Genomic DNA, 72089 nt, shown 5'->3' with positions numbered 1-72089 from the left:
GGTGATAAAAAGTCATCGTCTGTGCAATCATGCGTAAAAGCCTAGTCCATCGACTCGGCACGCCAATAGTATTAAGGAATTTAGACTTCTGTGATCCTATTGTAACTAATTTACCTATTGTAACTAATTTCTAATAACAATAGCAAATTAATACCATTTATTTGTTTTTAGATAATTTTAAATATAGGTTGATTAATAAATATGAAGATATAATGACCATTATATTTAAAAAACAATAAATTTATTCAATTAACTTATATTAATAATAAATCAGGGGTTTGACTTTGATCCTCTGGTTAAAATTAGCCGTTGCAATATAGCCGTTGAAGTCTCTGCACACTCTATTTAATCAAGCTAAGCCAGATCAGTTCTTCGACTTGTCCTGACGATGAACCACACTTGTTGGTTTGAAACGCGTCGACAAAAGATTAATTATGTGATTTCGCCGAAGATTATCTAGACACGCCAGTAGTATGTCACTGCAACCTCAGAGGCAGCTCGTCAGTCCTCACGTCCGGAATAACAAGAGTGAGGCCTTCGACCTGGTCCTGCAATGCTGAAAGAGTCTCGACCACATCAAGGTCGTGAAGGATAGCCCTTTCCACAACCTCTCCTGCTGGAGCGGCTGCTGGCACTCCCAGGTGTACTACTGGCCAAACTGGTCCAACATCTGCATGAGCACATGAGTTTTGATTAGTCCTAATAGAAGAAAGAACAAGAACATTATAAAAGAAGCGATAAACAGAGATATGGTCAGAGGATTTACCGATGACACCCCACTGCTCGCTAGCCTGCAGTACCAAATCTGGATCACCTTGGAAATCCATACCGGAATATGGATACTCGGAAAAAACCATCTCCTGACGGTTGAACCACTCGAAAAAGGTATCAAAAAAGGAAACCTGGGACTGACTAGCATGTCTGGCCATAAGGTCGACCCATCTCTGCATCTGTGGCTCAGTCAGTGGAGGTAAACCAAGTGAAACATATTGCGACTGCATCAGTAGGATCTTTTCCAAGGTGAAAGTGGTCAAGATAGAACCATATCCAAAGTTCTTCAATCTTCCATTTTTCACCTTGGTCAGTTGTTCCTTCATCACAAAGAGTACTGCATCACACCAGTTGAACACCTTTGGTTCAAGGCATTCCAAGGCGTACTGCATATAAGACCTGTTGGCCACATGAAGAGCTGCACTACCAGCCAGTCTAGCAAAAGTGAATAGAATGGTCTTCAAGGACCTGCCAGTGACATCTCGGATATTGATCTTGTCATCCTTACTCGGCTAAGATCCCTCTCTGCAATACCTGCGAATGTAATCTCTCACAGATTCACCCCCACGGGCCGAACCTGATAATGAGATAGGGGCACCCCCCCTCGATAAGCCGGTCAAAAAATACATGTCCACGACAGTCAAGGGAATGGACTTGCCCCTAATATGGAACAACTGGGTGGTAGGATCCCATGCATCGAGAAAATATTGCAACAAGTTGATTTGTTGCCTCTTGCTAGAGATGCGGAAAAAACTTGAACAGGCCACTGTTCCGCAGTGCATTTACCATAACCGGATCATGTAAAGCAAGCATGTCCTCTTCTTCATGCTCATGTTCTCACCATGTAACAGGCATTTTTCTCCAATCAATCTCTGAAACAAACAAGAGAAGAGTCAGGATCATGATTTGGTGAAAAATAGGCAAAAATTTCTATGAGAAACTGTGCATAAATTTCCCTCCTTGCGCCCATCGCACCCCCAGCAGTGTTCTAGGTGGGATGCATGCTGACTGGCCAATGGCCAAGCCAGCATGCATCACACCTTTCGATATATAAGAGGTGCGATGGAGCAAAGGCGAGTTTTTCAAACCCTAGAGGCTCAGAAAAACCAGAAAACATGCTCAAAATTCAAAAAGGAAAAGATGAAACTAAAGAGCTCAGGTTTAGCTCCTACCTGGTCCAGACGGCGCCGAGAATCGTCCACAGAATCTCCTAGAATTAGCTGGTTAAAATCAATGGGGAGAGCACCTCCAAAGCTCCAACAAACCAAAGTTCAAATGAAATGGTAAAATGGGAGGTAAAAAACCACTTTTAAATTACTTTTCACGTAATTCAAGTAAAATATTAGTGTTTTGACTCATTTTTCAAACATAAATTGTTCATTTCTAACTAGTTTGATGAAGGAACTGAGTAGGCAGTACAACCTTTGAAGGAACAAAGTTGTCAATGGTAAAATCAAAGTAACCAATATTAGATTGAGCAGTTTTAATGTGGAATTCAAGCTCGTTAAAAAATAAACATAAGCAATGAGCAAATGTTCGCCCAGAGTTTAAGCTCACTAAAAAATGAACCAATTTCCAGTAAATAACCATCGTGAATGTATTATCATTAGCCTTTGAAGTGTTGGTAGTGTTCTCATCATTACCTCCACTCTGTATTGACCAATCATTCACCTCCATTTGATTGTTTACCCTTCTTGAAGAACAGTTGCGAAGAGTGATCCTGTTAGCCATCCTTGTGACACTGCCGTGATTGGAAAATTCCGAACCTTACTTGGAATTAGCTGCTACCTGAATTTATTACTCGTTCCTCAAAAAACAAGTCTCCTTTAAGCTCTTTTCAACTGAATCGTAAAATATGAAAAGATTGCCGAGTAATTGGCCTCTCCATCTTGTTAAAGTGACCAGAAGTGCTATCCCTCCTTTAGATTTTAATCTTTTTGGATTTGAGGGATTATTACACAAAAAGATCGAGCGCTTGTTTTGTTCAGCTCATTAAAAGTACCAAAAATTCATCCCTTTTGTATTGTTTTATACTTTTTTAGACTCAAGGAATTATATGACGAAAAAGGATTATTGGAGTTTTCTTTACATCCCTTTTCAGACTCTCTAAAATTGAAAAGGACCGAGTTATCTTTGTCGTTAAACTCGTTAAAACTGAATAGAGACAAACTTGTCCATACAGACAAGAATGAGTTTCACTATCGCTAGGCTCGTTAAAACATAGCGATGGGTTTTCCCGAAGGGAAAATTATAGAACAAGCATATGTTATCCTCCTCAAGCTTGACAAAAATAAAGAGGTACTGGTCAGCAATGACTGGGGAAAATTGGGAAGAAAACTTGAAGAAACTTTATTGGTAGCAAGTCGCTCTTGAACATGACACTTTCACTTCGCATCCGAGTCGGGTTGGGTTGTTCCGTTCAATGGTCATATCACCATGGTTCCGTCACACCATCCATATTTGGGGTTAATGCTACCAATCCATCATGTCAGTGTCACCGGTATGTTCAAGAGAAGTCGCTCAGAGAATTCACCTGTGTCTCATCCACTGCAATACATTTCCGCTCCATTCTTTCATGACCACCACCTTGAACCTTATGTCATCAGATCGTTTTCACCTCCATTAAAATCATTTGCTCTATTCCATGTCATTGATGTGGGATTCACTAAGGCCCTCCTATGACGGATCGCTTCTTATCGACGTCAACTAATTATCCAAGGAGTCGATCTAGGAACACCCTTTCAGTACTTTGAAGCTTCCATGCCTCAATGGCAAGTTTCTCCCTTCTGGCGATAGGTTTACATCAATGGCCTTCGACCGAAAGATTTTTCGTGGTGTTCGATGCCAAGTCCCTTATTCGCGCCACGTGAATTGTACTATAGTACCTTGAGGGTCATCATCATTATCAGTGATTCCTCTCGCGCCTATTAACAGCTTACATCATTGGCTGGTAATCAGGCGATGTCCTTCCATGTTCGACTCCAGAACATCTCTCACATGGATCAACTTTTACTTTGAGTGAAGATCGAATGAGATTGAAGACCCCGGATCTAATTTCATCCATCTAGGCTGTGATATATATTCAAGAAAATAAAGACATCAAATGTACATCATTACTGCACAGATAATCATCCAATCTAAAGGATGATGGCTCTACCAGAATCATCAGTCTGCACCCAGACGATTGTCTATCTTATGTACATGAAAATGAATTTATAAAGTTGAGAATGGGAATTCCCGCCTCAGCTAGATCATGAAAATATTATGAAGATAATGTATTGTATTGTATCTTATTACAGGTCACCTTCCATCTTGAAAAAAACTTCGGATCCTCATGATAAAGCATTTCACCCGACATCAAAAGATTAACGACCTCATGCTTTAGGGGGCAACTGTTATAGACATTTTTGGGCACTGCAACCCCAATCATAAATGTACATAAACCAAGGGCTATTAATTCCCTAAAATTGTTGTTCCAACCCCTAAAATAACAAGGTCAGCTGATTACATCATCTCCCAGAAGTTCTCCATGAAAAACTACTCAGAGCTGGTCAAAATTGGACCATCTCACCTGCTCCATGGTCAAAGTGCGCTGCATCCCACCTAAATGCACATAGGAGGTGCGATGCATACCGAAAATCCCTTCTATGGGGTGCGATGGGTGAGAGTGGACAAATGGCAAGGTCAATCTGCAAGGTGGAGGATCATGGAATCTTCCAGAAACTTCTCTTGTGACACTTGCCTCTCTGCATTCTCCCATGGATGAGTAAAAGATCATCAATCTCAAAGTGGAATCAAGAACTATCATAGCGAGGACACTAATCAAATCTCAAAAGCTGACTCACCCCCCAAGCAAGCATCTATAGATGGATCCCTCATCCCAGAGATCCAGAGGTTGGAATTTTGTATCTTGTAAGGAAGTACTGCTGGTTTCTTGGTGTAACATCATAGTGTTGGATTATCTAAGCTTTTCATGAGGTGAAGAAGGGCTTTCTTGCTGAGAGGACGACGCTGGGTCAGAATAATTGGTTGTAATCCTCTTTGCTATTCTTGATTATTAATAAAGCTATTCAAGTTTTCCTCCACATTCTCGTATGATTGATGATATATGCATTTGTGTGGTCAATATATATTTGGTCCTATATTGTTTATGATAGTAGATCTCTGTTCTTGGATAGTGTTATGCTGCTTTGATTCTACAGGTACTCTTTGAAGCTGGGTAAATGAGGAAGCAAGTGGAAAAGGTCTATCAGAAGGGAGAGGAATCAAGCAAGGAACCAAGCGCAAGATAGAGGTTGGACTCCTTCTTTCCCCTCTTATTTACTTCTCATAAAGGAAAATGAAAGTGGTTTTAGTTTGTTTGTTTCTAAGGTAGCTACCAGCCTTAGTGGGACTAGCAGCTCTGCATAGACACTAGATTTCCCGATAACAGTGCAGGAGAAAGGAAAGGTGGTAGACCTAGAATCCGATGAGGGCATGGAAGAAACTAGTATGGGTGTAGAGGACATCGATATTGACAAGGTATACCCTATTTTCAAGTTACTAGAATACATCCCTCCACGGCAAGGCAAGGTGAAGGTACTGAAGGACCCATATGAGGAAAAATTCTTACTTAACGCACCATTTCTGCCAAACTATATCACATTCGAAGGTCCGCGCTTGGCGCGTGCCACATCTGAAGTTAGAGGCTTGGGACTTGGTGGATATTGAGTGGTTCTCCCACTTGGCGACTAATATATTTATGACCCACGTCTTCTATAAAGATTCTGGTGCCACCACACTGGAGCTGAGGAAGTGGAATAAAGGGGTGGACAAGGTAGGACTGTTGAACCTGTTATGGGTGCCGCATTACAACCGCGCTCCCATAACTTTGATAGTGATCGACAATTGTTATGCTTGGTGAATGACATGTTCCTGTGGTTAGGAGAACCGATCCCAATAACCAATATGCTAATCCATAGGATCACATTGCTACCACACTTAGGGATGAATCCAACCAAGGAATTTGGTGGAAAGGTGGGCGAATGCGACCTCATCGAGAAAATGAAGGACAAGTTTAAGCTTGTCAAGAAACCACATGGCTACTCAATTTCCAACATAACCAACCCCGCTATTAAGGTAGCCACCCAAATCTTGGCTAGAAAAATAGTGAGGAAGTGTCATGTAGATGAAGTGCCAACACCAGTTGTGTCATCAGCGGCCTAGTGCAAGGAGGGCGTACAATTCAATTTGGCACGCTACCTCTACAGTAAGTTCCTCGTGAACTATAAAGAAGCACAAGAACAGAGTAATACCTTCCATTACGCATGGATTTTGCTATCAATCATATTGGTTGCGTGGGAACTACCGAAGAACACTCAGTTTCCTCCAATCCCATCAGATCTACTAGAAGCAGTGAATTTTTCTTCACTCTGGACCACAAACAATGCCAAGAGTGTTAAGGATAGATCTTTTGGGTGTTGATGGAGGTAAGCATCTACATCATGATAAACTACAAGCTACGGCTATCACCAACTATCTTTGAGTAGTTGTCGGGCTATGTAGAGTTCAAAGCAGGCTTCCACTGTGTCTCCATATGGGCATGAAAGGACCCTGAGAAAAAGTGGTTTGATCTCCCATATATTGCAACAGATGATGCAATCATAGCAGTTCTTGAGCATTGGCTAGTAGAATGGTCCACGACCTCAGATTTGTCAGCTGGGTCCAGTAAGTCCACATGAAAGAAGAAGAAGGAAGAGGCCTAGTTGAAGATGCAATAGTTGGTTGAATGGAGGAAAAAGGAGGCTGAGGAAAAAGCTAGAGTAGAGTGCACTGCAAAGAAGCGAGCCAAAGAGAAGGAAGGGGAGGAAGAGCGCAACTCTAACAAAATTCAGAGGTGCCCTTCGCTACAGATAGAGGACAAAGAGCAGTAATTGGCACAAGGTGGTGGAGACTAGGAGAGTACTCCATTCTAGAGAAGGCACACTCAGGAGCAAGAGAAAGAAGGGTTGTGGAAGAATTCCAAGGCTAGTAAATCATTGCTCAACTTGATCACCTTGACAGAAGGTGACTTGGACAACATCAGAGATAAAGTAAGGGATGCGACAGTGAAGCTGCTACAGTAGTTTGAACAGTAGCAGAAGCAAACCTTGGTTGCCACTTAGATGGTTTTGTGTGAGCTCTAGATCCAAACTACTCAACTGTGGACTGGTGTCTAGTAGGTCAGAGCGGCTTCGACTAGTTGGTGCCAGGGACCTCCAAAGCAACGGAGAAGGTCTGCTCTTTTGATCCCCAAGCCGTCGCAATACCAGATGGAGATTTTATTGTAGAATAAAAAGCTAACAGGGCTACTATCAACACTCTCATGAAGGTTGGGTTGAACTTGGCCGCGCTTCCAAGTGAATCCCTGCACACCTTGCAGGCAGGTGTGATCGCAAAACTTCAAGCTCGAGACCAGTGCATGTTGAGTGTGTTTGGTGAAAAAAGGTGAAAAATGCACAGATGTTCATTGAGAAGACTTCAACAATTAACACATGGAAGAATGTGTAGCAGAAAAATGAGCACACTGCAGCAGTAGTCATTGAAGCATGCAGAACTGTTCTGGAGTTTCATATCCTAGAAGAAGCACCGATGGAGGCCAACATTCTGAAGCTTGTTGCAGGCATTGTGATGCAAAGATAGAGCTAGAAAAGGTTCAGTTTGAGATGAACCTTAAGATCACAGATCTTAAGTTGAAGGCCCAACCTTCAACTCCACCAGAGGTCAGACAGAAATGTGAAGCAGCTGTCAAGGATGCAGTTGCTGCAGTAGATGTCGCAATAATAGATTGCACCACACTCTTTGAGCAGTCACTGGAGGTACTTACCAGTCTGCAGGAAGACCCAAACCTACAGAGGTTAGCAACATATGTGAGGGAATTACAGAAGCAGTACGACGAGGTTAGTCCGACAACACGTACCATCGCCACCACAAAGAGGTTGGCCAAGTTGTTGGAATAAAAGGGACTGAAGCAACATGTGGACGTAGCATAGTGAAGAGAGTCAATATTGAAGGCTAGAATGGGGCCTTGGCTAGATGAGACTATGTTCTCATTGCCACCATTGAGGAAAAATTGGCTAGCTTAGAGGCAACACAACAGCAAATCAAGGCAGATAGCGCATGACCAACAACGGATCAGCTAATGGAGCAGGTTAAGTAGGCAACGACATAGTGTACCATCGAAGTTGTAGTAGTTCAAGTGTAGCTGAGAGGTCTTCGCGATAAGATCTCTGCACACATAGTGAATCAGGGGTGATTCACTATATTTGTTTTGGGTGCCTGTTGGGAACAGGTCCCTTAGGGTCACTTTTGGGGTTAAAAGCCCAAGTTTTGGGGCAGAAAGCCCAACTTTTTGTATAAGAAGTGTAAAGTCTCTGCATTTTGTGGTCACGAAGCGCGAAGATGTGAAGTGTCATAAAGGGTTTCCACCATTAGTTTATGTAAGTCATGTTGGCTTTAGGATATCCACCCATGGTCTGCAGGCCATGGTATTGTATAGAAAGGGAAGTCTTAGAAGAGACTAAGGTAGTTCAGTTCTTAATATGTTTTATGTCATTGATGAATGTAATGGTTCTGTGAAAGCTAAGAGAAAAGAGTCTTAGCATAGGAAATAATCTCTACAGCTGTGTGCGCAGAGACCTAGGGTAGATGTTCGCAGCTGAGTGCGCAGATCCCTACAGCTATGTGCACAGGGCAGTTAGAGTATGTAAAGAAGATCTGAAGCATCAATAAAGAGAATTATTCTGGAATTATCTGTGTATGATCTATTTTACTTCTGTTATAAATGCATATGATTATGTTATGATGAATACTAGGTTTATGTTTTAACACTGTATTGAAGCGCGAATCCATATGTTTTTCTTTGTTATATGAACACAAGTAAGAATATCTGTTTACATGAAGATCATATTAATGCATGTTGAAGTTATTAGATACTTAAGCTAAGCTGGTAAATACAGAAGTAAGAGTAATTACGAAGGCACATAAGTGTCTGATCTACCTATCTAGGGTATGCGAAGGACACTTGTAGACCTTCGTAGAGGTCTAGAGGATTACTAAGAGGAGTATATCAATAGGGCCTAGAAGACTTAGCGACCTTCACGAAGGAAGTTTTAGGGTATAGAACAAAATCACTACCATCTTTGGGTGTGGAAGCTTGGTTCCTCCATCCCTCCATACTACTTCGGGTGAGACTTCAATCCACGCTTCACGGATTGATGCCAAAAGGGCCAATAGTGTAGGGATTTTCTTGGCTAATTAATGTTGAACCTAAGTTAGGGCCCATCAAGCTAGATGTATAAGTTTTGTTTGAGTGTTTTAAAATTTAGGGTTTTTAGGTTGCTGAATCAGGGATGAGAGCAAGCAATTAGGTGAAGGTATCAAAGTTTGCAGTAGAAGGCCTAAACAAAAGCAAGATAACAATGCCTTGTGATGGATTTAATATTTTGGTAAATGTAGTGTAGGGTCTAAAAGCTAAAGAAATCATAATGAACATGTATTAGAATGAATTCATTAATCTAGAAGAAGAGATACATAAACATGATTTTCCATATAAATAGAGCTTTGAATCTAAAGAATTATGCCTATATGATTGTAAGGAAAATCACATGAAGAAATCAAAGCATGTTAATACAGATGAATTCATTCATAAAAAAATGATATGGAAGAGAAACACACCACAAACACACTGCATAAGTATTCTCGAAAGATAGTGGCAACTTCTCCTTGATTAACTGTATGAAAGCATAAGATACAAATCCTCTCCTCTAAAGTCCAACCCCTCTCCCTCAATGAGAAATGATACATCTAGACAATAATAAACCACTTCCCCACCTACAGGGGTCAAATCCCTGAGTGGTGGAATAGTTCCTATTGAGTCTTGAAAATGTCATTCATTTCCATTACATTTTCACTATTATGTCCATTATATCACCTCCATTTCACCTCCATTTCACTACTATGTCACCACATTCATCCCACTTTCATTATCATTGGGCCACATTTATGTTTTTCCAATCTTTATTAATTCTAAGCCTTTTAAGTGAATTTGTGGTTAAAAATTAGAAAATAATGTGCATATGCTTATACCTAACAAATGGGTTGATATTGTTGACATGTGTAGGTTGAAAGAAGGCTTCTAGAAGACCCTTATGTGGCACTCTAAGGCCAAATTCGAATTTGAGTGGAAAGAATCATGGGATCATGAAGATATGTGTCACATCTCCTAATTGTATTGTAACTCTAAGAAGACATGTGTCTTATCAGTTCCTATTTTGATTAGGACTCTAGAGGTAGAGGGAGAGATTCATGGACTCTCATTAATGAGATGGCTTCTCATATTTTTGTATAAATAGCAGATCTCTCTCCTTCATTTGTTAGCTTAGAGTTTGGAGTTCTTAAGTATTTTAGCTTGTGAGTTCTTTAGCTTGGAGTTTGTAGTTCTTACTTGATGGCTTTTGAAAGCTTTGGAGAACTTTGTTGTACTTTGTAATTTTGAAGAATTTGAATAAAGCTTTGATGTTCTTAACATGGAAGGAGATGTGAAGTAGATGTCATGGAGCATATAAGAATGTAAGGTAGAGTAGATTTCATTTTGTAAATTTTGCTTTGATTTCATTATGTCATTTGATTGTTTTCAAGTTTGATAGATTAGATTTTTCATTCATGCAGTTTTAATTCATGCAAGTGTGTTCAACCGGTTGATTGTAAGTTAGTAATGCACATAGCTTTTTAATGACTAATGACATGACGGAATCATCTTGTCCTTCTGCTGATTTATTTTTTTTGAGTTGTAATTCCAGCATTGTTGTTTCTTTCATTTTTATTTTTCTCATTTACTTTCCTGCAATTTAGATATCATATTGCTTAGATTGTTTATGATTACTCCCCATAGGCAGATTGAGTTGAAGGGTAAAGGATCAGAACAGGGGTTGGAGTAGTGTGATTAGTTTCCTTTTATGCAATTTAATTTCCTGCAATTTAGATATCATATTACTCAGCTTGTTTATGATTACTCCTCATAGGCAGATTGAGTTGAACGGTAAAGGATCAGAACAGTGGTTGAAGTAGTGTGATTTAGTTGCTTTGCTTTCAGTCTTTGAGTTGCTTTAAGTTCAGTTTTTACTTTCTTCAGTTTTCTTTTTATACAGCAACAAGGATACTGGGTTTCATAGTCACTAGCTCATTGATTGGTTATTGCATTCTATTTTGATTGAAGTAGCTACATATTTACACTTTTTTTTAAGTACTAATTCCATCAATAACATGTTTTAAGATTTTTTGAAGTGCTAAGTTTTGGATGTTACCATTAGGGACATAGGCCTTGTCTTGAAATCTCTATCCATACTTGTTCTTTAAAAGTATTCTTAAGAGCTTAGAATAGGATTTTCATTTGCATTAGACACTTTAGGAAACCAACAAGAACAAAACCCCCAAAACAACATAAACTATAAAACAAAGAAGTAAGAAAAAGGTTAACTAAGCACATATGGTGCGCCACACTTCATTAGTTTACGATACCTGGATTGATAATTTATGTAGAGCAATTTAAGACATTAAATTGACTAGACATTTTGGCGCCTTTGCTGGGGAAGTGCAATTAGGAGACCTTATTTCTTACATCTAAAAAAAATTAATAATTCTTGAGTATGCTCTCCTTCTGCACTTCGTGTGATCTGGAGGATCAGAAAAAGGATTGTTAAGTAAAAAAAAATTAATAATTCTTCAGTATGCTCTCCTCCTACACTTTTTGTGTGATCTGGAGGATCAGAAAAAGAATTGTTATGTAAAAAAGAAAAAAAGAAAAAAAAGAAAAAAAAAGGGAGACAAAATAAACTTCATCATTTCAATTGATTCAATAAAAAAATAAATGAGAAAATGAAACTCAACTGCTTTGATAGGTTCAAATTGTCCAAAATTGTCTGGTTATGGTTTGTAGTGGTCTTCAAAACACTGTACCTTTTTTAATAAGGTTTTGCATCTTAGCTGTGGAAAGTGCCCTGATTCCGCAGCTAGTTGAGAATTCCGCAGTTTTTTCAAGGTTTAGCAGGTTACAAGCGTCCAATGAAAAAACCGACCACATGGGCATCTTCAGAATTGTCCCGACATGGATCCTATCCTAGTCACCCAACTCAGATCGATGAAAAACCAGCATAAGACCTCAGTCAAAGTCCTATTTTTAACATGTTTTTCTTGAAGTATTTGATGCCTGAAATTGAAAATCATTAATCATTTTTATAAAATTTTACAATTTCAGAGAAGAAAAAAAAAAAAGAGAAAACAATCTATGGCTATTTTGAATCCTAGCTTTCAATGTGGCTTCAACAAGAAAATCTGCCTCCCTGTTTAAGCTTTGGCCTAAAACAAACCTGCACAATCATTAAAAAAAAAATGCATTTAGAAGTGAGTTTATATCATAACGATGGTGGAATATGCATTGGAAGCTTACATAGTCTAATCGAAAAATCCGATTCCAAACAAAATCCATGACTTTGAAGTCGAGACAAAGTGCTAGTAGCCACAATCTTCATATGTTGAAGAGATCTTGCCAACAACCAAATCCCAAATTGCAAATGGCGAAGTTTAAATTCTAGAGAACATGGGCTATTTAAATAAGGGCAAACAAAGTTGTTTTAGGCAAGAATAATGAAGATGCGAAGATGATAGAATTTGTGAGATGTCTTTGCAGTTTGTCGTTAAGCTCTAAAGGTCGCAGGGAACTACACGCTGATGGCAGGTCTTCAGGTTGCACTAAAGGAAGAGCAAGAAGGCGTATTTTTGCTGAAGAAATCAAAGAAGATACTAAATAATGGTTAAATATGTTTGTGCTGTGATCGCATATAAAAAAAAAAATTCAAAATCAATTTCACAGCCGAATGTAGCAACTCAGAAAAACGTAAAACACAGAAAAAAAACGTCAAATTTCAAACGCTCATTTTGCCCAAACAAAGACGAATTTGAAGAAAAGAAAACATGGGTTTTTTGCCAGCTGGGTCAATTAGATAACCCATAAACTTTTTGAAGAAATTTGTGGCGGTCTGGGAGAAATCCTCGGTTCTTTGGAGCCCATTTTTGCCTGCCGCATGTAAAAAATGGATTTTTGAACAGATTATGATTGAATTCGGCGTGCCTGAGAAACGGGAATTCCAATTTGGTTCTGTGTTGGTACCTACTCTACCTTTACCATGTCTTCCACCCTTTTCCACCATGTCTTCTACCCTTATGCCACCCGTTTGCAATTCATTAACACCCGTTAAACAATAGTTCCAATCCAAGACGGCTCTCCATTACGTGATCTGGTTGGGTACGACTCTTCACAACATCACTCTATTTTTAATTAATGATTATGGTATTCAAAACCTTGTCTAGGATTACTGCTAGTTTTCTAATAACTAAGGACAAAATCAACAGTTTTTTTATAAATGTGCTTGCGTCCATTCTATAGCCACCCAGTTTTAAAATTTGTCGGATGCACTTTCTTCCCCTACTGTTCTATTGATCTCATGGCTTCATTTCCACCATGCTCAAATAAAACTTCACCCCATTTTGTTCTCTATTCTTCCTCATTACATGTACCTATTCTCTGATATCCACTTACAGTTGCTGGTTTCCTTCATAAACCCTGACCATTTCTTCTAATTCAAATGAGTTTTAAGGAACAAAAGGAAGGATGGGAGGACTGTTGAGGGCAGAAACTTGAGTTAAATTGAGTTACATCCTCCATATTTTTTTTCTCCTTTTCCACGCACACAGCCACTCCATTTCACAGTATTTTCTACACTCTTTTTTCATTAGCTGCAGAATCCAGCCACTTTCCGCAGCTGATTCAAATTTCCGCAGCTAGCTTAACTTTCCGCAGCTGGTTCAACTTTCCGCGGCTGGCTTAACTTTCCGCAGCTATTTTGTTAAACTCTAGGTTTCAGGTGCCATCAACCAAAACAAGCCACATGGGTAGCTGGGGGAATGTCAGTACATGGATGATGTCCTATTCATTTGGGAAAATTTGATGAAAAAGACCCCGGTCAAAGGGAAGTCAAGTTGAGTGTTATCACTAAGTCGCCACACTGAGTCGCTGCATGTCATGAAAAAATAATAATTTTTAATCAATGAAATGAACAAGTTATTTGCTCACTTTTCTGAAGGTATTGATTAATTTTGGATTGATGATGAAAAATGAATGGCTAAATTTGTATCCAAGATTTTTAGCTACAGAACCGTGCACATTCCGCAGCTAAAGTCTAATTTCGCAGCCAAAAAAACCTCATTGTTCAAATCAGCCTATCTTTCTCATACAAAATCAGATTTTGATGATTTAAGTATTGTTGGAAAGATCTCAACAAGATCTACACAATGAAAAATATATCATTAGATCTTGAAATGGAAAATAATGAAATAAATTGCTGAAAAGAAGCAACATTCAACTTGGGCACCAATTTCAAAGCAGGTATAAATTCTTTTGATTTTCCTTTGAGAACTTGTTTCATTAATACGAATTCCTAGTTTTGTGTGTAAATATCATAACTAGAGAGATTGATCACCTCTCTCCTTTGATAATCTTACATTCCATTGCAGAAGAAGTATTAGTTTTTCTTGCAGGCTTCAGGAGGAAGGACAAATGACTACAAGAGAATGGTGTCTCTCTAAGAGACCAATTTGTTTCATAAGAGGATGATAAACAACAAAGAGGAAATATGCTGATGCAAAATTAGATCCAAACACTTGAAAAACTTTCAGATACTATTGTCTCCATCACATCCATCCATCATATCCATACTTCATAATAAACCATTCATCTCATTTTCCTCCATATTTTCCATTTACATTCACATACACTTTCCATCTCTTTTTGTCCATTCATAACCCAAAAATAAAAGCAAGAGGCTCATTCATATGCTTATTTCCCATTACCATTTCTACTCTCCATTGTCATCTTCCATTTTAATCTTCCATTCCTTGTCATTTTCATTCCGCAAATAAGCCCTGCTTCAATGCAAATTATTGAGTCCATAGTCCTTTGAGTCTAAGTTCTTTGCAAAAACACCTTGAGGCTTGCATGCCTTAATGGCAAGTCCTCATGCTGACAAACAATGGGAATACATTAATGTCCCTTATTCGTTAGATCTTCTAGGTGACTCGACATCGACAAATTCATTCGTGCCTAGCAAGATGTGTTTGGGCATCTTGACTCTCATTGTCATCGATGGTGAGAGTTCTCGTGTTGACTAGTGGCATCCATTAATGGCCACTAAGGCAACAATTTCCTACTATGTTCAACATCAGAACATCTTTTCACATAGTAGGAATTGTGCCAGTGAGTTTTGAAGACATGAAGACTATTATTTTCAGCATTTTGGAGCAGATTCAACAAGTTTTAGTAGAAGCAATAAAAAGTCATCATATCTCTCTATCCATGACTCCTCTTGTTCAGCCACTTGAAGAAGAATATGATCAGAAATTTTCAGCCACTACACATATAACTCATCCATTCCAAGGGTAAGTGAAGGTACGTCATTTTCTAACTTTTGACCATAGAATTCCATAAAAAGCTAGAATGATAATTGTTGGAAAAACATTTCTCTTCCTCATTTCATAAAATTGCCAATACCATCAGTTGGGGGGGGATACATTCATATTCATATCTTTCCATGTCCATATCATATTTAGGAGCTCACATACTTCCAACATATATTAATTATTACATTGCTATTATGAGCATACAATGGCTTTTGAAAAAAGTGCTTAAAGGATAAATTGGATACAAACAAAATCATGGTTGTCACACAAGAACCAACCATCATGCAGTCCAATAAAGATATACTTTGCAAAAATAATCAAAATAACATTATGCAAAGTTCAAAGATCAAAATAGAAGGCAACAAAAAAAAAAAAATGGTTGTAGCACAAGAACCAACCATGTTGCAATTCAAGTAAAACACTTTGCAGAAATATGAAGTTATCAAATGATATCATGCAAAGTTAAGCCAAAGCTCAAGGATCAAAAGAGTTAATGTAATATATATTGCATGAGGACATGCAATAGCTTCAGTTGGGGGGTATGTTGAGTCTTGAAAATGTCATTCATTTCCATTACACTTTCACTATTATGTCCATTATATCACCTCCATTTCACTACTATGCCACCACATTCATCCCACTTTCATTATCATTGGGCCATATGTATGTTTTTAAAATCTTTATTAATTCTAAGCCTTTTAAGTAAATTTGTGGTTAGAAATTACAAAATAATGTGCATATGCTTATACCTAACAAATGGGTTGAGATTGTTGACATGTGTAGGTTGAAAGGAGGCTTCTAGAAGACCCTTATGTGGCACTCTAAGGCCAAATTCGAATTTGAGTGGAAAGAATCATGGGATCATGAGGATATGTGTCACATCTCCTAATTGTATTGTAACTCTAAGAATACATGTGTCTTATCAGTTCCTATTTTGATTAGGACTCTAGAGGTAGAGGGAGAGATTCATGGACTCTCATTAATGAGATGGCTTCTCATATTTTTGTATAAATAGGAGATCTCTCTCCTTCATTTGTTAGCTTAGAGTTTGGAGTTCTTAAGTCTTTTAGCTTGTGAGTTCTTTAGCTTGGAGTTTGTAGTTCTTCCTTGATGGCTTTTGAAAGCTTTGGAGAACTTCGTTGTACTTTGTAATTTTGAAGAATTTGAATAAAGCTTTGATGTTCTCAACATGGAAGGAGATGTGAAGTAGATGTCATGGAGGATATAAGAATGTAAGGTAAAGTAGATTTCATTTTGTACATTTTTCTTTGATTTCATTATGTCATTTGATTGTTTTCAAGTTTGATAGATTAGATTTTGCATTCATGCAGTTTTAATTCATGCAAGTGTGTTGAACCGGTTGATTATAGGTTAGTTATGCACATAGCTTTTTAATGACTAATGACATGACATAATCATCTTGTCCTTCTGTTGATTTATTTTTTTTGAGTTCTAATTCCAGCATTGTTATTTCTTTCAGTTTCGTTTTGCTCATTTGCTTTCCTACAATTTAGATATCATATTAATTAGCTTGTTTATGATTACTCCCCATAGGCAGATTGAGTTGAAGGGTAAAGGATCAAAACAAGGGTTGGAGTAGTGTGATTAGTTTCCTTTTATGCAATTTAATTTCCTGCAATTTAGATATCATATTACTCAGCTTGTTTACGATTACTCCCCATAGGCAGATTGAATTGAAGGGTAAAGGATCAGAACAGAGGTTGAAATAGTGTGATTTAGTTGCTTTTCTTTTAGTCTTTGAGTTGCTTTAAGTTCAGTTTTTACTCTCTTCAGTTTTCTTTTTATACAGCAACAAGGATACTGGGTTTCATACTCACTAGCTCATTGATTGGTTATTGCATTCTATTTTGATTGATGTAGCTGCATATTTACACTTTTGTTTAAGTACTAATTCCATCAATAACATGTTTTAAGATCTTTTGAAGTGCTAAGTTTTGGAAGTTACCATTAGGGACATAGGCCTTGTCTTGAAATCTCTATCCATACTTGTCCTTTAAAAGTATTCTTAAGACCTTAGAATAGGATTTTCATTTGCATTAGGCACTTTAGGAAACCAACAAGAACAAAACCCCCAAAACAACATAAACTATAAAACAACGAAGTAAGAAAAAGGTTAACTAAGGACATATGGTGCACCACACTTCATCAGTTTACAATACCCGGATTGATAATTTATGTAGAGCAATTTAAGACATTAAATTGACTAGACAGTTCCCAAGAATCTCCCAACTAACAAGAGAGAGTGAGAAGGTCAAAAACAAACTCTTCTCTTAGAATTTTATTTGAGTTTTGCTTCATTTATGAGGCCTAATAAGCACAAAAACAACCTATCATGCTAATGTATTCCATAACTACATCATCAATACTTTAAAATATCAAAATTGCATCACAAAATCGAGATCTAGCAAAAATAAGTTGAGAAAGACTACTACAGTTATAAGCACAACGCATTTAGCCATAAGCCCAGTGCACTCAGTCATAAGTGCAACGTCATCTTGCAGGAGGATTTTGGAAGCCTTTCAGAAGTCAAATTTGAAATCTAAGAGAACATTCAAGTAGAATTTCCTGTCTATTTTCCATAACAACTTGAATTTTTTAAAAGGACCCATGGGAAGGCCTTCAAAAATTGATTCTCCCAACATGTCTCTATAAGTGCAATGCCTACTTCATAATAGTAGCAGAAACTGACCTTTTGACCTGTTTTTTTGGCTTTTTCTGCCAATTTATATTTCAAAAAGCTTGCAAAAGTAGTTATCTGATAAGTGTATGTGATTATATATCCAATAATACAACTTTTTTGTCTTTCGGAGGTCTGTAGTGAAAGCATAGCACCAAGGAATTGCACTTATAACTGCCACTATGTTCTTAAAACAGACAAAAAAAATCAAAAATCAAAATGAGAAAAAATTCTCCAAATATTCTCAAAATTGTTGAGTGAAGCTATAATATGATATGTTATGCCATGAGGGAGGCCTCAACAAGTAAATCAAGCTTTTCCTTGTCCTTTTGGCCTTTTAGGGTTTCCTTGAGCCTCTTCTTCAAATGCTTTATTTTGACTTGGGATACTTTATTTATTGTGCAATAATGCATAACCATATGACTTTGCAAGTTATTGTCCCTATTTGCCTTCTTGACGAGCTTCTCCAGGTGTCCATTTACCTTATCAAGCCAATATACCCTATCTTCATTCATTTCTCTAGTGATTAGGTCATCTATAGTAATTTATTCTTTTGGTGGAGAAACCTCCCTTTATAGCTCAAGGGCTCTCTTGGATGCTCTTGTTAATGGTCTTCCTCATGTACTTTGCTTTCCTTTACCTTTTGACACTTTCAATTTAGCCACTGCTTTTCCCTTTACATCTTCCTTCTTTGAAAAATCTACTTGTTTATCTTGGATAATTTGTTTCACTTTCGATTGCATGTTCTCTTGTTGCAAGCATGCTATTAAATAATTTGCCTCTATCAACTTGTCTTCCAACCTCTTGATCTCAACCTCTTTATTCCTTATTATCTAATCTTGAATTCTACCTTCATATCCTTTCTCCATATCTATCACATTTGTACCTAGATGAGAGAATTCCTCATGCTGTGAGGAAGCTCCCTGTTCACCTGTTGTAGGCTTGGTCCTTTCAACAATCCTTTGAGAAAACACAAACCTATCACCATTGGAGTATGTATAAGACACTTCTGCCCTGCTTTTCCTCTTGGTTGGTCTACTTGGAGAAGCAACCTCTTGCTACACTAGTGAGCTTGAAGGTGTTGCTTCATTACTAGACATAACTAAAGAAGATGGAGGAAAAACTAATCTTGAAAATTGATCCCAAGATAGATTTTCCTATGCTTACTAATGACAAACTAGCACTTTCACTAAGCCATGATGAAACGAACTAGTATGGTGATTTTGTCCCATCTTTTGTACCTTTTCTATCATTTTAATCAGACTTTTGTACATGTAATGAGACAAATTCATTTTCTAAACACCAGTGAAATGCATCAAAAGCTTCATGTGGTACTTATAAAGCCTTGAAAACCTGCCCTCACATGTGAACTACTTCATGATAATTTTCATGAGAGGGGTATATCTTTCTAACAAATGTCTAAAAGGAAAAAATATATGTTGGAGTTGCCTTGTATGGTGAATTTAGGTACATCTTGTAATTTTGAAGGTCAAGGTCTTCTCTCTTGAACCAAATTTCTCCAGTGTTTGGAATCCCTGTAGCTACAGAGACAAGTTTCCTTCAAACAGTGAATTGAACTCCTACTATGGTCACTTTATCCTTTCTTATTTTGGTGGCAAAAGCACTAGTCAATTTATCATGAAACTTCAATTCCTCAATTCTCTGGCAAAATATAAGACAACCTGCATCTTCAAATGATTTTCGAATGTAGGGATATGATAAGGCCTCTGTTGGTATTATGATACAGGTATAGTCCTTGATGGCAACTCACTCAAATGAAAGATCACAATATAGTAGGTAAACAACAAAGAATTACAGATCAGTCCTCACAGAATGAAGAAAGAGAAGTATACGCAGGTTCACTATTGACCAAGTCGCGTATACACACAGTTTCACTGACCACAAGTAGCGTATATGTAAACACACACTTTCACAAAAGCAAAAGTGCATATACCTTGGAAAACTAAGTTTGTGGTCTGAAGTATTTGGTCCATGGTATTTTGATCCATGGTATTGGTCCAAGGTATCTGGTCTGAGGTATTGACACTATGTATTTGGTCCAAGGTATTGGTCCTAAGTGGTTTTGGTCCATGGTATTGAGAAAGGCCTAAAACTATAAAAGGAGGAGAAGATCATTAGGCCAATGTGTGCAAGTATCGAATATCTAATGAAGTGTGAGATCTAGTATGCAAGTTATTGGGTTATGGTGCATTGATGGATCTGAACCAAGGGTGAACCTTAGTCGATGTTGAGGGACTAGATCTAATGATGGAGTTGGACCTTAAGGCGTAAAATGAACTATCATTATGTGTTTTTTCTCATGAATATTCTATATCTAAATACTGGCACATGTATTATTCTGTAAATGATATGATATGGGTATAACTGAAGTCTGGAATAGTTGCAGAATTATGAATTAGTAATTGCAGATGTATATGCTGGTTGGCTTTGAGGAAAGCGCGTACACACACAGGTTCGACACATGAAAGTAGTGTATACCTAATAAAATATCTTTTAGTTGCTGTTGTTTGTTGTTGTGGAGTTCTAGGTTTTGTTTTAGGTTTTGATTATTGTATTCTAGTGATAGTATTCTGAATGATCATATTAATGGGTTATCAAAGTGATTGATTGATTTGGTTATGGTTGGTTCAAAAGGTGATTGGTTGATGCAGATATGTTTAATGATTGAATCACACTTGTGATGTTGTTGATCGATCCAGTCTGAAAATTTATGAAACGTGGTCCCTGGAGGAAGAGAGAAGGACATAGCCTTCTGTAGGCCGGCGCCTACGTACTAGCAAACATATCGGCTAGTACAAGAGCTAGGTGGTTGTAGCTCCCTTCTAGTAGTAGCTGAAAAATGAGAGAAGGTTGCAGCGTTCTGCGAGTAGAAGCCTATGCACTAGTATAAGTATGCACTAGTACAAAATTGTAAATAGAATTTTCTTATTATTAAAAGAAGAGAGAGATGACAATAGCAGGTGGTTTTTACCCACATTGGGTTTCCACCTTATATCTTGGTGTTCATGTGTGGTGCTTATGCTTTATTATGCTTTTACTGCATTGTCTAATTAATATCTGACATAGTGGTTAAAGTTCAATACATGATAAATTGGGTAAATCAAAAGTTCTCTGCATATACGCTGGTTACTTTAATAACAGTCACGTGTACATGCTGGTTCACTTAGCTAAAGTATGGTATACAAATCTGGCTATGGAAATGAAAAATTATTGAGTTACTAATACTGATTCACCCCCCCATCAGTTTTATTTCTAACAATTGGTGTCAGAGCAGGTCCTTTTGAAGAAGCTTGATCACTTGAAGGGAGATCCATCATCATGAGTAATCAAGAAAGCAGAGGATCCATCAGACCACCAATATTTGATGGGAGAAACTTTGTTTATTGGAAGATAAGAACCACAACCTACCTTCAATCACTTGGAATAGATATCTGGGAAATCATGGAAGGAGGATAGACATTTCCATCAGCAATTCCTACATATACAACAAGTAAAAAGCAATATGAAACCAGTGCCAAGGTTGTCAATACATTATTGGGAAGTCTATCATAATAAGAGTTTGTCAAAGTTATGTAGCTCAAATCAGCCAAAGAAATATGGGACAAAATCATTCTAAGCTACAAAGGATACTCTCAGGTAAAACGTGCTAAACTACAAACTCTCAGAATTCAATATGAAACTCTTAAGATGCAAAATGATGAAAGTATTTCTAATTACTTCCTACGTATAGATGAGGTTGTTAATTGCATGAAAAATCTAGGTGAAGAGATAAAGGAAGTTACCTTAGTTGAGAAATTTTTAAGATCCTTATCTGCTAAATTTGAATCAAAAGTATCCGCCATAGAAGAAAAACAGGATCTACAGACTATTACTATGACACAGCTTCACGGAATATTAACTTCTTTTGAGATGAGAAAAGGAGGCCCATCAAATATGAGAGAAGCCACATTTAAAGCTTCAGCAAAAGAAAAATAAGAACTCAATGAATCAAGACATATTTCAGAAGAAGAAGATGAAGTAAACTTGGTGAAGAAGCTTCAACGGGGTTTCGGAATATTTAGAGGTAAACTACCTTTCAAATGTTTTGCCTGTGGTAGAGTCGGTCATTATGCTTCCAAATGTCCTCATAAAGATAAATATGATAAAGGGAAGGAATCTGAAAAATGGAATAGAAAACAAAGTGTAAGTAAAAGGAGTTACTATACTCATGAAGATAGCGATTGATTATCAAATAATGATGAAGATGAAAGTAGTAATGACTATAAACTTCTAATGGCATATGAAGATGAAATTTTTTTGGATGCTTTAGAAGAAGATGATCTTCATGAAGAAATCTCTAAACTCAAAATCTGTTTAGAATAAAAGAATATGATTATATATACCTTGACATATCAACTTGCTGAAATATAAAAACACAATGAAAAACTAGAATGTGAAGTTGTGGGTCTAAGAAAGGATCTTGAGAAAACAAAATCTCTCAATCTTAGATTTGCTAAAGGATCAGAAACCTTAAATGAAATTATCAAATTGCAACATGTTCTTCTGATAAAGACATTTCTTGGATATAATGAAGAAGCAGCTCAATCACAGAAGCCATCAACCTCCACTAAAAGCTATCTTGATGCAGCAAAGAATAGTGAACAATATGACAACCGTCAATAAAGGCATAAAGTAGATCACCAGGTAAATTAGGCTCAACTTGCTTCAAGGATGAACAGAAATCACAACAAACATCAACTAAATCATACTCATTTTTCTTCAAAGATGAATAGAAACTACAGATTCGATTATCGCATGAACTTCTTCAATGGTCAATGTTTCTCATGTCATAATTTTGGACACAAAGCTACCCAGTGTGTTTCCTACAAAACCATCATGACTAGAGAAGTACGAAATCAAAGGAATGTGACAGGGATCAAGAAAAGTTCCTATAGGTCTAGGAGGGTCTTTCAATGCCTCATTTTCTCATCAAAAGTGATTTTCATTTGCTCGTCGTTGGCTCAGTGAGGAGAGAAAAAGAAAAGGGGAACAAGCACAATTATCATTTTATAATTGAATTATAAGTGAGGAAAAGAAACGATCAATAAATGAACTATTATTTTTCATATTCCATGTGAAGGGCGGGTAGCGAGGATCGAATCCCAACTTTTGAGAATTTGGAACAATTATAGGATACCAAGAATGAGACAATTTACTCTAAACAACAAAGAGCATTTGACCAAATCCAACAACAAGTTTCTCACCAAGCTTTATGAAGAGCTTTAGGAACTTTGAAGAATCTGAATGCAAGAGTAAATTTCGGCAAATATCTCGAAAAGGAGAAAACTCCATTAAATCCCAAAATATGGAGAAAGAAGAACCGCAAGCAGAAATATGTGGTATAGCCTTGTATGCAGAAGGACAAGAAAGCCAGTGGTACATCGACAGTGGATGCTCAAAACATGTGAAAGGGGACAAAGAAAAACTTCATTCATATAATGCCTTAGAAAAGGAAAAGATTGTCTTGTTTGCAAATGACACTCCTGCTGTCATAAAAGCTAAAGGCTCTGTTTTCTTGAAAGAAAAAGTTAAAGCTGGGAATGTTATGTAAGTTTATGGTATAAGGCATAACCTGTTGAGTGTGAGTCAAATGTGTGATCAAGGAAATGAAGTGGTGTTTCGATCAAACAGATGTGTTGTTCGTGAGCTTGATATAGGAGAAACTGTGATCAAAGGTATAAGAACTCCAAACAACTTATACATACTCAAGGGAGGACAACAATAGTGCTATCTAAGCAAAAATGATGAAAACTGGCTATGGCATAGAAGATTGGGACATTTAAGCTTTTCTCAAATAAGAAAAGCATGAAAATTCCAGGGTGTTCATGATCTTCCAGATATCAACATTTCGGAAAATACTATATGCAAATCATGTCAATTCGGTAAGAAAACTAGATCTCACTTCGTCAAAAAGGAAGGATCAACTAGTAAACCTCTTGAACTTGTTCATACTGATTTATGTGGACCGTCAAGGAAAAAGTCACCTCGTGGAGAAGAATACATTATATTATTCATTGATAATTTTTCCAGAATGTGTTGGATAGGTCTTCTAAAGCATAAAGATGAAGCATTTGAAAAGTTCAAAGACTTCAAAGCTTTGGCTGAAAATGAATCAGATCATAAAATCAAATGCATTAGATCTAATCGAGAAGGGGAATTTACCTCGGCTTAATTATTTGACTTTTGTGAACAACATGGAATAAAAAGTAAGCTCTCCACCGCAAGGACTCCTCAGCAAAATGGAGTGGTAGAAAGGATGAACATAACTATTCAACAAATGGCTCGAGCTATGCTAGATGAATCTGGAACTCCTGCAACCTTCTGGGGTGAAGCTGCATTTTCCGCCATCACTATTCTCAACCAATCAAATGTTCAGGTAAACAACACTCAAACTCCACATGAAATCTGGCATGGTAAGACTCCTACTATAAAATACTTCAAAGTTTTTGGAAGCAAATGTTACATCAAAAGGACTGATGAAAAACTTGGTAAGTTTGAAACCAGAGCAGATGAAGGTATTCTTCTTGTCTACTCTTCCCGAAGTAAAGAATATAAATGTTATAATAAAATACTTGGGAAAATTATTGAAAGTATTGATGTTGTGGTTGATGAAGCATGCAAAAGTCCAAAACAGATAAAAATCGAAGATTATGAAGAAGATGAGGATCATTTTACCACATCAAATCACACTGATTCTGAAGAAGAAACCAATGAAGCACTAGAAGAAGAGATAACAGTAGAAGAAAAGACTTCATCCAGGTATGTTTAGAAAAATCATCCAAAAACTCAAATTTTAGGAGAAAAGGGGGTAGGTGTGCAGACAAGAACAACTATTATAGAAGCCTCAAGCTATCTAGCATTACTATCTTCCACTGAACCTCAAAATGTAAATGAAGCATGCAAAGATGAATGTTGGGTCAACGCCATGAATGAAGAACTTGGGAAAATTGAAAAGAAAAATACTTGGGAATTAGTTCCTAGACCTCATGATAAGAATATCATAGGAACTAAATGGATATTCAAAAACAAGCTGAACAAAAATGGGGAAGTTATTAGAAACAAGGCCAGACTTGTTTGTAAAGGATATGCTCAACAAGAAGGTATAGATTTTGAAGAAACTTTTGCACCTGTTGCTAGACTTGAAGCCATAAGAATGTTTCTTGCTCCTTCTAGTTTTCATACATTCAAAGTATACCAAATGGATGTAAAATCTGCCTTTCTTAATGGAGACTTAGAAGAAGAAGTCTATATTGAATAACTAGAAGGATTCATTCTTGGAAATGATGCAAAACTTGTATGTAGACTCAGAAAGGCTGTCTATGGTATAAAACAAGCTCCAAGACCCTGCTATTACCATCTTGACAAATATCTCCACCAACAGGGTTTTTCAAAGGGATCAACAAATAACAATCTATATACAAAAATTGACACTGATAAACTGCTAATAATTATTGCTTATGTTGATGATATCATATTTGGTAGAAATGAAGAATCCATGAGTTAGAATTTTTCTTCAGTAATGCAGTAAGAATTTGAAATGTCCTTGCTTGGTGAGCTTACCTATTTTCTTGGTCTACAATTTCAACAAAATAAAGATGGTATTTTTCTTTCACAAACCAAATATCCCAAATAGATCTTAAAAAAGTATGGAAAGGAAGATTCTAAACCAGTATGTACCCCAATGGTAACAGGATGTAGTATTAGCTCAAATGATGAATTAGCAACAGTACATCAACCAACTTATAGATCCATGATTGGCAGACTTTTTTATCTAATAGGTACCCGACCTAACATCATGCATGCAGTAGGAATAGTTGGAAGATTCCAAGAAAATACAAAGGAGTCACACCATCAAGCAGTCAAAAGAATTTTCAAATATCTTCAATGAACATAGAACTTTGGTTTGTGGTATCCTAGAAATATATATCTTACACTTCATGGATATACAGATGTAGATTGGGCAGGAAGTGTTGACGACAGAGAAAGCACTAGTGATGGTGCATTCTATATGGCTTCTAGGTTAGTGTCTTCGTTTAGCAAGAAACAAATTTCAATTGCATTATCTATAGCTAAAGCAGAATACGTGGCTATTGCATCTTGCTGCACACAACTTCTTTGGATGATGCAAACCTTGCAAGACATTTAGATCACATGTACTCCACCCATCTCCATTTTATGTGATAATACAAGTTCCATCAGTATTTCAAAGAATCCATTCATGCAATCCAAGACCAAGCACATACCCATCAAATATCATTTTCTACGTGAAAAAGTGCTTTAAAAAAAGGCCAAATTGGAGTATGTTCCCTCCAAAGCACATGTTTCTGATATATTCACTAAGACACTGCCCAGAGAAACATTTGAATATCTCAGACAAAATCTGGGAGTAGTTGTTGCATCATCCTACTGTTAAATCCTATTTTTCAAAGAAAGGTTGTTCTACGCGAGTTTCATGAAGAGAAGTCACGTACATATGCAGGTTTCTATGGGCACAGTCGTGTATATGTTGATTTGAAGAAAAGCAGTGGGCCAGACTCAGGAAAAAGGGGTCTGCTATGGTTCTATCAATTATCTAATCTATTTGATGATGGTTACAATCTACTGATAACATGTGGAAATATTTTGGTCCTCATAAATTTGTTGATAACTTGATGTATATTTGATTAATGATTATTTTTTATCTTTCTTCTGACATATGCAAATGATTAGATCTGACAATGAACAGGTTTAGGGGGAGAACATGGTATGCTTCTAATAAAGCATTATTGGCATTATGTCTAGAAGTATTCGGTACATTATCAATGATGATGAGTTCTTGTTGTATGATGATAAGTTGATACTCACATATGTTGATTATCATGGTTGATGATATGGGATGTTCCCTAGTGATGATATAATAAATGTTCTTGTGGAAATATCGTGCAATTCTTAATGACATCAAGAGGATGAGTTGATATATGCTGACATATTTTGACACAGGTTGACGATATTTATGGACATATACAGCTTGTTGATCTGGATGCTATTGAAAAATGTTGTTGACCGTGCAAATCATATGATAGTTGTTTATGACATAGTCTTGTTTAAGATAGTTGGTCTCTGTTACATATATCATGTATATCATTTAATGTAAAGGTCATTAAAAGACCTAATTTTGTAACCCCACTATGCATGGGATGGATGATGTTATGTTTCTTGTTTTTGTCATGTATAAACAATTGGTATATCCCCACTTGGTTGGGAAATGGATGTATGTATGAATCATTGGCGATGTATGTATTAAGTCATGTTTTAGAACATCTTTTTACAGACTTCACTTGTGCTCAGGGGGAGCATGAAATCGTTCATGGAACCTTAGTCAGCACACTTCAACATATCAGAGAATTCAACATGTACTCAGGGGGAGCATGACCCTTTGCCCTTGATGTCAAAGGGGGAGAGTGACTTGGTATGATTGTTTCCATCAAGTCCAAAGGGGGATATTGTTGGCATTATGATACGTGTATTGTCCTTGATGGCAACTCACTCAGATGAAAGATCATAGCATAGTAGGTAAACATCAAAGAATTACATATCAGTCCTCACAGAATGAAGAAAGGGAAGTATACGCAGGTTCACTATTAACCAAGCCACGTATACAGACAATTTCACTGACCACAAGTAGAATACACATGCACTTTCATAGAAGGAAAAGCACATATACCTTGGAAAACTAAGTTTGTGGTCTGAAGTATTTGGTCCATGGTAGTTTGATCCATGGTATTGGTCCAAGGTATTGGTCCTAAGTGGTTTTGGTCCATGGTATTGAGAAAGGCCTAAAACTATAAAAGGAGGAGAAGATCAATAGGCCAATGTGTGCAAGTATCGAATATCTGATGAAGTGTGAGATCTAGTATGCAGGTTATTAGGTTTGGTGCATTTCTAGATTTGAACCAAGGATGAACCTTAGCGGATGATGAGGGACTAGATATAATGATGGAGCGGGATCTTAAGGCGTAAAATGAACTATCATTATGCGTTTTTTCTCATGAATATTCTAGATCTGAATACTGGCGCATATATTATTTTGTAAATGATATGATTTGGGTATAACTGAAGTATGGAATAGCTGCAGAGTTATGAATTAATAATTGCAGATGTATACATTGGTTGGCTTTGAGAAAAGAGCGTATACATGCAGGTTCAACACATGAAAGTAGCGTATACCTTATAAAATATGTTTTAGTTGTTGCTATTTGCTGTTGCAGAGTTCTAGGTTCTGTTCTGGGTTCTGGTTACTGTATTCTAGTGACAGTATTCTGAATGATCAGATTAATGGGTTGTCAAAGTGATTAATTGATTCGGTTGTGGTTGGTTCAAAAGGTGATTGGTTGATGCAGATATGTTTGATGATTGAATCACACTTGTGATGTTGTTGATGGACCCAGTCTGAACATTTATGAAACGTGGTCCCTGGAGGAAGAGAGAAGGTCGTAGCCAAGGAAAATTTTAAGGATGGAAAATTTTCTTGAAGTTTAAAACATTGGCGAATCTCACTAATCCCTAATATGCAAATTATAAATGTTTATTGATATATTTGTAAAATTATTCAAATTTATAATTATTTTATATATAGTCTCTATATAATGTTGGCGATTTTTAAGGTAAAATAATTTTATATTCTAAAATTTGGGCGAATCGTCTTTTATAAAATTGGAAATTGGCGAATCTTTTTTGTGGAAAAATCATGGAAAATTAGCCCAGTGGGCGAACATTAGCCCCTAAAATTTTCCATGGTCGTAGCCTTCTGTAGGTTAGCATCTATGTACTAGAAAACATATCTACTAGTACAAGAGCTAGGGGGTTGTAGCTTCCTTCCAATACTAGCTAAAAAACAAGAGAAGGTTGCAGCCATCTGTGGGTAGAAGCCTGCATACTGGTATAAGTCTGCACTAATACAAAATTGTAAATATAATTTTCTAATCATTAAAAGAAGAGAGGGATGATGGCAGTAGGTGGTTTTTACCCACTTTGGGTTTCCACCTTATATCTTGGTGTTCATGTGTGTTGCTTATGCTTTATTGTGCTTTTGCTGCACTATCTAATTAATATCTGACATGCTGGTTAAAGTTCAATACATGATAAATTGGGTAAATCATAAGTTCTCTACATATAATCTATTTGCTTTAATAACAGTCATGTGTACACACAAGTTCACTTAGCTAAAGTAGTGTATACAAATCTGGCTATGGAACTAAAAATTATTGAGTTACTAATACTGATTCACCCCCCCTCTCAGTATTATTTCCAACAACCTCATGGGTTGACGTAGGTTTATATCTGATGACATGTCCTCCCCTATGCTTCCTTTGCTCAGAGGTTCCAGATTCCATGTCAACACTTAGCTCTTAGGATAGAAACTATTGTTTTGACTGTAGGGAAAACAGGGGATTTTTAATAACTGTGAGAGAGTTTAGGGAAATGAGGGGGATAGGGAAATGGAAAAAATATAGGAAAATTTAGGGGGAAAGTGAGGGAGGTTATGAATCTAGGGAAAGTGGAAATTTAGGATTTGGGTGACTGGAAGGTTTCCAAACAAGAAAAGCACAGTCCTGTGATTTAGAAGGTGTAATCTATCTAGGGCTTAGGTAAAACTAATGAGATTTGAGAGTGGTTTTAATGGAGGGTGTTTAAGGTCGTTTTAAGGATAGATGATGGTGTACAAATTGTTGTATGCAAGTTTTTGTCAGCAATTTTATATGGAAATGATGAAAACCTTGAAGACTATATTCAAAAACCCTAAAAGATGGACATGAAGCATAACAAGCACAGTTGAGAGAATTGAGAGAGGAATGAGCCTTATGGTAAACAACCAACCTGTATTAGTAGTATCACAATGTGAAAATGATGAAGGAAAACACTGCAGGGAGCTCACAACCTTGGATAGATGATGGATCAGTTTCTTGGCATATGCGTAGTAGAACAGAGTTATTTGCACAACACCAATGGAAAACTCAACTTATGGATGCAGAAAACTCTCCTTATATGACAATCTCAACTTTATTAGATGAATTTGAGTGTTGGAAAGTCAAATGGGTAGATGGATATTGAATGAGAGTGAGTGATGGCCTTTTATAAGTTGAGAAAATCGATTTTTCCTTTCCAAATGGTATTGGACCCACCATAACAATTATAACGTGGACTTGACACTTTACAACTTCATGATATTTATGATGGTAATTCATTTAAGAAAATGAAATAAAAAACATGATTTAAAAACCTAATTTCCAAGTTGATCTCTACTATTCCTCATAAAATGAATTTGAATGGTAAAAATACCAACTTTCAGAAATTTAGCTTATTGACCTAGTGGCGACCTAACATAGGATTATTAGCTCGATTATGAACATAGTGGCTATGGGAATCTTCTAAAAATGATTTGACTTGACCAAGATGGTATCCTTTTACCATGAGATTGAAAGGAATAGTAGAGACTAACCTTCATAACCAATGACCAAATTTTTTTTCAAAAAACTCTTTGAAACTATAAAAATTTGACCTAAAACCATAAAAAGAACTATGTAAGAGCACATTTGATCGTTGGTGACTGAAATCACTGTCAGGCACTAACATTGGCTCTAGCCGGGGATGGAAGCTCATTGGAGGTGTCAGGAACATTGTATACTAGGTATCTTTATTCATTGGTAAATGGAGTCAAAATGCCATAGACTTGACTCAAACTGAAATTTGACTAATTATCTGACACAACTTGACTCTAAAAAAAAAATAAAACTAGTAGCTTATCAAAGAAGCCTTATGGCCTCCTCCTTGGGCTTCAAACTCATATGATTACCACTTGGACACTTGAACATAAAAAGTAAACTAGTATATACAATGGTGATGAGAATTTGTAGAAATTTATTCAAGAATGGTAGTGCTTGAGAAGCCTACCATTGATTGCTCCTCCTGAATAATCTTCTAATGGAAGAGCATTCTTTCCTCTGAAAGCTAAGATTTGTAATGGTCCTTTCCATAAAATTTCAAACTTTCCATGTTTTCCTTTTTCTTCATTCCTCTCATCCCAACAAAGAACCACTTCTTCCAAATTGAAATTGTCTTCTTTTGTCTTGTGATCATAGATATTTTTTATTCTTTCCTAAAGTTTAGAAGTATTTTGAAAAAATTCCTCCCTAGTTTTTTGTAAATGGACCATGTGATTTATCCTTTGCTGCATATCATTTGTTTCAATTTCCATTTTCCTTCATAAATTTCATCATCGAGATAGCAAGAGATGAAGGAAAAATAGTATTAGCCACGTACACCAACAGAAAATGAGACATACCTATGGATTTCTTAGTATTGGTCCTATCTGCCCATAAATCATTGATGATTTTTTGTGCCAGTTCTTCTTATTTACTTCTAAAACTTTCTTGATGATGTTGATCAGAGATTTATTGGAAGATTCAGCCAGACCATTCCCTTGTGGATGATAAGCAGTAGAATGCCCCAATACAATATGATATTTTTCAAAAAAATCCCCCATTTTGTTGGACTTGAAAGCATCAACATTATCATTGATTATCTTCTATAGGTAGCCAAATGTAGACAAGATATTAGATTCAATAAACTAAATGATCACATAATCAGTAGCTGGCATGGTTGGGATTGCCTCAATCCATTTTTTAAAATAGTCTATGGCTGTCAGGATCCATTTATGCTACATAGATGATGAAGGATGGATTTCACCAATAAAATCAAGACCCCCCTGCTGGAAAGGAGTTGTGACTGAATGACAGTAGATAATGCAAATTTCAATGCATTGAAAGACTTATTGGCATCAAGATACCATTTTACCTCACTGTCATTTTTCAACATGTCTATCATTTCTCTCAAATGTTCAGCAAGGTTGGGGATGAATCTCCTCAAAAAATTGATTTTCCCATTAAAAGATTGAATTTCTTTTTTGTTCCTTGGGAAATCTAATTGTTGAATGGCTTCAACTCTTGCAGGGTCAATGCAATTGCAATCCTTGGAGATAATATGCCCCAGTAGCTTACCTTATTCCATAACAAACAAACTCTTTTTTGGATTAAATGATATACTAAATTTGTGCATTTCTGAAAGACAATTCTCAAATGATGTAAATGATATTCATCAGATTTAGAAAAAAATGTGAGATCATCTAAATAAATTACGAAAAATACATCCTTTTCATTAGCAAAAGTTATATCCATAGCCGATTGAAAAGTCGTTCCTGCATTCTTTAATCCAAATGGCATCTCAGGGTACGTGAATTTATCCCATGGTGTTGTGAAGGTTGTTTTCAATTGATCATCCTTATGCACCAAAATCTGATTGTACCTATAATATCCATCAAGTAATGACATCCTAGAAGACCCAACTACCCTATGAAGAATATGATGCATCTTCGACAAGGGATAATTGTCCTTCAAGGATACTTTGTTTAAATTTATGAAATCAATGCAAAGACGAATCTACCCAACCTTCCTTCTCACCGACACTAAATTGGACATCCATTTAGAAAATATAATAGGAACTATAATACCAGATTTATAAAGCCTATTTACTTCTTCTTCAATTGGTGGCAGCAACTTAGGATTTATCCTCCTAAGTTTCTGGTGAAATGGCTTTTAATGAGGCTTCATCGTTATAGTGTGATGAAAGATGTTCTTGTCATACACCTTTAAATATGAATAGTCACAAGAAAATACATCAGAAAATTCTGCCATCAAAGCAATGTACTTACTTTTCATCTCAAGAGGTAGAGTCTTTGAAAATTTGACCATATTAGGCTTGTCTGTTGTACCAATGTTCACATCTTCGACACGTTTCTCTGTGGGGACCATGGTGGGATTTTTGGCAAAATCGTCTCGATAAAACAACACTTCCAAAGGTACAAGACCCATTGGAATGTTATTTTCCTTCAACTGTAGTATTTCAATCTCAGTTGCTTCAATTTTTGGATCATTCATATTGGATGCATCGTCAATGAAAGAATTCTGGAATTCATCTTCCATCTGTAGAAAATTATTGATCTGCTTGTCCTCCCAAAACACTTGCCAATATCTCATATTATTAGGAATAGTTGGGCGATTTTTAACAGGAATTGAATACTTCTGATTGGAGTGAATGGGAATCTTCACCATACTAGTTGCAGTAGCAAGAGAATCAATTATAACATTCTGAGTTTTAGGAATTAGAGACAAAGTATATTCTAAAAAAATTTGAGAATGTCAAGGATAACATTGTGATAAGCTCTCATTCTTGGATGCTTGGCCTGGTATTCCCCTTTACTTAATTAATTACCAACTCAGAGTTTCCATAAACATAAATTTTCTTTTCTCCCAACGTTTTCAGAATTTTGAGGCCAACAATCAATGCTTCATATTCTGCCTCATTTTTTGAGAAGTCAAAGACCAACTTATATGAACTAATTCTTACATTGCGTGGACTTTTACATGAATGATGCAATGGATCATGAATCCACACACCAATCCCATCTCCTTCTTTTCCCAATGCACCATCAAAATCCATGGTCAAAAGACCATTTTCCTCATCCGGGAAAAGAACTTCTGAAGGTTGTACTATTTGATTATTCATAGGATGAATTGTTGTCTCAATGATCTCTGTTTTCTGCACTAACTCAGCAATCATGTCAAGAGAATTTACTAGATGCAAACAGTCTTCTTTCTTTTCTTTTCCTTCAGCAGTCAAAACTTTTTGCACACTGCTTATGACATCTGAAACTTCTGAAATTTCTACAAGATGACTATCATCATCTACTGAATTCATATCACTATACAAAATGAAAGAGTCTAGATCAATGTGCACAGCATGGTTGGGGTGATTTATTGGTTTTTCTTTGCTACTAATCATGAATTTCATCTTCTTCTCCCGATAGAATTTTCTAAGATTCCCAAATACTGGAATAATAACATATGAAAAATATAGTTCTAAGGTTCCTTTCATCTTTGCCCCCCAAGACCGTGAAAGAAACATACCAAATCGAGGAGGGGTATCAGCGACCACTACATCCATCAAAACATTCTTGGTAGTAATTTGGTCTAGGAACACTACTAAATCTTTGATAAGGCCAAGACATTTCACTCTTCCTAAATCAAATGAGTAGAGGTCATGATAAGGTTAGGTGATACTCACTCCTATTTTGTCCATGATAAATTTTGACATAGGGTTATGAGATGCACCAAAGTCTATCATGGTGTTATGGAGGATGAATTCATGAAGTTTGAGACTAAGATAGAAAGGTGGAATTTCACTATCCTCGGGACTTCCCTCTAAGGTTGGACCAAATAGAATTACAGGCTCATCATCGGTAACATTTATTGTGTCTGACATCTGGTCTACCTTCAGTATTTTAGCAATCTGAAACTTGTAATTGTCATTCTTTACTAATTTAGTTAGAGGAATTGAAACTTTCAACTTATAAATTTCATTCTCTAAACTAAATAGATTAGATTGTTTTTCTACCTCTTTTGCAACATTGTCCTTCTTTTTAACCTACCCTTGAGCTTGAGACTCCTTATGACTTTCACTTTGAACCTCCTTATCCTTCCTCACATTGTTGGTAGAGGCTTCATTGGTTTTATCCAGACTCAGTATGACAATATCCTTTTCTTTATTTTGATTTACAGGGGTTGTTTCTTTTCTTTGTGTACCTTTTTGTGCATTCTGCCTCTTCAGATTTAATGTGACAGGTACATTTATGTTCCTTATGTTGTATTGTTTCTACAAGTGACTGAGATCATTCTAATATCCTCTTTGGTATTCTTCGATTTTCACTACCCATAGATCATCACTTGCAAGTACAAGTGGTTGATCACTTGGTATGAAAGACTCTTTAGAAAACTTATCTTCCTCAGTCAGAAAAGTAGGCAGCTCATCGTCCTCAAATTTATTTATTTTTTTTACAATTTCCTCTTCATCTTCTTCCTACCATTCGATGTAATTCTGCCAAAATGGAGCTCTTGTCCCTGAGGATCTTGATTTCACTGCTCTTTCTACTAATTTCTGAACTGTTTTTGCTGCTATCCTTGAAAATTTGGATTCCTTACTGAAGGCTCCGCTTGTCGATTTGTTATAGAAATTCTCTCCATCATTCTTTACATGGTTTTAATTAGGGTATCAAGCTTTACATTAGAATATGAGGAGGGATCTTCTTTAAAGATAACTTTCTTCTCAGGTCTCTTAGGCTTTTTTTTGGATTTCTTGATGAGTAGATTAGCTTCAACACTTACTGCATTTTGCTGCATTTCTTCAACAGTTGCAGGGTCTCTCTCCCTAATTTTATATGTCATGTATGGGTCAAAGGCATTAGGTTAGTGGAGAAGTGCTAAACCAGGAAGAGGTTTTATATCATCAGGAATGGAATTATACACCATATTGAACCTTGTTTTGAACTCTTGGACTGTCTCATTTGGAATTCTTTTCATTGAATTGTACTCATCCAAAATCTGTAGTGGATTTTTATTTTCTTTCCATCATGTTAGGAACAATTCTATCAACCACTGAGATCTATTGATAGAATTAGCAGTGAAACTATGAAACCATTTCTTCACATCTCCAGAAAAACTCTAAGCTATGATTCTCATCTTAAGATCTTCTTCATCAATCTCTTACAGGACCGATAAAATATACCAATTTATCAACATGTTTTTGGGTTGTGATTTCTGATCTTCCATGAAATAGAGGGAGTCTTTGACCATAGTTTATAGGTAGAGTAGCAAGTTGAGCAGGTAACATGACAAGTTCAAATCGTGTCATCACTGCTGGAAGATGTAGTAGAGGTACTACAATGGGTTGTGTAGGTAATGATGATGACATTGATGGAGGTGGTGGAAAAAGAGATGAGGTAGTTGACGTATTTGGAGGTGCAGTAGAGGATGAAACAATATCTAGGTATTCAAGCTGATATTGGATGAAAGCTTTTTCAGTGGTAATTTGAAGTTGGTTAGCTAGACTCTGGAATTTATTGAAATTCAACCACAGTTCATGATCATCTTTAGAAAAGAGGGATTTAGAATAAAGGAGATCAAATTGAAAAGGTTCAAATAATACTTCACAAATGCAAGACTGAGATTTTGACCCTGAAAGAGATATTTCTAATTAAACATCAAAAGAAAGGTGCTCAAAAGTGAATAAAGTTTTAGGAAAAGAAATAGTCCTTTTTATTTTTCAAGCTACACTTTTAGAGATAGGTGACTTGAGTTTTCTGAGTAGTTTTTCTAGGTCATCAACAAAAGAAGGTGGATTTGGGTCAGGATTTGACCTAATATGTCTTTTAGGAGCCATAATTTTCACACCTTAAACTTGATAAAATTTGCAAAATCATCTTATCTTTAGATATTGGAAGTTGTCACCTACAGAACTAGTCTTCTTGAAAGATCTAATAGAATGAATCCTAGGAATGATTTATCAGTCGTTTCCCCGGAAACAATGCCAAAATGTTAGCCTCTAGAATGTCCTAGGCTAAGGAAGAGATTGAAAGAAGTAACCTCAAACCACTTGCAGTTCGGTAGCTATCCCTGTTGAACCAAAGAGGGATCTCTCTAAAGATTTCTCAGTCAATGACTGAAAAGGAAATGGATTTTAGGCTAGATATATAAGTTTTGTTTGAGTGTTTGAAAATTTAGGCTTTTTAGGTTGCTAGACTAGGGATGAGAACAAGCAATTAGGTCAAGGTATCAAAGTTTGTAGTAGCAGTCATAAAGAGCAGCAAGATAACAATGCCTTGTGATGGATTTAATATTTTGGTAAAAATCTTAAGATATCATAATGAGCATGAATTCATTAATATAGAAGAACAGATACATAAACATGATTTTCCACATAAACAGAGCTTTGAATCTAAAGAATCCTACCTACATGACTCTAAGGAAAATCACATGAAAAAACCGAATCATGTTAAGAGAGATGAAGTCATTCATAAAAAACTGATATGGAAGAGAAACAACACCATAAACTCACTGCAAAAGTATTCCTGAAAAATAGCTACAACTGCTCCTTGATTAATTGTATGAAAGCATAAGATACAAGTCCTCTCCTCTGAAGTCCAACCCCTCTCCCTCAATGAGAAATGATACATCTAGACTAGAATAAACCACTTCCCCACCTTCAGGGGTTAAATCCCTAAGTGGTGTAACAATTCCCAAAAATCTCTCAACCAACAAGATAGAGTGAGAAGGTAGAAAACAAACTCTTCTCTTAGACTTTGATTTGAGTTGTGCTTCATTTATTAGGCCTAATTAAGCATAAAAACAACCTATCATGCTAATTTATTCCATAATTACATCATCAAGACTTTAAAATATCAAAATTACATCACAAAACAAAGGTCTGGCGAAAATAAGTTGAGAAAGATTGTTACAGATATAAGCGCAACGAATTTAGCCATAAGCGTAATGTACTAAGTCATAATCACAACCCCATCTTGTAGGAGGATTTTGGAAGCCTTTCTCAAGTAAAATTTGAAATCTAAGAGAACATTCAACTCGAATTTCCTATCTAGTTGATAGAACAACTTGAATTTTTGAAACATACACATGGGAAGTTCTTCAAAAATTGATTCTCTCAAGGCGACTCTATAAGCACAACACCTGCTTTGGAATAGTGGTAGAAAGTGACTTTCTAACTTGTTTTTTTGGATTTTTCTCGCAACTTATCTTTTAACAAGCTTGCCAAAGTAGTTATCTAATAAGTGTAGGTGATTATCTATCCAAGCATACAACTTTCTTTTCATTTGGATTTCTGTAGTGAAAGCAAAGTGCCAAGGCACTGTGGTTATAGATGCCACTGTGTTTTTAAAACAAACAAAAAACACCAAAATTTTGAAAATGACAAAAATTTCTCCAAATCTTCTCAAAATTGCTAACTGAAGCTATAATATAATATGTTATGACATGAGGGAGGCCTCAGCAAGTAAATCAAGCTTTTCCTTGTCATTTTGGCTTTATAGGGTTTCCTTGACCGTCTTCTTCAAATGCTTGATTTTGACTTGGGATACTTTGTTTCTTGTGTAGTAATGCATGGCCATATGCCTTTGCAAGTTATTGTCCCTGTTTACCTTCTTGAGGAGCTTCTCCAAGTGTCTGTTTACCTTATCAAGCCAATATACCGTTTCTTCATTTATTTCTCTAGTGATTAGGTCATCTATAGTAATCCATTCTTTTGGTGGAGAAACCTCCCTTTGTAGCTCAAGGGCTCTCTTGGATGCTCTTGTTCTTGTCTCCCTGATGTACTTTGCTTTCATTTATCTTTTGAAACTTTCAATTTAGCCACTTATTTTCCCTTTACATCTTCCTTCTTTGAAATTTTTTCTTGTTTATCTTGGATCATTTGGTTCACTTTCAATTGCATGTTCTCTTTTTGAAAGCATGCTAATAAATCATTTTCCTCTATCAACTTTCCTTTCAAACTCTTGATCTCAACCTCTTTATTCCTTATGATATGATCTTCAATTATGCCTTCATATCCTTTCTACATATTTGTTACATTTGTACCTGGATGAGAGAATTCATCATGCTCTGAGGAAGCTCTTTATTCACCTACTATAGGCTTGGCCCTTTCAACAATCCTTTGAGAAAACACAAGCCTATCACCTCTGGAGTATTTCTGAGACACTTTTACCTTGTCCTTCCTCTTGGTTGGCCTTCTTGAAGAGGCAACCTGTTGCTGCACTGGTGAGCTTGGAGGTGTTGTTTTATCACTAGACATAAATAAAGAAGATGGAGGATAAACTGAACTTGAAAAGTGATCCCAAGATAGATTTTCCTATGCTAACTGATGAAAAACTAGCACTTTCACTAAGCCATGATGAAACAAACTATTATGGTGATTCTATCCCAGCTTTTGTACCTTTTCTGTCATTTTAATCAGACTTTTGTAAAGGTGATGAGACAAATTGATTTGCTGAACATCGATGAAATCCATCAAAAGATTCATGTGGTACTCATATAGCCTTGAATACCTGACCTCACATGTGAAGTACTTCATGATCATTTTCATGAGAAGGGTATATCTTTCTAAAAAATGTCTGAAAGGAAACATATATGTTGGAGCTGCCTTGTATGGTTCCTTTAGGTACATCTTGTAATTTTGAATGTAATTTTGAATGTAATTTTGAAGGTCAAGGTATTCTCTCTTGAACCAAATTTCTCTAGTGTTTGGATTCCCTATAGCTACAGAGATAAGTTGCCTTGAAACATTGAATTTAACTCCTGCTATGGTCACTTTATCCTTTCTTAGTTTGGTGGAAAAAACACTAGTCAATTTATCATGAAACTTCAATTCCTCAATTCTCTGGCAAATTGTAAGACAACTTGCATCTTCAAATGATTTTATAATGTAGGGAGATGGTAAGACCTCATGGGTTGAGGTAGATTCATATATTATGACATGTCCTCCCCTATGCTTCCTTTGTTCATAGGTTTTATATTCCATGACAACACTTAGCTCTTAGGATAGAAACTAGGGTTTTGAATGTAGGAAAAACAAGGGATTTTTAATAACTATGAGGGAGTTTAGGGAAATGAGGGGGATAGGGAAGTGGGAAAATTATAGAAAAAAATAGGGGGAAGGTGAGGGAGCTTAGGAAGCTATGGAAAATGGAAATTTAGGATTTCGGTGAGTGGAAGGTTTCCAAGAAAAACACAGTCTTGTAGTTTAGAAGGTGTAATCTGTCTAGGATTTAGGTAAAACTGATGAGATTTGAGAGTGGATTTGATGGAGGGTGTTTAGGAGGGTGTTTTTAGGATATATTATTGTGTAAAAATATTTATATGCAAGTTTTATCAACAATTTGACATGGAAATGATGAAAACCATGAATACTTTATTCAAAAACCCTAGAAGATGGACATGAAGCATAGAAAGAAAAGTTGAGAGAATTGAGAGAGGAATGAGCCTTATGGTAAACCACCAACCAATATTAGCAGAAATAAAATGTGAACATGATGAAGGAAACCACTGTAGGGAGCTCACAACCTTGGAGAGATGATGGAGCAGTTGCCTAGCATATGCATAGCAGAACAGAGTTATTTGCGCAACACCAATGGATAACTTGACTTATGGATGTAGAAAACTCTCCTTATCTGACAACCTCGCCTTGATTAGATGAATTTAAGTGTTGTAAAGTGAAATGTGTAGATGGAGAGTGAATGAGAGTGAGTGATGGCATTTTATAAGTTGATAAAATCGATTTTTCCTTTGCAAATGGTATTTGACCCACAATAAAAATTATAACTTGCACTTGACACTTTGCAGCTTCATGATCTTTATGATGGTATTTCATTTAAGAAAATGAAATAAAAAAGCATGATTTAAAAACCTTTATTACCAATTTGATCTCTATTATTCCTCATAAAATGAATTTTAATGGTAAAAAGACCAACTTTCATAAATTTAACTTATTGACCTAGTGGTGACCTAACATAGGCTTATTAGGTCAATTATGAACATAGTGACTATGGAACTCTTCTACAAATGATTTGGCTAGACCAGTATGGTATCTTTTGATGATGATACTGAAAGGAATAGTAGAGACTTACCATCATAACCGATGACCAAATGTTTTATTGAAAAACTCTTTGAAACTATAAAAATTTGACCTGAAACCTTAAAAAAAAACTATGTAAGAGCACATTTGATTACCAGTGACTGACATGACTAGCAGGCACTAATAGGTCCCATAAGTCATCAAGAATTTCCTCTACAAGGGGGCATACATACTATCAGAGCTCAACGGGACTTGCCTAAAAAATGTTTTCGGTGGTCTCTACCTCAAAAAATTCATCCATAAAATGTTAGAGTAAGCATGTATGTACAATTAATTATTGTTTATGATGATCACCTCATCATGGATGTATTCTAAAGACCGTTCTCTCATCTCATTTCAACAAATGGATCTTCCACCTACTTATCACCATGAGTTCACTGATAATACATCTCGATGGTCGCAAAATCTCGATGCTGCAGCATGGGCCATATACTCTCCTAACTTGACACCTCATCTCTTCAATGGAATTTGTATCAGGTCATCCACCAACAATCAAGCGGAATATGATGTCATCATAGGCCACTTGGATGATTCTCACCACCTAGGCAGGACCACAGCCAAGGTCTGGCTTAAGCTTTAAACAACTATCTGTCTGTAGCTCCGTAGCTTTATAGCTCTGAGCTATGTCCGAGCCCACTCCAAATTATGGTCCCTAAACGTAGCTTTATAGCAGGCAACTAGGCTTTAGCTTTCAAAAACCTATGCTACGGAATCTTAGGATTGGACATTCATGTGTCCGGGATTTTTTATGAAACAACTTAGCGTATTCTTTTATGTTTATGTTGATACCCAATTCATAGTATCATAGTTAAATAGGACATTCCAAGTCCATGATCCATGTCTTTTTTGGAAGTATTTGCATGCACAAAGGTTAGCTAGACATTTCGATCAAATCACATTTACACATATACCTAGAGATAAAATTCACATAGTTGATCACATTGCTAATAAAATCTTAGACTGGCATGCATCACATATATATAACCATCAAGATATATAAAAACCTCAACACAAGATACATCTATAAACATAAATGTAGAAATACACCAATAAGTATGGACACGTGTATCACATCATGAGAGCTGTCAAAAATAGCCTTGTATATACATCAAAAATTGTATATGAGAACAAACAATCACTAGCCCATGACCAGGAAGAATAATTTAGCAAAAATATAGGGGAACATCCTCATAAATTGGTGCTTTCCCTGGTACATACATCATCTCGACCAACAAACAAAAATATATAACCAATATCCCTAAGGCCCTAGTGGCCCAAACTCCACATCAGGAGCCAAGATGGGACTTGATGTAGTCATTGCCATAGAAATATGATGCAAACTCAGTCAATTCTCCCTCTCCTGGAACATCATCATCTCAACCACAACCTTTGGAAGGTGAGCCCATCCCTCAAAGGTCACACCACTAGTCAGGGACTCCACCTGTCCCCAGGAGTCATGGTACCACTGTAACTCCACCTCAGCAGCATCTTGTTGCGCCTTAGCCTCCTAAGATCACACGACCTGTCTCTGTGTATCCATAGCCCCCTCTCTGAAAGGCTCACTAATGTCAAGAAAAGTTCGCTACGTTGGACACTCTGAGCCACCCCGAGGAGCAGGCGGTGACCTCGGTAATTGGGGTCTCTGAGGAACAAGTGCATCCCCCACAACGCCCATGTGTCTTGGATTGTGACCAACTAGATAGGCCAATGGACTTCTCCATGGCCCCACATATGTAACTAAGCGAAGCATAATGTCAATATCATCATAAATCATAAATACATATATGTATACAAATGCAGAAATAACAAACCTATACTTTCTATTCCCTAGGGAGCACCTATGAGAAGCCCCATCTCTGGATCTCCCTGTAAGTCAACTCCGTGTTACTGGTAGTCCAAAATTAGTTGTGTATTAGACTCAAACCAACATTGTAACATGTCGCCCCAGTGATGGCCCACCTCTCCTCTACCCTTCCACAGCATCACCCATTCCCAATGGCACATGCGAGGCTCCTGACGAGGCCCTGTTGATACTGCAAGAATAGGATGGAGAATAACCACCCACTCATTGAGTATGCTGCAAAGCAGACTCCCGTAATGAAAAATATTCAAAATCAAACATTGAACTTGGGTAAGCTGAGACATTATCCCCTAATGCACCAGTCATGCCCAGTCAAAGAATGCCCCTACATGTAGCCGCTCCAAAACTGATATATGCAGCCTCGAGCACCAGTTGGGGGACACCAACACCACCAGTCTAACGATGAAAGTCAACATTTCTCACTCGACTAGCTCCTCCACTACTGCAATCCTCACGCAGCCATCCGAAATAGGGTTAGGTTCATAGTGCCCATCAGCCCAAACCCTCATGCCAACATCCCCTCTTGGAAGTGGATAGGGAAGCACCTCCCCTCGTGGCATCAAACCAATGACAAAATAGATATCATTATGCATCGATATTGGGAGGTATGTATGATGGATAATCATTACATGACAATCTCCATCCCAACATCTAACCAAATATCATAGGAACCTGTCCTGTGCACTCATCAACAGGTTCTGAAAAAACTTCAGTATCCCCCACTCTACTAGCTGATGCCTCACTCCAGCATCCTACAACAGAGGAGTCTGGAGAAGCACCCAATCTCTCTCTCCAAATAATCCTTTCACCCAGGATGCCACAAGTAAAAAAAAAGAACCCCTTAAGTCCTCAAAAAATAAAAAGTGGGAGAAAAACAAACTTTCTCCCCATCGCACGTCTGTCACAGTGTGCACGTCTGTCCTCTAAAACAGTGCATAGTGTGCATGCCTATATCTCATCCATGTGTGCGCACGATGCACAAAATCTTGGGAAATTTGTGACAATACTTGGAAGGTTTTGGCACACAAACCCAAAACTCATACACGTCCATCACGTGACTAAGTATTCCTTACATGCGAGGTCACAAAATGCTAGCTTTGCGCAAAGATTGTGTGACTTAAGGAGAGTCGCCTGCACAGTCACCTAGGTTTACCTTAAAAAATGTCATACAAGGGACCCCTGTATGGCCTACCTAACCTAAAAGACTCAAAATCACAAAGTCTAGGGCTCATGCTCTTACCTTTCTCTCTCCATGCGAATTGCAAGTGCACAGGCTGACTGTAATGGAAAGAAATGCTCCAGGAAAGCTCTCTAACCTCCACAGCTCAGTAATGCAAATGATTTATATTTCGGCCCCTTGGCCCTATCTATCACCCTTTATGCCATCTCTTGGGGTACATTACAGAAGCCCGAGATCTCTATTGATAGAACTAAAAGAGACACAAATACCAGTCCCACGACATCTTCATCATGGAACCCTTCGTTCCAGTAAGTACAAAAAATCATTTTTTTGGCCTGTCGCACATGTCATGTACTTATCAGCTCTCTATGTCCATAACATTAATTATATGTATATCTTGAATGATTCTTTCACTATGGGTTTTGGTTGTATCCATTTCACTAACATCACACATGGTCTGCTTCAACCAACAAGCTCGAGAAGCGAAAAGAGATCAGGTATCATTCTCCACTTAGTCTGATAATCTTCCCCATAAAAATATTTGTATATCCTAACATCATTTCTCTAAAATACACCATAAGGTCCATCACCTTGGCCACTTTTATCACCATCTCATACTTGTACATGATAATAATTCAAGGTGGTCGATAGAAACCCCACCCCCCCCCCCCCCATGGCTCCATTCATCATTGTAGATCCTTCTTCACACGAAAGATCCATGACCACTCACTTCGACTAGGGAACCATCTCACATGCATATTTGAAATTTTAGCCTCACTATGTTGCATTCATTATACATTTTACCTATTTTCTAGGTTCTCTCACAATACTAACAGATGCACCTCCGCGTCTTACATTTGTCCTATCATTCATCCACATTACATACCCCATGTGTACCACTTCAACCTCATCCACCCAACACAGAGACCAACCAATGGGCCCACCACCCTCAACAGATACATTACACCTTCACACAGGTTACCATCATCATGGGGCACTCGTCTCCATGGTTGTACATCCAAACCAACCCCTATTCTTTTGGAAAGGGTAAAAATATTTTTTTCAAAAAAAAAAAATTCTCCCATCCAGATTTGGTTTTTACAATTCATGGCCTTCACCTATCTACAGTCTCTAAACACCTTCAGGCACATCTCATTAGAAAATCACCCCCATTTTTCACGTCCTTCAAAAATCACTTACACCCATCTTGGAAATCCTACCAACTTGAGGATCATCAAAAAGCATGTTTTTGACTACTTTCATTTTCATATAAAGCTCTGACCTCATAATGTCTATCAGTATCCTCCAATACCAATAGCCATCACTATCATGACTATATGACCCAAGTTATTATAATTTTTTCATATCTCACATTGATTTACCGACTCACCATGTCGGGCAAATGACACCCCTTTCCTGTCGACTTCAACAAATATATTTAAGGAAAGAGGTAGTACCTTGGACACTCCCTCCCTTAATAGGGATACCCTCAGGTGGCACATTGGGAACCATTATTTCCTATTGATGTCATCAGTCTCCTTGACATTCGGCATCAAATCAATCATTCATGTCAAGGTGGTGTCGTACTTAGTTACTGTTGTAGTTCATTCACTTAGCTGAAGACCCCCACACCACTAAGCACCTCATTCAAAAGTGCTTATATTATGGTATGGGGTAGGTACCTATGCAAAATACTTATGCATACCACATCACCCATCAATAAAGTGCTTCACCAAGATATGCATAGGAGAACAATATTTCGCCTATTTAACCAGAAATCACCCCTGAGGGTGTTAGTAATTTTCATCGTCAGTTATCACTACGTCAACAACCACCACGTTGCCTGAACATAAATTATTTGTTGTCTGATTGTAATCAATTCTAATTGGCCATAATAATGAGCATGGGACATTCCGCCCTCATATAGACATACCATTATTGTATTTTTTTCACCAAAGCATGGGTATCAATCATACTCAGTCAAGGGGTTTTCTCTACTCATCTCCGCAACAAGCTATCCTCTCTCTTGAAAAATTAATTAGACTCTCCAAAGGAAATGAAAACATGATGTATTTCAGCTATAGGTTTTCTCCGAAGCTCATATCTAGGGGCAACAGTTAACATGAAAAAATCATACACATGTTAGTAAAATCTAGAAGACAATAAAAGTGTCTAGCAGAATGCATAGGTGGACACTTTTCTAGCCGAATACATTATGAATATTTAAAAATAAAAATTTCTCCCAGGGTCTAGAGTTTATAAAGGAAATTAAGGCCACGTGTATATTTCCTCGATAAACATGCACATGTGGCATAACCTCCAAAAGTCACGTGGTTGCAAAAAATATGACTCAGTAGTCCGAGACCATTCTACACACTTGGAGCTGATTTTCTGACATGAGATCAGCCTGCTACAACCGAATTCGAGACGCCTTGTAGAAGAGAAGCCCTCAATTGAATCTTCTTGTCTTACTCATGTGTATTTATCATACATGTACCAAGAGAGAGAAGAAGGATTCAAAAAACTCTATATAAATAGGCCATGGGAGAGCCAAAAGAAGAGACATTGATATGTTGGCTAAATTGTTGTTTGAGAAAACCACCATTACATTGTTGAAACCAATGAAGTGAAGAGCACTAGCATGTTGGCCAAGTTGCTTCTAAGAAACCAAACATATTAGTGAGTGAAGAGGAATCCACCCTTTCGAGAGTCTTCACACTTCTTTGAGAGAGAGGAGAAACTTGTAAAGAGATTGAGAAAAATAAATCCCCTTGCTGAGGATTTTTGAGCTCCCTAGCTCCAATAATTATCTTCAAGTGTCTAAAATTCTAATTTTATTCAACCTCTACCACCAGTAATCAATAAAGGGGTATTTTTCCATATATTATTGATGTCTTTGCTCCATTTGAGAATTGTTTTGTTTATGCAAATCTTTTTTTAAGATTATATTTTAATGTATGCATTCTTTCCACTATTTACAATGTTGTGTTAATTTAAGTACATCCACTAACAACACCAATTTTGACTGTGATCCTTTGCAGGTAACAATCCACTGCTAAGGGGTTGGTTTTTGGTACACTTGTGCTCCAAAAATACTACAATGATCTAGACAATATTTTACATAATTTTGTAAAATAACACAACTTTTTTATATTAATCAACATATAATACAAATGTCGAAGGCTCTTTTTCCATGAATAATGGCCCTCATACATCCACTAATACAAGATACAAAACTGGGGCTTGGTGTGAATCCATCAACAACCAATCTACCCTTAAGAATATACAGTGTTTTTTTAGTTGATGTAGAGATCCTCACAGCTACCTTGCTCGTACCATGTGCCTACCCTGTCCTTTGGATTCTAATCTACAACTCCTATCTCTATCAATGCTCCAAGTCCATCTGACCTCTGAACCCTAGTTGTCAATCTTCTTACAAGTTGTGCCTTAGTCCATCAATGGTACAACACATCGAGACTCCTATTGAGTTGTTCACAACTCCATTTTTTAAAAACCCTCAATATTCCAACTTCTTCTCCTCAGATACTCAAGGACTTCAACCCACTATGGTCTTCCACCTTCTCCAACGAAGACCAACATAGGGAATGGAGGGCTGCCACTTATCGTTGCAAAATGTCCATCTCCCACAATGAACATGGGCTAGGAGCACTACTCATAATGTTTTGTGGAAGTCCTTCTCCACAAACAATTTTAGAGCTTATCAACTCCTCGTATATCTCATAAACCCTTAATCACAACAACTGCCACTCTAGAAACCACCTAGGTAAATGAAGATTTTGCACACTGGGCTCCAACTTTAAAACTATCACGCTATCCTCTTGCAGATCATAAATTCCCAATCCACATCCACACTTGGTCCACTCTCATGCTTCCCTCCAACAATCCATGACTAACCAATACTCATTGTATCATCTTCTCCTAGTTAGGTCATCCAACACCTATGGAGACCCTTCCACATGGTTGGTAACATTATCCTCCAATAAGTTCTCTTCTAGGACACCCATCCACCTGCCAACACATCAACAAGAAGAGATAACATACCTTATCTATGATTTCAATTTCCTTGGCATATGTGCACATCCACTGAGTACTGGTACATCTGGTTAGGGAATACAACAAACCTCATTCCCTATTTCACATACCCCAACAGACCTGCTCTTCTCCTCTAAAATTTCTACGTTGATCTTTCCACTATTTCAGCGTATTGTGAGGGCACCTCCTAGGGGCCTTCTCCTTAAGGAGACACAACCTATGTAATACTTCAAATCCAAGCGACCATGTTCCATAGATAGATCAACCCTTAAATGTGCACCCAAACAACCTTCCTTCACATCCAAAACCTTTGGTCCTCCTTGCTTGAGATTTGTGCTTCCTTACTACTCCAAGTGTCATGTTAAGGTGATGTTCTAGCCACCTTTTGATTACAGAACAACCATAATCTAGGGCATGATCCTACTTGTAGCTTCCATTATGATAGTAGCTTCATTTCCAAGGATAAATGCCTCAACATATGCTTCATATCTCCTAGAATGACCCTCAATTCTAGTGGCCAACCTTCCTTCTTCAATTCAGACTTGTATTAGAAAAAAATAGTCCCAAAACCCATGCAAATTTCATCCTTGAGCTCAGTTGCCTCAAATATACATTGAATTTTAGAGATGATCCTTGATATGTTGCTCCTTGGATCTGAGGAATGAGGCCTCTCCTCACTCCTTTATATAGCCTTCTCTAGGGTGATGTCCAACCTATCAAGAATTGCTTCTTGTACTAAGGTTGATTTGAACTTGAGACAAATTCACCCACATAATACATTAAAAAAATCATCTTTTCAAACAAAACTTGGAATTGGATGATTTTCGATGCGTCGGATTCTTCTTTACAAGTACTATCATCCTCATCCATCACATATCAAAATCTCTCCATTGTTTTATCCCCAACATCGATGGGTGAAAAACCCGAAGCTTGAGTTTCAATCCCACAAGGCCACTTATGGAGCTCCTTCCTCCAAACCGTTGATCCTCAAGGCCTTGAGTACCTCCCAATCTTAAACAAAAAACAATCCCTCTTAGTAAGGGAGGTACTTCTAAGACTAGGAAGTAACCATCATCATCTGATCATACTAGCCCATATGGAATCCATCACTATAGCATACCCTATACAATGAACTTGAAAATCTTGGTAGTTCTTCTCCCTCGTCACATTTGAAGCTAAAGATCCCAAACCTCCATAGGGATGCTCCTTTTGAGGTTAGACTCCCTCTGAGCCCACATGATTTCCATTGGCTCAGTCCTGCAAGCACTCATCCTCCTCGATTAAATACCACTCATGTAAATCCCTCCAATATTGGATATGCAACATCACAATCTGATGACAACTACCCTGCCAATATGTAGTCCATCACATGAAGCCATATCAATCAACTTGATCTTGTCAATGCAAAAGCAATCATTGAGTTGTCTCAACCATCCATGGAAAATCAAAGGAAGTCCATGATCATTAATTTTCCCTACAACAAATTAGTTTTCACCAGGCTCACCACCAATCCACTAGAAATCACAACCCATCTCACCATGTAGTCTATCGAAGCCACATCTCCATGTCTTCAGCTAAACCATCTACTCCATGATCTAGACAACTACAACTCCCTCTAATTTGCTTCATTGTGCACACTCTAGTTCATTTTCCCTCAAAGTAGCTCATATACACTCTAATACCATGTCGTTTTTCCACGATCTTGGTGTTAGGATAGAATCTTAAATCGCTGACACTACCAAACCAATAATCACAATGACACTACTTTGTATAGCAAAATATAAATAACAGTAAATCTACTAGTGCACAAAATATGGAAAACATTCTACACAATTTTTTACAATAACCCAACTTCATTATATTAATCAACATATAACACAATAGTCTAGGGCTCTTGTACCAGGGATAATGATCCCCATACATCCACTGATACAAGATACAAAACTCGGGCTTGGTTTCAATCCATTGACAACCAATCTACCCTCCACAAGATACTTTGATCGTCTAGTTGATGTAGATCTCCTCACAACTCCCTTGGTTGTACCCTATACTTGCCCATTCCTTTGGCTTTCGATTTGCATCTCCTGCCTCTATCAATTCTCCAAGTCCATCTGACCACTGAACCTTGGTTTTGAGTCTGCTCACTAGTTGTGCCTTAGTCCATCAAGGGCACAACACATCAAGACTCTTGTCGAGTTGTTGACAACTCTATTGGTGAACAACTCTCAATCTTCCCACTACTACTCTTTAGCTACTCTAGAACTTCAGCTCACTATGGTCTTTCTGCACTGCTCTAATGAAGGAAAACATATGGCATGTAGGGTTGCCACCTATCACTGCAAGATTTCCAACTCCCACAATGAACATGGGTTAGGATGATTTCCTGTTATCTCTTCTAGAATTCCTTCTCCATAGACAAGTCTAGGGATTCTCAACTACTCCTCTGGCTCGTCACCCCTTTAGCACAACAACTTCCACTCTATCAACCACCTAGATCCATGAAGATGGTGCACACCGGGCTCAAACTTGGAAACTGTCACGTTTTCCTATAGCATACCATAAATTTGCAGTCCACGTCTACACTTGGTTTGTTAGTGTCAATCTTGTTAGCCTGTCACCTAGATCAAAAATATGCTTTTATCGTGATATTTTCAGGCTTTCATCATCAAATTTTTCTGTTACTAGGTTTACACAGTAATTTTGGTCATTGTATGGTCAATCCAAGGTGGAGTCATTGTCTGAAATTTCACACATGCTAGTTGATTATCATACACCATGAAAATGGGTCAAGTCATCATCATCATTCCATTACGTATTAGGTCATCCATTAGGTCACAAGGGTCCCCAAGGTCCACCATTTCCATAAAAAACCAGAAATAAGTCAAACATGACAAAGCAACAGTTGAAGAATTGAATCATGATTTCTTCACACACTTTTCATATTTTTATGACATCGAAAGTTTCAAAAGAAGGAAGCAACAACACTTAGGAGATGCAAAAAAGCATATTTGCAATGGTAAAGGTAAAATATACCTTCAAAAAAGTGAAATGAGTTCACAAAGGAGGATTAGTTTCTTTAATATTTTTGAAAAAGTGAAGAAATTATCCCTATATAAACTCAAAAAGACTCAAAACGTTTTCATTCATGTCTCATTCACTCCTCATCACTGAGCTTACTCGCCCAAAAAACAAGAAAACCTATTTTCCTAGGAGAAATTGGCCAAAAATTGAAGGCACTATGTGTAGATACACTACGTTGTGCTTTGGAGGCAGGTGTCACGCGTAGCTGAACTGTGATGCACTTTGGAGTTGCGCGTAGGAGAACTGTGCTGCGCTCAGGACAGAGTACCCGAAACTCACCCAAATTTTCCCAAAATTCAAAATTTTTGCTTTTAATCTCAGTCAAATTTCTTTCTAAGGTTGGGGAACAAGTAAGTACATCATTTCCCTCTATATTTGCTTTCCCATTTGCATTCCATGTCAATAATTTCTCAAGTTAGGGTTTGTAGCAAAACGTTCCATGGGAAATGCTAGGGTAGAAATGGTCATCATAACTTTTCATCTTTAAAACATGTAAATTGATATTCTACACCTACACACATGTATGATGAGTCATTTTGACCAATTCATCCACCTCCAAACAAAGTTTAAACACTAAAAAAACAAAACCCTAGCTCATTCCTAGAGTTATTTTGGGCAAATCTCATCATAAACTTTCTTGGTCTCACTTATAAGAAGTTACATTTGTTCACCATTTTCCTCACCCATTTCCATCACTTCTTTAAATCCATCTCATCTTTCATAAAACCCCTCGCATAATTTTGTCAAAATCTCTCACATATCACTTCATTTTCATTCTCACCTAACATGTATTTTCACTTCCTGCTACTAGGACTTTGTGTCATCATGGAGGTTGAATCTTTAGCAGAAATAAAGAGAAAACACAAAGGAGGGAGGATTCCCATATATGAACCATTAGAGTGCAACAAAATCAACTCTTATCCTTTCATCAAGCAATGCTTTGAGGATGTTTGTTGTTTGGAGTTTTGTAAAAGAGTAAGTGAAGCAGGGTTTTATGAGCAGCTGACAGATTTTTGTAGCTACACATTTGAAAGGGGAGACTGCTATCATTGCTAGTGTTGAGTTTAGCTTCTCAAAGGCCTCCATCTCACTATCAACTAGTTTACCGGACAATGGCAATTACTGGTTCAAGGGAATGAGTCTAGATCTTGAAAACTACAAGCCCTTCTTAAAGATTCCATACAGAGATACACATACTCACCTTATGCCTTTCAGATATTTTCTTTAGAAGTATTCCCTTTTAATGAAGACCATCATGAGGTTCTTTACTTGTGAAGGTAGATTCTCAAGGTTGTATGCCTATCATATTCGCCTCTTGATGCACTTCACATCTCAAAAGCTACTCAACAAGTGCAATTACCTATTCAGGAGCATTTCAAAAATGTCTGAAAAGATACAATTAAAGGACAAAGAGCACTCTCCAAGCTTGTTTCATCACAATCTCATCAAAACTATTGTTCTTCATCAGCTAGCAGAGAGGGGTATGGATTGGGAAGCCTTTTTAGAAACAGCTTTAAAATGGCATGAGGAAAATGCAACATCTCAGTCCCCAAGTGCACCAAAAAAACCAACAGAGATGGGGTCATATAGAAAAATAGTATAGAAGATTCAGCTACCTAGGCTAGAGGTGACCAAAGTGTATAAGAAAGGGCAGAGGCTTGTGTTTTCTTCTCACAAATAGAAAGGGGCCAAGCCTTCTTCCTCGATAAAGGAGGAATCGAGAGTAAAGGATAAGGAGACAGTTGAGCATGAATTTGAGATTATTGATTTAGAGGAGGAAGATGAGACTTCAATTATGAGGCAGACTATCAGGAACACGGATTAACAAATCAAGGAGCTGGCAATAAATATGGAAAGGGCAAAGTATATTATATCATTCCTTGAATAGGAAAATAGTTAACAGTCAACTCAAAGCAAAAGAGTTGATCCTAGAAGAGGAAGAAACTAAGTTAATGCAGCAAATTGGAAAAGGTAAGGAGATCATGACATCAAGCTAGCCTAAATCTTCATAGGTGAAAGGGAAAATGAAAAGACAAAGAACCAGAGGTCTCAAGGAAGCTTTGCAAGAGGAATAAAAACAAATATTGCTCAATGAAGACCTTGACCTAGAAGAAAGGATTGCCCTAGAGGTACATCAAGATAAAGAATATTGGCTTAACAAGGTAAATGAACACTTATATAAGCTCTTGGAGAAGGAAAATAGAGATAATCAAATGCTTAGACACATGGTGCATAATCATCAAGCTCAAAACATGATCGCCAATGTCAAAGTGAAACAACTTAAAAACAAGCTCAAGGAGACCAAAAAAGATCAAAAGGATTATGGAAACTTGAAGATGCTTTCTAAAGCATCCATGAAGCTATAATAAACTCATTTTTACACCTTCCCTCCAATGTTGAGCTAATTCTGAGCATTTTGAGTTTTTTGGCAAATTTTGGTCTAAATTCAGAAATTTGGCCTTTCCAGAAGGCGCTGCGCTTTTTCCTTAGGCCTCCATTTGAGGAAAGGTATACATTTTTGGAAAGGTCTTGGAATCCTCTAAAAACAATTTCCTATATTTTATAGAGATAGCTTATTTTTGGAGAAAAGTGCAAAAAAGTGGCAAAAAACTAGCATTCTGGACCATTTTTTGACACGTGCTGCGCTTCTGGAGCGACCTTGGGAGAATGGATTTTTGAAGGTCTTCCCAGGCTCCAAATTCCGTAATGTAAACTATTATGGAAACTAAACTTGAAGGGCTAGTTGACCTTTCTCGCATATTTGAATTTTGACCCCTGGAAGACACCTAAAAAATAGTTCAAAGTCGGTGCTATGCTTCTGCACTTTCTATGTTTTTATTTGTAAAATTTCACTATGTAAAATTTCTAGTTTCTAGTCTAACTTGGTCAAAGTCAAGATTCTCTCTGTAATGGCACAAGTTATGAAGCTAGGTGATTTATGCATGAATAAATGTATATCATAGGTTTTTTTTATGTTTATTAGGCCTCATTAAAGAAACAAACTCCTAAACAAACTCTTCATGAGGTGTTTGAGTTGGACCTTCTCACTCTCACCTGTTGGTTGAGAGAATATTGGATTCAGTTCCTCCACCAAGGAATTTGGCTCTTGAAGGTAGGAAAGTTGTCTAGGATAGTCTTTAATTACTATTTCACCTTAGAAGAAGAGAGTTGAACTTTTTGTGAAGGAGGCTTGCATTGTAATCATGTTTTAGCTAATACAGATACAGGTTGCAGTTTTTTTCAAGGGACACTAGCCCAATGCGTTCATGGCGCTTGTACTTCATTCTTTTTGTTTTATCATGGTATAAGCATATTTATATACATTATGTATCTTCTTTCTATGAATTCCTTGTGATAAAATACTCAGAATTCTTGTTTTTCAAGCTTTGTTATTTGGTTTTCATGGTTATGTGTTTTGTCTTCCTAAGCTAATGAAATCATGCTTATTTATGCTCATTAGTTTCTTCCACACTATATCCTCTATACTACACTGAAAAATACTCAAATTACACCATGGCTTCTGACATCTAGCTCCTTCTTATGTTTCCTTCTATATTCCCACAACCTAGACCTACTTGTGGCTCCAAACCCTAAGTTCAGCAAATCCGTAAAAAACCAAATTTTCACAAAAAAAACAAACAAACATACATATCTAGCCTAAAATTAATTTTATTTAAAGTCATATCACTAATAAGATATTTAGAGAGATACCTCTCATGCTTAGTAGGGCTAACTACTGAGCTGAAGTTGTTTGAGGTTACCTTTGTCGATTTCCTTTTCAGCCTAATGGATTGTAAGGACTGACATGGTCCACTCTCATGCTTCCCTCCAATAGTCCACGAGTGACCAATACTCACTATAGAATCTTCTCCTATTTACACCTATGGAGACCCCTTCCACATGGCTACTAACAGACTCCTCCAGTTAGTCCACTTCTAGGATGCCCATCCACCTGCAAACACATCAACAAGAAGAGACAAATTACCTTATTTTTTCTCTCCTTGTCCTTCTTGTCTGTGCACATTCATTCAGTAGTGGTACACCTAGTTAGGGCATACAACAACCCTAATTTCTTGGTGCACAGACTCCAATAGACCCGCTCTTCTCCTATAAAATATTTGATCTGATCCTTCCACTATTGTGGCATGTTGTGAGGGAACCTCCTAGGCCTCTCAGCCTTCTACTTAAGGACACACAACCTTTGCAATACTTTATATCTGTGTGGCCATGTTTTAGAGATAGATCAGCCCTTAAATGTGCACCTTCAAAACCTTCGTTCACCTCCTTACTTGAGATATGCTCTTCCTTGGTTCTCCAAGTGTCATTTTAAGGTGTTGTTCTAGCCACCTTTTGACCACAGATCAGCCCTCATCTAGGGAATGATCCTACCTTTAGCTTCCTTTAGGACAACGACTTCATTTCTTGGGAGAAATATCCTCAACTCATGCTTCAGCCCTCTAAGAATGACCCTTAATTCTAGCGGCCAACCTTCCTTCTTCAACTAGGACCTACATTAGAAAAACATTGTCCCAAAACTCATGCCAATGTCCTCCTTGAGCACAGTTTCCTTAGATATGCATTGAATTTTAGAGATGATCCTTGATGTTTTGCTCCTTGGATATGAGGAATAAGGCCTCTCCTCACACCTTTATATAGCCTTCTCTAAGGTGGAATCTAGCCAATCAAGAAGTGCTCCTTGTACTAAGGCTGAGTTGAACTTGAGACAAATTCACCCACATAATACATTCAAAAATTCATCTTGCTTCAACCACAAATAAGAATTGGATGATTTTTGATGCATTGAATTTGTCTCGATGACTAGTATCATCCTCATCCATCACATGTTGAAATATGTCCATAGTTTTGTCCCCAACATTGATGGGTGCAAAACCCTAAGCTTGGGTTTCAGGCCCATAAGGCCACTTATAGAGCTCCTTCCTCCAGACCCTCCATCCTCAAGGCTTCGAGTACCTCCCAAGATACAAAAATCAACACAAGACTTCTTATGTTGGTGTTGAAATTGTAGATGCTCCCCTAGATTATAATTTTATCCTTGGTCATGCATGGCTTTATGCCATGTTTGTTGTTGTGTCTTTGGTATTTCCTATGCTTTCATTTCCTCATGAAGGAAATATTGTCATGATAGACTAGCTTTATTATTGTGTATCGTCAACCAAGACTACCACTATGGTTACTACTATACCATTCATTGGAGATAACATTGGTAACTACAAGAGTTTTGGGGTGGGTTTGTTTACCCTTGTTTGACATTCCTTCTTCATCTACCATTTCTCCCATGCATATGATATATATTTTCACTTATGGACCCCATAGGTATCCCGAACCTTGGGAAGTTTCTTCTGCTTCTGAACTTGATCAATTTTATGAGAAAAATACTTTGATCCTAATTGAGGTTTCCTATTTACGAATCCTATTGGAATATGAATCTGATGAGTCGAGTGACACACCTCGTGAACTGGTTAACGATTACCATGTGCCTATTTGGGTTTTTGGATGTCCTCTTTGTAGTGACTTTATGAATATTATACTCCCTTCTAATGAAGTTATCATGGAAGTCATGTTGGTCTTTGATCGTCCCTAGGTGGATATTCATCATATATTATTTCTCCCTCAGGTAGATTGTTTGGATGAGTCAACCACAACCCTAGTTTCCTCTAGCAACATTGATTGTTCCATTTCCCCTACATTGGTTTTCACTTTTTCTTCCAAAGGGAACTTGGTGAAAATTTTAGAAACTATTTCTATCAATATTGACATGAAACTAGGTGTCATCGAAAATATCTTGATTGGGGCAGACTGCACTCCCCAAGAAATAAAAACCTATACTTCCATTTTCAAATAATTTTGTGACATTTTTACTTTTTTTTACGAAGATATTTGTGGCGTTGATCCCCAGATTGTTGAACATGAAATTAAAAATTATCCAAGAGCTAAACATATTCAAAAAGATCTCTTACTAGTAAATCTTAGGAAGGTAACTGCTATCAAAGAAGAGGTTCAAAAATTGTTAGATATTGATTTCATTTATTTGGTACCCTTGATGGAATGGATTTCTAATCCTATTCTGGTGACCAAGAATCTAGGGATGATTAGGTTTTGTGTGGATTATTGAGACATGAATCTGGCATGTCCTAAGTATAATTATCCCACACCATTTATCAACCAAATTCTTGACGAATGTGCTAAGAATTCTACCTTTTCCTTTATGGATGGTTACTATGGCTATAACCAAATCCAAATCAAACCTAGGGATTAGCACAAGACTAATATTATCTGCCCTTCAAGAAATTTTGTCTATCGTAAATTTCCTTTTTTTCTTAAAAATCCTAGTGCTACCTCCCAACGGTCCATGTCTTATGCCTTTCATGATATCACACACTCATATTTTCCTAGAAGTTGTATAAAGAGGGAAAGGGGTCTGAGGTAACCACGAACCAACTTTTAGGTACATAATCTAGCCAATATGTATCCAGAGAGGGCTTTCTCTTTAAGATTTAGCTTTTTTTGGAGGATATTAGGCTAGTTATGAAAGCTTTGGGGGTTTTGATTGCATTTGGTGGTGAAATTCAGTAGCGGAGGGGTAGGACTGAATATTTTAGGCCATTGGGCTAATGGAGTCAAAAGAAGATGGCTCAACTGGATTTGGTTTTTCAACAAAGGATGGCTTCGCAGGGCAAGATAGCTAAACAGGGAGCAAATAGAGACTTGAAAAGATGGAATGGACTTAAAAGGGATGAAGGGAAATTAAGAATCCTTCAACATGTTTTAAGTGGAGGGAACTTGGATGATCACCAACAAAAAGCAATTAAGAATTTTTTGCTAAATGATCAAAATGCGTAAAATAGGAAATAGGAGCAATTAAGAATTCACTGCTTATGCTAGTTTAGAAGAAAACATTTAAAATAAAAACGATTGAAGACAGATTGCATTTAAGCACGTTCTGAATTATTCTTTTTCATTTTAATATTCATCTATGAAACACAATTTATATAATAAACAAGAAAACAATAACACATGAGATATAAGATACTTATTTGTTTGGTGTTTGACACATGAATCCTGTGGAAAGTCCTTCGCATTAATTCTTCACCCAGTCAGCCATGAAAGATTTGTCCAACAACACTTTATTCCAAAGTAATCAGTTTTACAACAATGTCTAAGAATCCACACTCAATACTCCGAATGAGGGAGTATTTATACAAAAACCTATAATAAAATATCTCATAACAAAGAGAGATATATTCTAGGATGACTAACTATATGTTACATGAAAATAGAGATAGATGGTCTCATAGATAGAAGATAGAGGCAAACTGATGGCTTGCTGTCCCTATTCTTGTGAATGTGCTGGAGGAAGGCGCTATGGTTGGGCATCTTGCTATCATCTTTGTAATTTTGTACTGGCTGCCCTGTTTTTCATCTTCTTACTAATACTCTTTCACCTGCTCTGATACTCTTTACCTGTTTGATCCTTATTTACCTTCTGTTACCATCATTGACTATGGTAAAAAATGGAAATTTACCTTTTTACCAAGGGTAAATCACAAAATTTCTGTCATATTTGTCCACCATTTTTCCTGTGGTATTCTAGTCCTTTGAATTTTTCTAAGGATCTCATCAGCCTCAGTGTATTTGAAAAAATTAGGTTGAACTTGGAACAGATGTTTTATTTCATGCTCCACATAGAATAGGTTCTCTAGACTGTCAAAAATAACTCTGCCTGTAGGTAATGCCTTTGGTGTAGCTGCACTACCAGATGAGTTTTCTTGGTTGTCTGCATACTTAACCAACTTGTCAACATAGTATATATGTGTCATCAATTTGTCATTGATTACTAAAGGACTAGGAAGTCCTTTACTGTGCAATATGCCAAATTTCTGCATAAAATCATCAATTTCCTCTTGCACGTTTAGTCATCTTCTCTCCAAATTCTGTATTAGAGACCTTTTAGTTAGTACCTTGTTGATTTCTAGAATAGTGCCTATTCTGTCTCCAATGCCCAGTTCTTCGAGCTGGTACTTATTCTTGGTATTCAAAAAATTAATTAGCCTGGTATCTTCCTCAGGCATCCTTCCTAATTCTTCCTTAGTTCTCTGGACTTCTTCAAGAACTAGCTTTACCAAATCAATCTGCTAAAAAATTATTTGTATGGATGGCCAAACATCATTTATTGACTGAGTGATGCTGGTCCAAAGAATATTCCTAATATCTGCTAAGGGTTTATCAAATGTGATGTCTTTTTCTAATGATTTCACCCTTTGTTCTAACCCTCTGTTCTCCCTCACCTTTTTTGCAAAATTTATCTTTGAAAGATCATATTTTTGTTCTAAGGTAACAAATTGTTCTTTTACCTTTTGTAACACTGAAACTTGGAGCTTCAACTCCTCCATTGACTTCATCAATTCTTCTGTGCTTAGACCTGAAATCCCTGCTTGTGCTGTTTCTGTTGTTGTTGTTCCTGCTATTGCTTCTGCTGTGACCACTGATGTCTGCCGGATAAATCGTTCTTACGGACAAGACTGATCTCCCTAGTATCAACTGATATCTAGCGACAAGCAGAACAAGCAAATCTACCTTTCTCTAAATATTGGGATCTATAAATAAAAACCAAGAGGTGTTTTAGACCCTACCTTAAGTTCGACGCTTGTTTGTGGCAACCACGCTTCGACCGTCCAAATGAGTTTCTTTTTTAGAACTTGCAAACAAAAACAAGAACACATCAAATAACACCTGCATAGCCAATATAATAAATCATATTCATCATGGTGATCAAGGAATCCATGAAATAAACCATAGAAGATAGCTTATTGAGAAAAATAAACTTGATTGTATTAACTTTTGAACAAAGAAGAACTTTACAACCTTGGTGCCCTGATGTTGTACAAGCTCCTCCCAGGGTGCAAGCAAGAATCTCCTCTACTTTGACAAGCCTAACACTCTTACCAATAAGATCAAAAGGTATGTAATCTCTCCTCTCAAGCTCAATTAGGAAGTCTAAATTCCAACATCATTTACCCTCAAAAATATTCATCTTTCAACCCCTTTAGTAACCAGCCCAATGCCTCATTTTATAGTGCAGAGGAAGGAAGTTACATGTCCACCTATGAAGGGATAGAGTCCTTCTTCAAAGGGATAAGCTCCTCACATCAAGGGGTTAGCTCCTTTAGTTATGGGATGCATGAACCTCAAAGAAGTGAACTTGCCACCTCAAGATTCCCTCTAGAAGCTTCCAGAAATAACCCAAAGTGAGTTTTTAAGAATATACTTGCACCTTTTTCACTTTTACAGGGGTCCGCACCCATTACCCAGAAACAGAGCGGGCAGGTCCATATGGGACATGACCATTGGGTGCGGGACCACAGGTAGTCCTAAGAGAAAGTGTGGAACCAGAGTTTTGGAGATTTTCAAGGACGTTCTCTCATTTTTCAAGGCTTGACATGAAGAGTTGAGGTTTAAGACTTGCATAGGAGGAAATTATGAGTGGTGATAGACTCACACTGACTGCAGAATGTCATGGTTACAATATTTTGCACAACAACTGGGACATTTGGTGCCAGAACTGTTCCAAGTGTTGAAGGGACTGCAGTGGAAACCACTGGTACCACATTGGGATGATGAGAGGTCAATTCTCCTTGCTTGTCCTTCAATGATCTTTCTAGTTCTTGTTCAGTCTCCTTCAGCTGTTCATTAAGCTTGAGGACTAAGTCCATAAGCTCTTCTTCAGACCTTTGTTGTATGATCTCAGCAGTCTATGGATGCCTTGAAGGAGACAACTTTAGCTGCTTTCTTAAGGAAGCTATGTCTTCATATTTCTTTTTGATTAAGGCTTCTGTAGCCTTCACATCTTTTGGATCATGACCCAATCCAATGATCAATTCTTCTAAATATTTTATTCTATTGTCTTTAGCCTATGAGGAGGCTTTCTCCAACTGTAATTGGGTAGTTGTATTATTCAAAGTATTTTCCAGTCTTTGGGCCATCATGGCCTTGCGAGTCAATGTAGAATAGACCATCTCCCTTGTCTGTTTGTGTAACTCAATCTGGTCCAAGGGATGAATGTACTTTCCCATGACCTCAAAATCAGTTTTGAGGTAATCTGCAGCTGATTAAGGCTGTTGCACTTTAGGTTTGAAAAAACTCTTTAGCATTTTACCTTCTTTGATGTCATAGGCTGACATCAACTTATTATGATTAGTGGGATCCATTTTCAAACACTGATTGTAGACTTGGATCCTCAATGGCTCTTTTCTGCCTTTTATTTCTTTAAACTTCTTTTTGATATCTGGATTGTCTTTTCCTGGGGGCCTGAAAGATGGTACTTCTGTACTTTGTTGTCTCTCCAGCTCTTGTCTCTATGAGCTAGAAGATGTCCCACCTACTGGGAAAGTTTTATGACTATCTACACCTTCTTTTCTTTGACTATCAGTAGTCTCTTCAAAAAATTCCTCTTCTGAAAGAGGATTTAGCCTATGCCTTTTAGCACCAGGCTGTTCTGAGGGTCCACTGGCAAGGTAGCTACTTCTCTTTCTCTCTTCTTATTCTTTTCCTCATTCAGAGGAGTCTGCAAGATTGGGAGTTCTCCCACATTGACTTGAGTTGGAAGGGTGTGTATGTGGGCCTGCTACTTAGAAGTTTTAGGCTATTTAGACATTATTGACTATTTTGTATCTTGAGTGCTTGTCTCTGTTTCTTTACCTTTGGAAGTCCCTGTAAGTGGTGTATCGGTTCTCTGTGAGTGCCTTCCATAGGTCCCAGCTGTTGAGGCACTTATCCTTGACGCTGACTCCTGAGAGGTCTCAAAATGTACCTATCCAAAAGAATCTAGGTCAAGAGTCTTTTCAAGATCTTTCATTACATTTTCTATGTTGACCTACTCACTATCAATTTCTACTAAGGTCCCTTCCCTCCATTCATCCATGTTGGAAAATTATTCAATCTCTGGGATTCTGTGGTGAAAATATGGTGATAGCCTATTCTTCATTCTTCTACCACAGATAAATCTATGAGGGTCATATGGAACCCAACCAAAACCTTTGTGTAATTTAAGGTAATCTTCTAGAATCCTCTCTGCTTCTTTCCCTCCTTCTATAGTGTTGCAGATGAAAGGGCCTAATTAATGTTTGATCCTGAGTTGTGCTTTCTTTTTGGCTTGAGTAAAATGGACCAAATCTGAGTTTATCATCAACCTATAGTATTCCAATGCAAATAGTCTCATTGGAACATATTTTGGTAACTCGAAAGGGGAAAGTTCACACCCATACATCCTCATTTCTCTATAATTCTGGTATAAATACTAGTTACCCACTCTGTACTTCTTGGAGAGCTGAAGGATCCTTTTAATGTCACCACTGATCCCAGGAGGGGAAATCCCTATCAATAAGGTGGTTGCTGGATGAACAAACTGATTAATGAACTTATTATATGAGTAAGGGGAATCAAAGGATTCATGGAAGATGGAAGTCCAAAAGATAACAGACCTTGGATTGCCCTTGGTGTCAAGTTTCATGACAGGGAATGAGAAATTATCTGACTGATAATAAAGCCCGAGATGATATATGAAGGTGGTATATTTGAAAACTCTTTCATTCTATAGTCTCATGAACTGGTCATGAATTTTAATAGCAATAAAGGAGGCATAATCATACTTGATAACAGGGGGCTATCGAGGAGTAAAGATTGACAACAACAATAAGGTTAACCCATCAACATACTCACTAGTGTTGAATCCCATAAGCAAAGATATCATGTCAACTATGAGTCTTCCCATATCTATGAAAAAAGTTTGTATATGAGGAGGTGGGCCCTTAGGCTGATGTTTCTATAGTATGAAAGTATTAAAGAGGTGATTAAGTTCGGATTGGGATAATTTAGTTGATTTCTCAAGTAAATCTCCAATGGAAATGGGAGTGAGAGCTTGACTGGAGTGAAATTGCAACATTTCATTAATTGATTCAGTAGTTATTGGGAAAAGGATTGTTTGGCTTGGAGACATAACTGCTCTGCAGTTAGGGTCATAATTGGCATGGCATTGATGAATTATATCAGGGAAAACATGGACTGAGGGAAGAAAGTATATGGGAAGATTGGATTCCCATAGTCATATGACATCAGACCCATTCAAGTAGTTATCTCTAATTTGGAAAAATACCTAGAGGTGATTTTTATCAGTGGTTAGGTCTTTTATTTGGAAGTCCTTATCTGCCAAAGGAAGATAGTCTAAATCTCGATGAGGGGCATTAATGGGTGCAACATTCAAATCCACCGAGGTTTCCATTTCTGGTTCTTGTGGATTCAGAAGGAAACTGTGGTTTTCTTTGTGAAATGGGCAACAAAAAGGCTATGGGGGACTTAAATGACGAAAATAATAACTGAATTATTATGAATTTGAGCCTTTTTCATCAATTTACAGTGGAAAACAAGTATTTGCAGGGTTTTTGTCAGGAATTCGATAAATATATTTCTTTGGGGGATGAGCAAGGAAATGCAGGTATTGGGTGCGGCTAGAGGGTTCTGGTTGGCATTGGTTGCAAGATTTGGAGCAGGTTGGCGTCCGAAGGCTCGAAATATTCATCTTCGGTGTTTGTTTGCATGGGCATATAGGTTTACAGGATAAAGCACTGAAAATGACTTGCTTGTTTTATTTACAAAGCCAAGGGTTGGTGGGTTTTTGGATTTCGGATTGGTGACGTTAGTGGTAGACAACATGTTGTTTCTTCATTTGCGAGAGAGTGGTAAATGGTTTCATATCGCACTGCTTATGGGAGGTGGCGGTATTTAGCGTTGGGCCAGCAATTCCATAGATCGGTTGATGCATGGCGGGGTATTGTTTATGAAACCGTTTTGTGATCGCGCGCTAACACGGGGTCACAAAGGGTCGTGCGATATGCATAATTGCCATCAGATCTTGAGGACTTGATCAGATGGCTGTCGGGGGATGTGAAGTGACGGGGTTATAATGGAGGCGAGCCCGATACATTTAAGGGTTAATTAATTATATCAAGGTTGACGGGATTGGACGGGGAGGCTGTTAATTAACCGTGAGGGTTAATTAATCCTATTTAGTGTAGCGGAGGGTTGAGGTTCTTAATGGGTTACTAATTAACTCGTTAATCTTATTTTAACATAGACTATGGCTATATTTAACCGAGGGTGGGATATCTAATATTTCGGGATTTTATATAGTTAAATAATATAGGAGTGGGTTAATTTTAACAAGGGATTTATATAATAATATGTTAATAGTTAATATGATAAATGAAATGAAAAGAACTAAGTTTAAACATTTCATGTATATATTTGAACTTAGGCTTAAAGTGAAAAAAAAAGGTTTTTAAGAGAAATATTTGTAAGTTTCCTAAGTAAAATATGATTTTACTTAGGAAAAGGTTTATGAAGGTGAATGAATGATTTATGAATGATTTGAAGTACTTAGGCTTTACAAACTATTGGGCCGAGGGTCCAGTCCCTCCAGAAGTTAGAGAAATGCTTTGAGCCCCTCTAATTTAGCAAATACCTTAGCACTTAAGGGAAATTAGTGAAAATTTAGGGAAAATGAGAAGGGGAGTTAATTATTCTGACTTTGCTTTGCTTGAGATGTTTTCACTATAATACATGCCTTGGCCTTGTGATGAAAGTAAAAGATTAACATATTTAGAATCATCATTCATCACATATAACACTGCAACCATCATCTACCTACCCTACCTACTTTAACCTAACATTTTTACTTCTTTATTTGGGTGCACTTAGACTGCTAAACTGATGAGCCCCAATTTTTGGTACAATTTGGGCTCATTTGGCCTACTTGCTCTGCTCAAACCATTCATTTTTTATTGCTTATGCATTCATTTCTTGGTTTATTCGTGTTGTTTGTAGGAAGAAGGGTAGGCATTCTATCCACGTGACTAATACATGATGATTTCAGGTTTTGGCATTAAAAGGGAGCAAAGACCACGAAAAAGGAGACAAGGAGACAATGAGGTGGCACTGTTGGTTTTTAGGAGAGGATGTCCACGGTCTTGGAGACCTTCCTCGTAATTCCCACCATAGCTCCAAGCTCCAATCCATCTCCCCATCGAGCTTAGAGGCAGCCAACTGTTCTACAGGAACAGCAGTTATAACTATCCTACAGGATCAGCAGTTTAACCTTCAGTTGGACAGCCGAGCTCCACAAATCAAAGATACCTATTGGATGATCATTTTTGCATAAATACTGAGGTCGTAGCCTTGGATAGAAGCTTTTTGAACTTTTGTATTGCTCTTGTAATTTGGAAGTACGAGCTATAGCTCGGTGTTTGTTCCTGTTGTAAGCCAGTTTTGGCATGACATCAGATTTTCGTTTATGAATAAAGGCAGGCAGATTTTGATCTCATTCTGAGTTTCTAAGGGAGCTATAGCTCTCAAGTTAGGGCCCAACCTGAGAGCAATAGATCTCCTCGGTGTTGTAATGTTATTTGCATTTCGTTCCAGCACTTTGAGTTTTTACTTTAACATGCAATTCGAATTTACAGTCTGTTAATTTAGTCTTTTTCATGAGTTTGAATAGGATTAGTTCATGGTGAATTTGTTTCCAGTTGCTTAGGTTAGAAGAGGATAGATATAATTCATTGGAGCTCCAGAAAAAGGTTGTTAAGGCTCACTGCCATCTCTGTTAGGGATTGGGGTGCAGTCCATAACCAACAACCAAAAAGAAACGCAGTTCTTCTCACTTCCATGCAAGCTGCAACATAGACATTTTCGTTGAAGATCCATCCATGCACTCTTGATATTGAACCATACCTCTACATTTCACTTCCATGCACAAGTTTCATTTCTTGGTTTTCCATTGCTGTTCATAGGTTTCATGGCACAGTTATCATAGGTTAATGAATTCTCGTTTTGGTGCATAAGTCATTTGTTTCATTTACGCTGCTCCATATCATTCCACTTCCTTCTTCTTCTTCTTGATCTCTCCTCAATCCACCTACTCATCCTCTGTCCAACTCATTTACCCTCCAACTCATCCATTAATCACTTAGCTCCATCTACTTAAACTTTTGCTGATCCCATCCTTCCAGCCATCAACCCACTGCATGCACTCTTCCTCCATCTGATTTCTCTGCTCCTGAGCCATCACCAGCTCCATCTCCATCTCACCTATCCTCCCACACCACTCCAAAACTTCACCATCTCCCAAAACTTCCACAGCCAAACATCCTGTAGAATTGCACAAACTTCCTGTAGAAATCCATGAGTTTCCTGTAGGATCCCCTGCAGACTTCCTGTAGAAGCCTGCAAACTCGGTTGCTGAGCATCCGAACGTGGTAGACTTCTGTGGACTGATGCTAGAGACCCTCTGGGACCTCCCCTAGCCATCCTGACCTTGCCCATTCTTTCCTTCCATTCAAACCGCTCCTGCACAACCAAACCCTAATCAAAAGCATCATCACAATAAATCCAACCACTTAATGAAAAAATACAAAAACATGTCTTTTCAGATGCAAGTAGCTTAGATTCATGTATTTCAGTTCACTGCAAGTAATAGTATCAGTGGTAGTGGTTTCATTCACAGTTTTGCATAGTTAGGGTCTAGCTAGTCAAATTAGGGTTTGCTAGGGTTTTCATGCTTTGGTGGCTTTCAGTTTCTTTTTGCAAATAGACTAGTCTCCTTTGAGTTAGCTTTCGTCCATCATTCATAAAGCTTCTTCTGTGAGCCTATAGAAGTTGGCTTGAGCCCTAGCGGACTTGTGCCAGCTGACCAAGTGACAGCTGCGACAAGAGCTAGTACTTGTGCATACAGCACCGTCGCTTCCAAGTTTGTACGAACTACCGGGTTGATAAAATTAGAGATAGGAAGCTCCAGGAGTTGTAGCATTATTGCTACAATACTGGAGCCCACCATCTTTTTGGCGCCGTTGCCGGGGAAGCGTCAGAGTATTAGTAATTGTTGCTTTTCTTCTATTTTCTTACTCTTGCCTTCTGCTAAGTAGTTTGCTTCATTTCCATTCTGCAAAAGTAGCATAGACATTTCCTGCTTTCATAGATTAGCATTTCCTGCTTTCATAGACTAGCATTTCCTTCTTTCATAGATTAGCATTTCCTTTCTGCAAGCGTAGACTAGCATTTCCATTCTTGCAATTTCATTTGAGCAAAGTAGATTAGTTCTTTCCTGCTTTTAGTTTAATTCTGCATCTTTCATAGTTAGTTGTAGATCAATCTGTCTCAGTTTTGCAGGTACCAAAAGAAAAGCAAAGCAAAAGCAATCAAAAGAAAAAGAAAGTCTTTTCCATTTCATGCCTCGTAGGAACCGAGATAGATCAGGCAAATTCCTACCAAACACCCCCACCACATCACTGAGTCACCCTTCTCTCTTCTTTGGTGACAGTGACCCAGAAGAACCTATAGGTGAACATCCTGAGATATCCAAAGATCCTATAGTAGAAGAAGAGTTAGAGACCACTCCATCTGAAGCTATGGCTGACAATAGAAGAGAAGATGAGAGAATAGAAGGTGCCTTCCCCATCCGAGAGACCAATGGAGAGATGAAAATGAAGAACATTAGCCCCTCCACCTTACCTCACTTCCATGGGCTGACCACTGAAGATCCGGATACCTTCCTGTTTGAGTTTGCTGTCCTTTGTAGAACCTATGACTATACTGAAGATGAGCAAAAGCTGAAACTTTTCCCTTCCACTCTTAAGGATGCAGCACTACGCTGGTTCATGGGCTTACCTGGGAATAGTATCACCACTTGGGCTCAGATGCAACAAGCTTTCAATACCAAGTACCGGGATTACTGTAGGTCCAAGGAAACAAAGGGGGAAATCTTTCGGATGTCCATGGGAAATGATGAGTCCTTAGAGGATTATGAGGAGAGGTTCCAACTAAGCTATAAGCGGGCCAGGTGCACACTTGACCCTGAATCCCTCAAGTTGGTCCTACTCCGAGGAGTCCCTGAAGACCTCTTAGATACCCTTCACATGTTAGCTGGGGGGGACATTTACCAACTGCCTTATGAGGACATCAAGACTGTGTTTAGAAACCACTCCAGGGCAGCTCGGAAACGAGGTAGGGGAAACCACCTCTCAACTAGTGTCCCTTTCTCCAAACATGAGCTTGCAAATCAATTAGAAGATCTTAAAAGTGAGGTGAGACAAACCATTGCCATGCAGCTTGACACATTCAGGATTCAGCAAAAGGAAGAAGAAGCTGAGAGAGCCTTGGCTGTCTTCTGCCCTAGGTGCACAAGGAGACACCCTAAGAACGAATGTCCATTGCATTCGGTTGAAGTGTGTTTCGTTTGTGAGGAGGACCATCCCACAAATCAGTGTCCAACCTTACCTGGGTTTAAAGCCATGTACCAAGGGACAGAAGCTCCCACAGAGCCTCTCTATTACCTCAACCAAAGGAGGCCTCAGGGATCTAGACCTTATCAGCAGGGGATGCAAGGGGCATCTCAAGCTTATTACAGCCCCAACCAATCGACTCCTATGCCTTCCTGGGGTCCCCCTGCTCATCCTTCATGGTCCATGCCTCCTCCATGGTCTTATCCACCTCAGTACCCCACTCAACCTACTTCTCATTCATATCACTCACATGCCCAGCCACAGCCTCAATGGAATGCACCTCAGTCGGGGTGGAGGCCCCAATACAACACTCCTCCTGCCATCTTGCCTCCACCACCAGTTCAACCTCAGCCATTACCTCCTGCTCCTCCAAGGCAACCTCAAATGCCTGCTCAACCAAACCCGAACCCCAACAATAGACAGGCCCAGCAGGTATACACTGGGGAAACCTCATGCCCTACCTATGCTGTGGAGATCCAGGAGATCAATCTTCGATCTGGAAAGACTCTACCAGATCGCCAACCTCCTCCCCCAAGGGATGAGGAAGATAAATAGGAAAGTGAACCAAAGGCTATTCCACCCTTTCCTGAGAGACTAACAGCCACCACACAACCCAACCCGGAGGAGGATGAGCTTCTGGGTGAGCTCAAGCAGTTGTGTGTAAAAATACCACTTCTCCAAGCCATCAAGGATGTGCCAATATACAACAATTTGGTTAAGGAGAAGTGTTTCAAACACCCAGGCAGATGGAAAAAAGATGCCTCAACTATCAATGTCATAGGACAACTGTCTGACCTTATGTTAGGACAAGTCATCTGCCCAAAGTACCTAGATCCTGGAAGTCCTGTAGTAGATGTTCACATCAATGGCACCATTATACCTCACACCTTGATTGATCTGGGTGCTGCCATTAATGTGATGACCAGGGATACCATGCTTAAGCTTAATCTTCAGGGTTCCTTGAGGAAGACCTCGACAGTACTGCAATTAGCAGATCGCTCCACCGTGACTCCCGAAGGGATTGTGGAGGATGTCTTGGTCTCTATTGACTCTTGGGAATACCCTGCAGACTTCCTGGTTCTACAACCAAAGGCCAAGCTTACTGGATATCCTCTCATTTTGGGAAGGCCTTGGTTAGCTACTGCAGATGCTTACATAAGTTGTCGTGTAGGAAACATGACCATCAAAAATGGTCCCATGTCCAAGCAGCTAGTCCTATACCCTCCTTCCCAACCCTCCTTAGAGCATGACTTACCACTCTGGTTGGAAGAAGGAGAGGAAGACGAGGTGTACTCAGCACCTCTGTGCACCCTAGATACCATTAGAAGAGACCCCCCAACCGAGGATGACTTGATCGAGACCTTGATCCAGAATCCACCTTCCAGTGCACTACCCTTAGAGAAATTTCTGGAGGATGCCCAAGCCAACACCTTAGTGGATCTTTGTACAACCAACCCTGTTGCTCCCAGAGTTAAGAATGTGGAGTTCGGCCCTGAGAAAGCATTGAAGATCAGCTCCTCCCTATCTCCTTCCCAGGAAAAGGAGCTGTGTAGTCTGTTGGCCAACCACCTAGATGCTTTTGCTTGGAGCTATAAGGAAATGAAATGAGTCCATCCTTCAGTCTGTACCCATCATATATACATCAAAGAGGATTGTAAACTAGTTAGGCAACCTCAGAGGAGAATGAATCCAGACCTTAAGGACATTGTCAAGGAAGAATTGCAAAAACTGTTGGATGCCGGATTCATCTACCCCATCTCAGATAGTGAATGGGTGTCCCCTCTAGTGTTGGTTCCCAAGAAAAATGGGAAATGGAGAATCTGTGTGGACTACCGAGAACTGAACAAAGCTACCAAGAAGGACCATTTCCCTCTACCTTTCATAGATCAAGTGTTGGATGGACTGGCAGGAAAGAAGTTCTTCTCTTCCTGGATGGGTTTAGCGGGTACAACCAAATCCAAATTAGCCCGGAAGACCAAGATAAGACCACCTTCACTTGTCCTTGGGGTACCTTTGCCTATCGAGTCCTTCCCTTTGGGCTATGCAATGCTCCTGCTACCTTTCAGAGAGCTGTCTTGAGCATCTTCTCGGAGCTGGTCCATGATGCAGTAGAAATCTATATGGATGTCTTTACTCCTTATGGGGCCAACTTCCAGGAAGCATTGTCCAACCTGGGAAAAGTCCTAACCAAATGCACCGAGATGAACTTGTCCCTTAGTCCTGAAAAATGCGAATTCCTAATGACTGAAGGGACCGTGCTAGGCCATACCATTTCTTGCCAAGGGTTGCAGGTGGATCCTAACAAAATTGCTCTCATCAAGAGGGTTCCACCTCCTCAAAAGGTAAGGGATGTCCAAAGTTTCTTGGGATTAGCAGGATACTGCCGGAGATTCATTAAATACTTCAGCAAGCTATCCTCGCCATTGTTTGGCCTGTTGGCAAAAGATGTGGAGTTTAATTGGACTGACGATTGTCAGAGGGCTTTAAATGAATTAAAGGACAAATTGGTGTCAGCCCCAATCCTGAGAGGTCCAAACTGGGCCCTACCTTTCCACATCCACACTGATGCCTCGAAAAAAGCCATAGGTGCAGCTTTAGGACAAGTTGAGCAGAAACTTCCATATGCCATTTACTTTGTTAGCAAAAACTTGTCCAAAGCTGAGCTGAATTACACTGTAACCGAGAAAGAATTCTTGGCTGTGGGTCATGCACTGAACAAGTTCCGACATTATATTACTGGTTACCAGACCTTTGTACATACTGACCATGCTGTTATTAGATATTTAATGAATAAACCAGATGTGAATGATCGTATTATTAGATGGTTACTTTTATTGCAGCAATTTGATTTGACCATTGTTGACAAACCAGGTAGAGAAAATGTTGTTGCTGACTTTTTATCTAGATTGGATTTGTCTGCAGATGAGGATGGAACAGTGGATGACCAGATGCCCGATGAACATCTGTTTTCTATTTCAGTACTCTCTCCATGGTTTGCTGATATAGCAAACTATCTTGTTTCAGCACAGTTCCCTCCACACCTATTTTCTAGAGAGAAGAGCAAAATCATCAGAAAAAGTGCCTCATTTACTTGGATCGGGGGCAATCTGTTCAAGCTTGGCCCCGATCAGATCTTAAGGTGTTGTGTAAGGGAGGAGGAAGTCTTTGATATCCTCCTCACTTGTCATGATGGGCCTTGTGGAGGACATTTTGCAGCAAAGAGAACTGCCTTCAAAATCCTGCAGGCAGGCTACTATTGGCCCACACTTCATCAAGATGTCATAAGATATGTCAGTCAGTGTGACCAATGCCAAAGAATGGGGAAACCGACCCAAAGGGATGAGATGCCTCTCCAACCTCAAGTGACTCTTGAGCCATTTGAGAAGTGGGGCATGGACTTTGTGGGCCCAATCAACCCCTCTTCGAGGCAAAGGACTTACATCATTGTGTGTACTGACTATTTGACAAAGTGGGCAGAGACCAAAGCAATCAAAGCAACAACAGAAGAAAAGGTGGCCGAGTTCCTAAGAGAAAACATCTTCTACAAGTTTGGCTATCCAAGAGAGCTGGTCACCGATCAAGGGAGCCATTTCACCTCCAACCTGGTTGAAGATCTCCTGGCTCATCACAAGATCAAGCATAGGACTTCCACCCCTTATCACCCTCAAGCAAATGGGTAGGTGGAAGTCACCAATAGAGCATTAGAAGGGATCTTGACTAAAGTGGTGAGCAGCAGCAGAAAGGACTAGGCAGATCGCCTGGTTGAAGCCACATGGGCTTACAACACCACTTGGAAGACCACCACCAGCTTCACACCGTATGAGCTGGTCAATGGGAAGAAAGCTCTGTTGTCCATTGAGTTTGAATACAACACTTTGAGGATGGCAGCTCAGCTGGACCTAGATCTCAGCCATGCACAACAAGAAAGGCTACTGCAGCTGA

The sequence above is a fragment of the Pinus tabuliformis genome, chromosome 9 (assembly GCF_031772625.1).
Source record: "Pinus tabuliformis cultivar Carrire ecotype Pingquan chromosome 9, CPIR1, whole genome shotgun sequence".
Lineage (NCBI taxonomy): Eukaryota > Viridiplantae > Streptophyta > Pinopsida > Pinales > Pinaceae > Pinus > Pinus tabuliformis.
This window is presented reverse-complemented; position numbering follows the sequence as displayed.